This window comes from Neoarius graeffei, chromosome 13, assembly GCF_027579695.1.
Source record: "Neoarius graeffei isolate fNeoGra1 chromosome 13, fNeoGra1.pri, whole genome shotgun sequence".
NCBI classification, from domain to species: Eukaryota; Metazoa; Chordata; class Actinopteri; order Siluriformes; family Ariidae; genus Neoarius; species Neoarius graeffei.
In genome coordinates this window covers 26,317,677-26,389,765 of record NC_083581.1, presented here as the reverse complement: position 1 = coordinate 26,389,765, position 72,089 = coordinate 26,317,677, and the positions used below count along the sequence as shown (strand labels likewise).

At 42.6% G+C, this 72,089-nt stretch overlaps 1 protein-coding gene across 1 annotated transcript; it reads left to right on the top strand.

Moving 5' to 3' along the window:
• The first annotated feature begins 24,710 nt into the window (after nt 1-24,710).
• On the top strand, nt 24,711-61,435 carry idh3g (isocitrate dehydrogenase (NAD(+)) 3 non-catalytic subunit gamma). The gene is made up of 14 exons (XM_060937424.1): nt 24,711-24,818; nt 29,562-29,609; nt 34,283-34,294; nt 34,396-34,493; nt 36,421-36,536; nt 39,394-39,454; nt 39,668-39,800; nt 40,019-40,152; nt 49,660-49,762; nt 49,971-50,117; nt 50,333-50,427; nt 56,224-56,284; nt 60,135-60,269; nt 60,526-61,435. Exons 1-13 carry the CDS (start codon nt 24,747-24,749, stop codon nt 60,234-60,236), a joined length of 1,182 nt encoding a protein of 393 aa, XP_060793407.1. The 5' UTR covers nt 24,711-24,746; the 3' UTR covers nt 60,237-60,269; nt 60,526-61,435.
• The last annotated feature ends 10,654 nt before the right edge of the window (nt 61,436-72,089 follow it).

Below are 72,089 nucleotides of genomic sequence, written 5' to 3'. Positions count from 1 at the left end.
CCCAAATATTAGGTGTGTTGTATATAAACTTTTGACCATTTCTGTACACTTTTGTGTGTTGGTGGCAGTAACCACAGAATGACGTGATGTGTCTAGTGCGGTAGTGCTTAACATTTCTGCTTCCAGCTGCTGACGCTGGCTAGTCAATTGGCGAATCAGGGAGCCAAGCGCGTAAGCCAGTATACAGCCTCTCCATCATCAAGACTCCTGCAATGTCTCTTCGTGACAACGCACAGTAACTGGACAGCTTGTGGCTCCAGGCTAAATTTGCAGGGGATCTCGGAACAGCATGAGCCCCAGAGATGTGGTGTGCGGACACGCCCTGGCACCCATCAATCATGCCCCACCTATGGAGAAATAGCGAAGGGGGTGTCTACACTCTTTGGCAGATGAGAGACTAGAATCTCCAATGGCAAAGGGAGGATGAAGGCAAATCAGCACCTCAACGGCCATGTAGATGAGGCGCTGAGCATGTCGCTTTAAGGGCAGATGAGGGTCACCCCAATGGCCAATATGCTCAGACCACTTTAGCCAAGGTCAGCCCCCTGGTCCTACATATTCCTACCGCTGCATGAAGCTGCCACAGGGATATGCGTCTCTCTTGAGTCCACTCTGTGCACCTGCTTGCAGGTCGTGAGCACAGATGAGGGCAGCCTGCTCGCTAGCACATCTAAGGTTAGCACCCTCTGGTGTGCGAAACCCTATACCCGCTATAGACATTGTCGAGCAATCAAAAATGTTTGCGGGTGCGGACAGATGGCCTCAACAGGCACATGACGGCCCACGGTAAAGCTACAAGGACCCCATGGTTCCGATTCGTCCAGACGCACTCATCACACCTTTGGGACTCTCAGACTAGCTTGCTGGAATGTGAGGGCCATGAGTGACACCAACCAGAAGTGTCAAGCACCAGAACGCCGCTCAGCGCTGATAGCCAAGGAATTTTCAAGGTTTCGGGTCGACATAGTTGGACTCAGTGAGTGCAGGCTACCTGAGCAGGGAGAGTTCGAAAATGGAGACTACATCTTTCTATACTCTGGTCGCCCAATGGGAGAGCCAAAGCTAGAAGGTGTTGCACTAGCCATCAGAAAGCAGCTGCACACTACAGTTGTCAGTTGGAAAGGTATCAGCTCTAGAGTGATGTCAGCACGCCTCCGGCTGAAAAAGGAGTGCTATGCCACTATTATCTCCATCTATGCACCAACTTTCATGCGTCCAATGAAGAAGACCCTGTTCTATAACCAACTGTCTGATGTCCTCACTGATGTACCGAAGAAGGATAGAATCTTCTTGCTTGGAGACTTCAATGCTTGCACTGCACAAGACGCCACAACATGGGCAGAAGTGATGATCCCACATGGCTTAGGCACATGCAACTCCCAGGGGCTCATGCTACTAGACCTGTGCTCAAGATTTGGCCTGGTTATAGCCAACACAATGTTTGCTCACCCAACCATACATAAGGCATGAGGTACCATACATGGTACCACCCAAGATCCAATGCAGGGTGCCTGATTGACTACATCATAGTGAGGAAGCACCATCAAAGAGATCTGCTAGACTGTCGGGTTCGAAGGAGTGCTGACTGCTGGACTGACCACAAACTGATTGCAGGACAAATCTGAGGATTCTCCTATCATCCTCACGTTACATCAAACAGCAAAACCCACAACTCAATGTAGCCCCCTTGCAAGAGGCTTCAATACAGGAAAAGCTTACATCAGCCATTGAAGCAGCCTTGCCTGACAAGCCCACTGGTAACTGCGATGAGCAATGGCAGGCCTTCAAATCCATGGTATACAGCACAGCGGAGTCAGTCCTAGGCACATTAAAACACAGGCATAAAGATTGAGTTGATGAAAACAACAATCTTATCTCCAGTCTCCTAGAAAAGAAGACAGCTGCATTCAAGGCAGTTCTTACATCTGAGATTCCAGAAAATAGGGCCCTCTATCGGGAAGCCAAAGGCCAGTGCCAACAGGAGCTTTGAAAACTACAGAATAAATAATGGCTGGACAAAGCCAGGGAGATTCAGGAATACACTGAGCAACATGACTCTCACAGTTTTTTCAAAGCCATGAAATTCATACAACAAAGGAAATTCACAGGCCTGCATCCAATAAACTCTGCCACTGGTGTGAGACTCACACAGAGATGACATCTTGAAATGGTGGGGGGGGGGGGTCATTCCATGTCAATTCAACTGGGGCCCGCGCACTTAGGTCTCAAAAAATTCTGAAAAAAAAAAAAAAAAAAAAAAATCACCAGATGTACCCATGTTACCTAGGAGAAACACTGTAAATTTATTTGAATGTAAGATGTATACTTTCTATGTTACAGCCAGTTTTACTGGGGGAGGGGGGTGTCAATTTTGTTCAGACTTTTTTTTTTTTGGTCAAAGTTCACAAGCCCATAGCTCAAGAACTAAACCATGTAGGAGGCTCAAATTTTGCATGCTGGTACATAAATAGGAATAGTATGTAGCAAAACTGTCATTTTGGGTCTGGATGATCCTGCATGGTCATAGCACTCCTAGGGTTGCCATCTGTGTCTGACAAAAATCCTGGACATTTCGACCATCCAATCGACCTTTTTGCTTGTAAGCAACGGCACCCTTCGCACATCTAACCCAAGACAAAAATCGCCCTTCTACGCTGAAATTGTATTGCTCTAATTAGTAAAAATGATGCTTTTGCTAGTTATATTAGTTAATTGCTTTACATAATATAGCAGGTCTTCATTATTTTGGTTTATTTCCAACAGTTTTTGGTTGTGGACACCTGGGGGCAGTAGTGGGCACAGGTAAAAGGGGAATAAATAATTAAGTTCTGTTTGTTTGCTTATGTGGAATAAAAATAATCTAATTTTTCATTGTATCTAAGAATACCTGAATGTAACAATGTAAGGTGTAGTGTCCAACAGCTTACCTGATTGCTTAGAGTGTGGTGTGTGCTTTGCTTGTGCTTGCCTGTGCCTCTGCTGCTTGCTGCTCTTGGCTAAACAAACACATAGGAGGACATGTAACTGATATAACTGGGCACATACAGTACATACAGGAGTAGGCAGATAAGACTATTTGGATTTCATTTAATTCACCAAAACCTTACCTAATCTTCCATTTATATTTGGTGTTTTTCTTTGCTGCTGCTATGAGTCCTGGCTGATAGCCACATAGCATATTTCTCCTGTTTTAACCACTCATTGTTAAAGCATGTCGACCTTTTACATTTTTTCTTTACTGGCCTGTCACTGTCATCGCCTCCTGTAGCACCCTCGTCTTCGGTCTCTCCACCCATTTTCACATTAAAACTTCTCTGATTTTAGTCACTGGATCCTTTCGTTGTCCTTGTCCCAACACACTCTCCACCTCACCATTCCGAATGAGCCGCCAGCCCCACCCACACGAGTATGCTACATCATTTTTCTAGAGCCAATAAGGCTGTGCATAAGTTTATGGACGTAGGCACACTTCAATTTAGTATTGATTAAACTGAAATACACATTTTGCCCATCATGTACAAAAAACCGGGACATTCAGTGTCCTGGATTTTTTTTTTTTTTCCGGGACAGACCATGAAAATCCGGGACAATCAGGAAAAACCGGGACAGGTGGCAACACTAAGCACTCCCTCAAAGATGATCAAAATTTTATTGGAGTTTTTGGCTGTGCTCTGTTTAGGCCTTCAGAAGACATATTTTTACCCAACATAGGCTCTTGATTTTTTTCCCTTATTGAGATAAGTAGAAATACTCTCAAAAAAGCAATAAACAGAAAGGAAACTCTATCAGTGTTTGAACAGAAGACCTCACAAGTCTGATTTTTTTAAAAATTTCTTTATTCTCCATGATCCCTTCTTTTTAAAAACACCAGTTTGGCTTGTCTTACTCGAATCTTTTTTATTTTCCACCCTGAACATGGGCAAAATGCACTATTGAGAGCAATTTGTTTTCTATAACATTAATGTAAAGAGTAAATAACCAAAGGCCAATTTTGCCCTGACATGATCATCTGAGAGTGCCTGTGCAGGGCTGGAGGTATCCTTTTCAATGTCAATGATTCAGTGATTTTAGGGACACCTGTGGTTGAGAGTAACCACAATGTACTATAGTGCAATGGTATGATCTCATCTCATTATCTCTAGTCACTTTATCCTGTCCTACAGGGTTGCAGGCAAGCTGGAGCCTATCCCAGCTGACTACGGGCGAAAGGCGGGGTACACCCTGGACAAGTCGCCAGGTCATCACAGGGCTGACACATAGACACAGACAACCATTCACACTCACACCTATGGTCAATTTAGAGTCACCAGTTAACCTAACCTGCATGTCTTTCGACTGTGGGGGAAACCGGAGCACCCAGAGGAAACCCACGCGGACACGGGGAGAACATGCAAACTCCGCACAGAAAGGCCCTCGCTGGCCACGGGGCTCAAACCCAGACCTTCTTGCTGTGAGGAGACAGCGCTAACCACTACACCACTGTGCCTCCCGCAATGGTATGATATGATAGATATTTCCATCTCATCTCATTATCTCTAGCCGCTTTATCCTTCTACAGGGTCGCAGGCAAGCTGGAGCCTATCCCAGCTGACTATGGGCGAAAGGCGGGGTACACCCTGGACAAGTCGCCAGGTCATCACAGGGCTGACACATAGACACAGACAACCATTCACACCTACGGTCAATTTAGAGTCACCAGTTAACCTAACCTGCATGTCTTTGGACTGTGGGGGAAACCGGAGCACCCGGAGGAAACCCACGCGGACACGGGGAGAACATGCAAACTCCACACAGAAAGGCCCTCGCCGGCCCCGGGGCTCGAACCCAGGACCTTCTTGCTGTGAGGTGACAGCGCTAACCACTACACCACCGTGCCACCTAGATATTTCCAGTATATACAAAATGCAGTATGAATAAGCAGTAGTGCAAATGGTGATAGTGCAGTGATAGTAATAGTGCAGTAAAGTCAGTTCAAGTCCATTCAGTTTGGTTGGTGAGTGTGTGTGTGTGTGTGTGTGTGTGTGTGTGGGGGGGGGGGGGGGGGGGGGCTGGAGTTCAGCAGTGAGACAGCTGAAGGAAGAAAAAAAAAAAAAAAAAAAAAAAAAAAGTTCCTGAACCTGGTGGTTTTGGTCCAAAGGCTCCTGTAGCGCCTTTCAGAGGGCAGGAGAGTGAACAGTTTGTGTGCTGTGTGGCAGGAGTCTTTGTTGATGTTTATGGCTCTCCTGAGACATTGCTTCCTGTAGATGTCCTCAATAGCAGGAAGTGAGGCTCCCACGACATGCTGAGTGATTTTCACCACCTTCTGCAGTGCCTTCCGGTCCGAAACAGAGCAGTTCCCATACCAGACTAATACAGTTGGTTAGAATGCTCTCGATGGTACAGCAGTAGAAGTTCACCAGAATGTCTGAAGAGAGAAGGTTTTTCTTCAGAGTAGAGCTGTGCAATATATCGTATTTTTATCGCGATATTGATATTGGTGTCAAACGATATCAAAATTCATAATATCGATATGAAACGATTTTTTGTCATTTGTCGAAAGGGACGTGCACAATATTTCTACAATGGCAATAAAACAACAATAACATTGACGTGACAGTAAGGTAAAACGAACCCTTCTGTCCCCTAAGGCACACCGTAGCCTTGCATACGTCATCCATTCTACTCCCGCGATATCTCCGCAACAGTAAAAAATCAGTTCTTCTGTTTTCATACGTGTCGGGTGATTTGATATATTGATTTGTTAATATGTTGTTTGATTTGCTTGCTAATAGTTATAATAATACAATTAACATATTTACGTCATATTTTTGGATGTGGGACTGGGTAATGTAAAAATGGCATCTACGGAAGAAAACAAGCACAACAATATTAGCACATATCCAGCTTGCTAGCTGTGTTAGATGTGTTTAAACCATGTGGATTTAAGTGGAATAATTGCGAGTCGTCCTGTGGTCAAGGCAGCGTTTTAAGGTAAGGCAATTTGGTTATTAATGTTGCCCGCCGCGGCATGTTGGGTTCATTTGATTTTGACTTGTGCATCTGCAGCTAGCATCATGCTTTGAAGTAGGTTCTGCTAAGGACGGGTTTATTGCGCGATGTAGACGGACTCAGATAATTACATTGTTTTTAAAATTCCGTGCGCTTAAAACGGTGTCCCCCTGCTAATCATGTAGCCCTAATCATGTGTTGCTTTTACTTTTCGAGTGAAATATCTCTGCAAATGGTATTTCAATGCTGACATGCCAATAAGATAGCGGAGTCCACATTTGGAAGATGAAGGAAGAGAAGCCTGATGCTTGAAAATAGATCGCTTAATCCACAACGCATATCTGTATTTGAGACATAACCTGCAACTAGTGGGGATGTTTTGGAATGACTGTGCATAGGGTGGTTTTGGCCACAGAACACTAACCCACAGTAGTAGGAGGACTACTGGGTTCGTGGATTTTGTCTGTTGACTGAGTGAAGCATGGTGTTTGCCTTGTGCCATTTCACGTAGCATCTAGCCGCAGTGCCACCTACACTTTCAGGGAATGTTTACATGCCGCTGAGCTATTTTCATGTATGTTAATTCTTAAGGACTTGTCTCTATATTGTGCGTGTTCACACACGGACTGGCCATCGGGAGTAGCGGGAGTTTTCCCGGTGGTTCAGTGTGGGCCGGCGGAGAAAAAAACAAAACAGTTGCGCGCTGGCCTTTAATATGATAAGCAATGTTAACAGTTTCTTAAAGAAACTTAACATTGCTTATCATATTAAAGGCCAGCGCGCAACTTTTTTTTTTTTTTTCTCCGCCGGCCCACAAACTCCCGCTACTCCCAATGGCCAGTCCGTGTGTGTGCGTGTTTTAATGTTGGTGTCTTAACAACACACAAGCTTACGTTGTAGTGTGTGTGTGTGTGTGTGTGTGTGTGTGTGTGTGTGAGAGAGAGAGATTTTATCCTTGGCTGGCTACGAGCCAGTGTGGACGTTACGCAGTAATCACTGGTAATACCAGCGCTGGCTCCATCCTCTGTGATCGGAAATGTTGAGTGAGGAGAACGTGAGCCTTGTGCAGGCGATAGGACCTATGCAAAGTACGCGCTTGCACAGTAAATAGTTTAAGTAAAAGGCGTTTCAGGGTACAACGGGAAGGGTTGACAGGTAGCCTATGAGGCCTGTACTATAAAAATGTGGCCCGGTGCCTCAGGTGTTGATGATCAGGGCTTTAAAAAAAGGTGTATAAATATCGTTTTAAAAATCGCGATATCGATATTTACTGAAAAAATCGTGATATTGATTTTTTCCAATATCGAGCAGCCCTACTTCAGAGTCCTCAAGAAAAAGAGATGCTGGTGAGCATTCTTGACTAGGTTGGAGCAGTTGGTTGTCCTGTGAGATCCCCAGGAATTTGAAGCTGGTCACACGCTCCACTGCTGCACCATTGATATGGATGGGTGTGTGTGTGTGTGTGTGTGTGTGTGTGTGTGTGTGTGTGTGTGTGTGTGTGTGTGTGCGCGAGCATTCCTCCTGAAGTCCATGATGAGCTCCTTGGTCTTATTGGTATTGAGCAGCAGGTTGTTCTCGCTGCACCACACAACCAGGTGGTCCACCACCTCCCTGTAGGCTGACTCACTGTTGTCCTTGATGAGGCCTATCACTGTGGCATCATCCGCAAACTTGATGATGGTGTTAGTGTAATGTACAGGTCTGCAGTCATGAGTAAAGAGGGAGTAGAGGAACAGGCTCATCACACAGCCTTGTGGTATGCCGGTGTTTAGGATGAGGGTGGAGGAGCAGTGATGGTCTAAACGAACATGTTGGGGCCTGTTGGTTAGAAAATCCAACAACCAGTTGCAGATGGGAGCACTGATGCCCAGATCTGTGAGTTTGGTGATGAGCTTAGAGGGGATGACAGTGTTAAATGCTGAACTGAAGTCTATGAACAGCATTCTGGCATACGTGTTGCCATTGTCCAGGTGTGAGAGGACAGAGTGCAGTGCTATGGAAACTGCATCTTCTGTGCTCCTGTTTTTGCGGTAGGCAAATTGGTGGGGGTCCAGGGTGGGGGAAAGACAGGATTTGAGATGTGCTAGGACCAGCTGCTCTAAACACTTTGTAATGATGGGGGTGAGTGCTACTGGGTACTGGATAGATGGTTCAGTGATTGATGCAGTACCCTCCAGACCAACATCAAATGAGCTAGCAACAGAGCCAAGTCTTGAGGAGGTAGAAAAAGCAGTAAAGCAGATGTCCAATGGAAAATCCCCAGGAGAGGATGGAACTCCAGCAGAAGTTCTGATGACCTTCACCAGCTCATCCTCACTATCTGGGGAGAAGAATCCATTCCTCAAGACTTCAAAGATGGCACTATAATTGTTCTCTTCAAAAAGAAGTGCCGTTTCACCTATGGAAACTATAGGAGTATTACACTGCTGTCAGTCACAGGCAAGGTACTTGCCAGAATCATTTTGAATAGGCTTAAACCTCTGGCAGAAGAGCTCCTTCCAGAAATCCAGTGTGGATTCCACCCTGGATGCTCAACAACAGATATGATGTTTGTGTTAAGACAGCTATAGGAGAAATGCAGGGAACAGAGACAAGAACTTCACATCATCTTCATCAATTTAGTGAAAGCCTTTGACTCTGTCGACTGAGGCCTGGCAGCTGCTGGAAAAGATAGGAGTACCACCAAAATTAGTAAGCCTAATCCATGGCTTCCATGACAGCATGCAAGTCAAGGTCTCCATAAATGGAGAAACAACTAGAAAGTTTGCCATCACCACTGGCTTTCAGCAAAGCTGTATTCTTGCACCAACTCTGTTCATTTTAGTGTTCAGCTTCATAATTAGCACGGCCCTAGAAAGCTTGAAGGAGTGTGGTATTGGTCTGCATTATCGGCTGGATGGAAACCTGTACAACCTGTGCAGGCTGCAGACCAACTGTGCTTTATTGGATATCATCCTGGCTCTGCTTTATGTAGATGATGCTGGTTTTGCCAGCACAGCACGGAAAGACATACAAAGGATTGCTGATGCCCTGGATGCTTCTTGCACTAGCTGGGGGCTCCTCATCAGCAAAGAGAAGACAGCGATACTACACCAGCCCAAAACCCCAGACACCACCCCAGTTACCCTAGATGGAACTCCCCTGAAGGCAGCAGGCAAGTTCATCCACCTTGGAAGGATGGTTACTGATGATGCCAATCTGGATGGAGAAATTCAGAGGAGGATTGCTCTTGCTACAGGAACATTCAGCTCATTCCAGAACCGTGTGTAGAAACGAGCCAGCCTGTCCCTTTGCACAAAGCTGGCTGTATACCAGCACATAGTCCTAGCCATACTTCTGTATGGTGTAGAATCATGGATGATGCTCAGTAAACACATTCATCAGCTGGACACGTTCCATCAAAGATGCCGCCGACAAATCATGAACATCCGCTGGTGGCATATGGAAGTGCTACGTTGGGCAAAGTTGACCTCAGTTGGCACAATGGTGAGAATATCAAGGTTGCGCTGGCTGGGACACACCTGCTGCATGCCAAATAACAGATTACCAAAATGCATTATGTTTGGTGAACTGTCTTCCGGCGCATGTTCCAAAGGCAGACCCAGAAAGAGATAGAAAGATGCTACCAAAGAGGATTTGAAGGCTTTTGGAATCAGCTCGGATCGGTACACACTCACCCAGTCCAGACCAGGCTGGCGAGCAGCAGTCCGTAAAGGTGCTGAGTTGGCAGAAGCTGCTGCAGCAACAAAAGCAGCCCGGCAGAGACAGAAGAGACATGAACGCCGACAGTGTCCCCCATCGTCATTCGTGACGGGGACATAATAAAGGAAGGAATGTATACTTTTGATCCTGTGTTGATTTCAGAAAACCCAAAGAAAATTGTGCACCGAATTCTAGTTTTTTTTTTAAAAAAGATGTATGCCACAGAAAAAGAACAGTTCAGAGAAGTAATTGAAAACCCAAATATTGCCATGACATTCATATCCAAGATGACATTCACATCACTGTATGTAAACTTCTGACCACAACTGTAGTTTGTATATAGCTTGAATATATAGTGTATATAATTTGCAACATTTACTGCGCAAGATGGCCCACTTTAGAGCATTCCTTCTGGACTAGTTGGGGCTGGAGTGAGCTACGCCATCATTGACGGTGTTGTTGTTGCTGTTACCATTGCAAAGCACTGACATTCCTTCAGTAAGTGTTAAATCAATGTTGTCTAAAAGAAAACTTCACCATATCATCAATTATGTGCTTTTCTTTATTATATCACAATACATATGGATCCATGTATTTTTAGACTGAGCTTATATGTAATGTCCAAAATAGAAGTCCAAACGAATGAGTTGTTCTAGGAATGAGAACACATTAGAATATGTAGATTAATACTATATAAACCTATGATTTATGTCAAGTTGTAAATATTGAGATCTGTGCTTCTACAGAAAATTAATCAGCAATTCCTAATTGGAGAATTCAGCTGTCAGAGAAGAAACTGATATATGACAGAACTATCAGTTAATTATGTTATGTATTTATTTATGAATGAAAGGGTTACCACTTTTTGTTGCATATATTTGGTATTTGGAGGAGATGCTGTAGAAATTACGACTGCAGCTGCCTATTTATCTTTCGCTGTCTGTGTGTTATAGTTTTCCCCACATTGATGAGACCTTGTCATATAATACACTGCACAGTCTGAATAGTGGGTGGCATGCTGGTGCTGTGGTTAGCACCATTGCCTCACAGCAAGCATGTTCTGAGTTTGAACCTTGTGTCTGACCAGGGCCTTTCTGTGTGGAGTTTGCGTGTTCTCCCTGTGCCTACGTGGGTTTCCTCCCACAGTTCAAAGACACATGGATTAGGTGGCTGCCTGAGTATATATGTGTGTGTGCTCATTGCTCACTTGTGTGTGCATGTATGTGTTCACTGCTTCAGATGGGTTAAATGCGGAGGAGAAATTTCACTGTGTGCTTAAGTCTGTGCTTGAGTGTACGTGTGACAAATAAAGACTTCTTCTTCTTCAATTGTCCATAGATGTGAGTGTGGATGGCTGTTTGTCTTTCTGTCACAGCCCTGTTATAGATTGGCCTGCCCAGATTTTTACCTCCAAGTAAATGCAATAAATGTAACGACCAGCTGTCACTAGGTATTTTTGACTGGTGGACTGTTCCTCAGCTCAGCAGTGACACTACCTGGTATACTCATACCAGCACCATGCATCCTAACAGATCACTAGCATGTCTGTATCACTTCTGTGATGAGAAGTGGACCTGATAAAATGGCCAACGGAATGTTAGATATGCATTGTTACTAGGGAATACTTGAAAACAAAACCGTGACATAACATTTATGGCTTTTGATACATATGTAAATAGGCTACTGTCGGTATAAACCTAATACTTTAAAAAAAAAAAAAAAAAAAAAAAGAGTAATACTATAAAATTGAATCCAATGATTAGTATTTATTATTTACTTTATATTTAGTTTCCCAAATATTTTACCAATCACACTATGTATGTATGTAATTATTAATTAAAAATATAATTTTTTTTTGGAACCTTTATTTAAACAACAGGGTAGTCCAATCAGTGGCAAAATGCCTCTGCTATCAAAAGGAGCCCTGTTATACACACATACATCTTACAACAAACAAAAACCAAAAAAAACCCCAATATAATAAAACTTGACTACATTATTTACAATATATATTCAATATAACAATAAGTACAAAAAAAGCTAAAATATAAAAGGGATTATTAAATGTATAAAAAAAATTATATTGGAATAGACCCCTCCCGAATTCGCCCGGATGCCCACGAAACAAAGGCCAAAAGCCGAGACCGAACCAACCACCCATCAAAGCCGACCTCGACCCGTGACCACCGTTCCGCAAGCATCCAAGTGAATCCGGGAAAGGTCAAATAATCATCAACTATAATTGTAACCTATTAAAAATTATACATCCATGATAATAAAATGATTTCTTAGCCAGCTCGGTTCTTACCCTTGGTAAATGTAACATATTGCTTTGTCTAGTGAACCTGTTGTGTATGGCATTATTAAAAGTAAAATAATTTCTGAAAAATTGCAGGTAACTCCCATTAATACATTTCTTAAGTTTGAACACGTGGTCGTCACGCCTACTTTGTAGGGTGGACCAATGAACTGCATCTAAGGCCCCATCACTCTCACCTATTCTAGTAACTATCCTTGCAGCACGCCGCTGAAATCTTTCTAGAGATGTAGAATTTCCGATACCACAGCACCCCCATACATTATCACAGTATTCAAGAACAGGGCGAATGAAAGATGTATACATAATATTTGCACAGTGTAACGTTAAATTATTCCTTATGCGCCCTAGCACAACCAGCCTTTTGCCAGCCTTAGATAATATATACTGGATATGGGAATTCCATGAAAGGCATTCATCAAAAATAATTCCCAAATATTTAAATTCAAATGCACGTTTAATAGGGCGACCACTGAATAATATATTAAAATCAGAAACCTGTGAAAGCTTAACATGAGTTCCAAATAGCATGGACTCGGTTTTTGTGGCATTTAAAAACAAACTATTTTCACCAAGCCAAGATCCAACCAACTCAAGGTCAGCATTAAGCTTTCCTTCAATTATAGATGCAGCTGAACCAGAACAAAACAAAACAGTATCGTCTGCATATATAAATGCTGCATTGCCTAACGACAACTGGTAAATCATTGATATGGATAACAAAAAGGAGAGGACCGAGTATTGAGCCCTGAGGCACACCAGAAATAATGGGCTCAGATTCTGATAATACTTCTTGAAATTGAACAATCTGAGTTCTACCACAAAGGTAGTTTTCAAACCATTTATATTCTCGATCCATAATTCCCAAGGCAGACAACTTATGTAGCAGTATGGCATTATCAACACTATCGAAGGCCTTGCGAAAATCGATAAAAACTAAGTATATTGCTTGTTACCTAGACAATGCGAACTTGTTATTGTGTTTATATTATATATATATATATATATATATATATATATATAAATAAACGTGACCAGACATCCCGGTTTGACCAGGACAGTCCCGATTTTGAGTTGCGTGTCTCCAGACCCGACAAAGGTCCGTCGGGACGCTGAAATGTCCCGGTTTACACCAAACACTAACAAACTGTCCCGGTTACAGCGATCATACATAGCTGACGAGATGTCAATAAAGCTTCTAGCAATTCAGCATCAATGTGCGTGTGTACACAGTCAATGTATCTATTTGTATAATGTTGCAATATAGAGGACGCATTATAACGGTTTTTTTTCACTAGCAGCTGTCAACTACTGTGCAACAATGTCGCACGGATGAGCACTGGGCAGAGACGTTCGCGCACTTCAAGAGTAGGGAGAGTCCTTACAGCAATGTCAGCCAGCTTTGCCAGTTTGCCATGTGCCTACCTGGCACCAATGCTCCAGTTGAGCGAATATTTTCACTCATGAGCAACACCTGGACTGACGAGAGGAATCGCATGACCGTGCCTACTCTCGAAGCCTTGCTCATTACCTGGGCCAATTTCAACAATACTTACTCGCAGTTTCACAGCAGGCTCTCAGGTAATAAAGTGCTACTGGAGCAAATTCACTCATCATGTAACTGCAATAAAATGGCATCTTTTTTAGGGTGGGTGGCTGTGTTTCTGGAACATTTTCTGTTGTCTTTCATCGGTTTCATCTGTCTTTAATCTGTATCACAGATTGTCTTGACTTGTTTGATGCTGCTGTCAACTCAGGGTTCACGTTTTCAAAATAGTTAATAGCCGACACTGGTTAAGATTAAATAGAGGCATTTTGGGTAAAGGTTCGGAGGTGACAACGATTAGGCTCATGCGCTCATTCCTGTTACAATGCATAGCCTATTGTTTAAAAAAAAGTTAATCGCATAAAATATTGATGTTAATATAGAAGTAATGCATTTTCTTGGCGTTTTCACAAAGGTGAAATAAATCAGTTGAAATTTAGGCTATTGGCCTATTCCCTATCATCACATCTGTTGTCTGATTTTCTTACTTTAACTGAATTGTGATAGAAGTACATGTGGATAACAAGAAAATACTTGATTATTCTCTGAAATGTTGATAAAAGTGAGCTTCTACAAAATGATAAAAGCACCTGTCTGAGCCATGGTTTGAGCCGGCGCATGTTTACATCAAAACGGGTGTGCGTGCACGAGTATCACGGTCACGCGCAAAGTGTCCCGGTTTAAGACTCAGGAAATCTGGTCACCCTGTGTGTATATATATATATACACACACACACACACACACACACACACACACACAGGCTATTGCTATAATTTTTTTTAAAATATACAGCTAAGTAGTTATATAATGTTGTTGCATTAAGTGTTACATTTTAATTTTATTTTACATTTTTAGTTCTTTACGGAGCCGTAGAGGGGACATGGCGAATAAAAAAAATAAAGCGTGGGAACGACTTATAAGGCGTGTGCACAAGATATTAATGCGCGCGCACGAGTTATAACCCAAGCGCACGCTTTGCGTTAAGGCGTGCGCTCGGGTAGTTAAAAGTGAGGGGACGAGTTACAAATCGTTCCCTCGCTTTCATTAAGGCGTGTGCTCGAGTTATAAAGGCGTGCGCACGGGTTATTAAAAAGTGAGGGAACATCTTAAAACACGTTCTCTCGGTTTATATCCAAGGCGTAGGAATGATATCCTATGTTGTTCCCTCGACTTATTAAAATATTCCCACAATATCCTTGTTTTCGTTGATCTCGTTGCCTACACACACACACACACACACACGTACACACAGGCTGTAGGTCACCATGTGTGACGACCCTCAAGCACGACGATACACACCAGGGATTCACAGTCACTCGATTTATTATTGTCTGCATTCATAAAACAAACATCAGTGCTTCCGTGCACGACTGCATGCAACTCCAGCATGGCGAGATCTAGCTGGAGGTACGGAGAGCGCAGACGCTCAGAAAGTACCAAACGCAAAAGGCAGTCGCACACGCCCACAGCCCACCAAGTGAATGCGGTACAACAATCAAAATAAATGCAATAAAAATACAGATTTTGTGAGAATTCAACAAATACAGAATGATCACGTTTTAACTCTGTTACACCCACCCCCCACTGAATTCTGGACAAAATCTCACAATTGGTTACAAAAATATACTTATTACTTAACAGTTGTCATTGGGTTACATACATTAGGACCGACTCGAGAAGTATCCCTTAAGGATGCAGTGGACAGAGAATAACATCAAAACTCTCTGAACCAACCACCGGCTACAGAATGCCTTACACATTCCACATTTGCCCAGGACTGTCCAAAACACATATAGGGGAGCGTAAAAACGCCCTCCCCCCCAAAAACATCAGCAAGACATTGCAGAAAAATGAGAAAGAAAAAAAATCATGCCCTAAGAGCTTGAACTACAGTGTTGCGCATAGTCTGAACATGACGCTGCAGGTGTCCAGTAACATCCTGTCTAGCTATAGTGTGAAGAAGCCTGTTGACTGGTCGTACAACACGACCCAAACGTGTAGTGCGGTGTGGTGCAGACTCGGGTTGATCAGTGCGTCCAACGTCACCTACAGAGACAGAAGTCACCACAGACTGAACAGTGTCATGATCACTAACAGATGAAATGTCATCCCTAACAACAGTGTTGTCAGTGTGAGAGGTGACAGAGCATTCAGATTGATCATAATTCTGAGAGTTCAGGTGACGTACCCACTCCCTGGTCCTCTGCCCTGACGCAGGTGAGACGTCCGAGTAATTGTTGGGGCCTGAGATACCTACAAGGCTATGCACATCGTCCTCTGCACAATGAGACAGAGTCGGCTGAGCAGGCACTCGATCTTGAGAACCTTCGGACACAGTGTGACTAAGCATTGTGGAACAAGCAGAGACAGAGGATTGTGCAGAGGACATCGAGAGATCGGACTGAGGAGAGGACTGTTGCATGTCTTGAACTGGAAGAAAATTAACCAACATCAGTAGGTTACGATGGACAACCCTCTCATTCCCTGTGATGGTGTCTTGTATTTTATGTGTGTGTGTTTGAGGGTTCAGCTCAGTCACCGTGTAAATAGTAGACTCCCACCTGTCAGCCACTTTTCGCTTTCCTCTCTCTTTTTTGTTAGCCACAAGGACTCTGTCTCCAACTCCAATTGTCGGCCCTTTAGCTGCCCTGTTATACAATCGAGTTTGTCTGCCCCGTTCCTTTTTTGCATGTTCCTGAGCAATTAACATGGCCTCCCTAAGGTCTTCCGACAGTTTTGTGACATATCTGCCAAAGCTGGTCATGTCAGGGTCAGACAAAATATTACCGAACAGAGTATCCACTGGGAGACGGGGAACTCTCCCAAACATCAAGTAGAATGGTGCATATCCGGTAGTTTCATGGGCAGTGCAATTGTACATGAATGTGAGTGTTTGTAAGTGTCTCGGTCAGTCTTGCTTTGACTCAGGGGGTAGAGCTCTAATCATATTGCCTAAAGTCCGATTAAAACGCTCAACACTGCCATTTCCCATCGGGTGGTATGGGGTAGTATGGGACTTGCGCACACCAGATAACTGTAGAAGTTCAGCGAACAACTCGCTCTCAAAGCTTGGGCCTTGGTCGCTGTGGATCCTCTCAGGGAATCTATAGACACAAATACTTCTCCCATAGAACTTTAGCTACTTGCCTGGCTGACTGGTCTCTGCAGGCAAAAGCTTGGGCTAATCTGGTAAAATGGTCAGTTATTACTAAAACATCAACAGATTTGTTGTGTGAATCTTCAGCTGACCAAAAATCAATGCAAACAAGTTGCAATGGTCGGGAGGTGGCAATACTTTCAAGAGGGGCCCTCCCTGCAGGCTCTGTGACCTTGCTGACTATGCAACGCTGACAATGACGAACATGCGTCCTCGCATCTCTGTCCATATGCAGCCAAAAAAATCTTTGTCTGGCAATGCTCAGTGTTCTTGACTGGCCCTGATGGCCTGCGCTGTCGTGTACCCCTTTCAAAACTTCGGCCTTCAGGCAATCAGGAACCACAAACTGATGGCGTTTTGCTTTTGAAATCTGATCACGGGATACCCTGTACAAGACATCATCACTCAAAACAAACTTTTCCCAGTGTTTCAGCAGTCTCAGAACTTGACTTGTCTCCTTTGCTCTTTCATGTCTGGATGGTCTCCGAGACCGCTCCACATAAAAACGAATACGAGATAAAAACTTATCTTTGGACTGAGCCTCTCTCAGGTCATCAACAGAGAAGGCAGGAAGGCTGGGCAGTGTATCAGGAACAAGCTGGGGCAGGTGACTTACTAGTTGTGCTGCACGAGTTCTTGCACCAGAGGTCCATTCAGTGTGTAACTGAATAACAGCAGCAACTTCTTGATTGGACAAAGACTGAGCTGACACGTGTAAGGACTGTGCATTTGTGGCTACAAAATGGGACAGCTTCTCTGCCATGACAGGCTGATCGGTTGAGTCTCTGAGAGTCTGTTGAACGGCTGTATCAGACAAAACAGCAGCTTCTGCAGTGAGTTCACGAAGAGGTTCACTGACTAGTCTGTGGCCAACATTTTTGCAAAAAGGGACACGGCTGAGAGCGTCGGCAACAGTGTTTCTAGGACCTGGCACGTATTTGATTTCAAAATTGTAACTGGCCAGCTTCGACACCCATCGCTGCTCGCAACAGTCCAATTTGGGTTTAGTCATAATGTGTGTCAACGGATTATTGTCAGTCCACACGGTGAACTCATGGCCCTTCAACCAGTGGCTAAACTTGTCACATACAGCCCATTTCAGCGCTAGAAATTCCAATCGGTGAGCTGGGTAGTTCTTCTGTGACCGAGTCAAGGACTTGCTAGCAAACGCAATTGGCCTAGCCACTGTGTCACCTTCACGCACTTGGGACAAAACGGCTCCAAGGCCATCCATTGAGGCATCAGTAGACAGCAAAAATGGTCGATCAAAGTTTGGGTGGGCCAAAACAACAGAATGGATGAGGGCCCTTTTTAGTTCCGCAAATGCCTGATTGTGGTCAGCAGTCCAGTCATCTGACCTCAGTTTGCGGCTCACCACAGTACATTTGGGCTTTCTGCCTTTCTTCTGTTTCTGGCCAGCCAGCAGAGAGAACAATGGCTTCGCGAGAGTTGAGTATCCCGGAATGAAGTGTTGATAAAAATTTAGCATGCCCAAGAAAGAGCGTACACGTCTCTCTGAAGGTGTCACCCCATCCGCCTCCATCAAGTCAGCCACAGTCATTCTGCTTATGCTCTCAACTTTGTCTGGATCAGTTGACACTCCATGTTCATCAACAATGTGGCCCAGGAATTTTACAGATTTTCTTAAGAAGTGGCATTTCTTAGGGGCCAGTTTCAGATTGTGGGCACGGAGCCTGCTGAACACCATCTCAAGACGTCCTAGTGCAGAGCTTTCATCAGGGGCAAAAATCAAAATATCGTCCAAGTAGCATAGCAGACTTAGATAGTTTTGATCGCCAAAAATGGAGGTCATCATCCTCATAAAACTTCCTGGGCTATTACAAAGCCCCTGTGGCAATCTGTTGTACTCGTAGAGCCCCATAGGCGTAGTGAATGCTGAGTATTTCCTATCATCCTCATGTAAAGGCATGTTGTAAAACCCAGACGTCAAGTCCATTGTGCTGAAGAGTGAATTGCCACCAAGTGCTGCCAAGCAATCAGCCTGGTGTGGGAGAGGATGAGCGTCTTTCAAGGTTCTCTTGTTCAACCACCTGAAGTCAGTGGACACACGCAAATCACCATTCTTTTTCCAGATAAGGACTAAAGGTGAGGCATATTCACTTGTTGACTTTCGAATGATCTCTTTCTCTTCCATTTCATTCAAGACTTGGCGTAATTTTTGATACTGACTCGGTGGCACGCGCCTAAAAGGGAGTCTGAATGGCTTTTGGTCAACCAAGTGGATTCTGTGAACAAAGTCCTTTGCCTTTCCGCAGTCAAGGTGATTACGCGAGAAGATATCCTGGTAGCGAACAATAAGTTCTGACAACTTGTCTTTACACTCAGACGACGCATCACACTGGCTGACATCCAGTTCACCCAAGGCAATGGACTGTAGCTTCTCCTCAGCACTTCTCACATCAGGACAGACAGGGGGTGAAGGCACAACGGAAGTGCTCTGGTGACCACTGACCAGGTCTAAATCCTCTAAGGCAACACAGGGCACCAAGTCAGCTAGCTTTGCATTGCGTCTCAAAAACAGAGGATTTTCCGTGACATTCATCACCTTCAATGGAACCCATCCATCTGCCCACAAGGGTGTGACGACTCTGGCGACCATTAGACCCTTGGGGGCAGACCGTGCCGACGTAGGTTCTGTCATTGCTGCGCTGCCAGGAGACACTCGTGCGGGTTTTGACAGCTTCCCCCACAAGAGGTACTCACGGCCGGGCTCAAGACATGTGGCGGAGTTGCAGAGTACAGTCCCTATCTTCTCAGGCATTTCACCATCACCCCATCTATGCAAGCCAGCTAGCATTGAAAGAAAGTGCTCTGTTTCAGCATCAGTGGATGACGGAGTAGAGATTGCTGTCCAGTACGTACTACACTTCTTTGACTCATGCAATATGTGTTTGATCACATTGGTCCCAATGATTAGGTCATCATGTTGTCCTTCAACAACAATTGTTGGCACAATCATTTTGCAGTCATTGATTTCCATGTTGATGTTGAATGCTGACTTTGGGCACACTCGTCAACCCCCAACACCAATGAGTGTCACGTCGGTGGAGAATTCATCTTCTTTACACACTGCCCCGACAGAAAGCAGGTTATGCAGAGCAGTCCCACTGACTGTACATGCCATGGAGCCACTATCCAACATCCCCCCCAGAGTCATACTGTCCCCCACTTTTACTGGTACATAGAACAAACTGTCGCTGCCCCCCACAGTATGTGTGTTTTGATAAACAATGTTGGTTGACTGAGATTGTGAAAAAGTGTCAGAATTAAAAACTGAATTGAAATTAAAATCGACTGGATGGGAGAACTCATTTTGACCTGTACTGCCTCCCTCTGAATACAGGCCAGCTAGTTTCCCGAAGCTGAGCCGAGTTGGGGAGGAGCCTTGTTGGAGCAATGCTGTTTGGAGTGACCAGGGGTTAGGCACTTGAAACAGAGATGATCTGATCTGCAATGAGACAGGGTGGAGTGATCGGCACCTCCACATACCTTACATGGCGGGGAGCTGAAGGGGCTGGAGCGTCTCTGAATACGCTCAGGACTGCGTGGCTCCACTCTAGCCAAGACTCTCTCAAGCATGTTCATCATGCGGCCAAGGACATCGCTGTCAGTTTTCTGAGCAGTCTGTGGAGGTGAGACATGCTGTGGGCGCTGGGCATGCTGTGGTGGGTTAGGTTGTGGGTGCTGGACATGCTGTCGAACACAAGTGAAACCTGCACATGGATCAGGAGTGACATGGGAATAAGGCGGACAAGCGGACTGGAGGTCTGCCTCCGTAGAGTCAGAATAGGAACAACTGTAAGAGTCATTGTCAAGCACTGCAGTCGGGTAAGTCTTCAGCTGAAGGACACTGCAAGACCTAGTAGACGTCCCCGATTCCCTTTGATATTCATCGATCCTGAGCTGAATGTCCTTAGAAGTCCACTCACTGACAGGCTTGCATCTAAAAATGTTCGAGAGCTGCGGGTCAGGACAGTGCTTTGCAAACATTTGTGCCACTTCTCCACTAAGGTTTTCCATTTTCCTACCCAGGCGACGCAAACCCTCATCAGCTGTGTCTGCTGCTTTGTTTAGTCTGATCCAGTAGTCAACTGGGTTTTCCTTTGGTGTGGGTAGTGTGGTGTAAAAATCTTGCAAAGGGAGAGATGATGAGGACTGACTAAAGTATCGCATTAGAATGTCATAAATGATATCTGGGTTCTGTTTCACATCAAGTGTGTCATCACTCCTAAGAGCTACTTTGACTACGTCTCTTGCCTTTCCTAAAAGCCTTCCTTGTATCTCATCTGCTTTTTCAGCTGTTGTGTAGGACTGTTTCCTAAGCTGAGCTTTAGTCATGGCGATCCATTCTTGAACTGAGTATTTGTCAGAACTATTTCCCCTAAAAGTCACAGGTTCACGTTCAGTCTTGACATGAACTACTACTGGCGTTGTGTTTTCTGGCGTTGTGTTTTGTGGTGTAGGGTCGTCTGCAGTGAGAACAGTCGCTGCTTTGTCAGTCAAAGGTGTGTTATGTGCATGAGTGTGATCAGTGAATCCAGAAGAGAAAAGCTTAGCTACAATGGAGTTGCCTATCTGCTCTCCGAGTCGGCCCACCATATCAGTTAGGTGTTGCATGGCAATGCTATCACTCAATGGAGTAGAAGCCTGTGCACCCTCCCCCAAGAACTGTTCACTTGGAGACCAGCTCGGGCTCACACTATGCCCCCTGTCCCTACCATCACCAACATGTTCTTGGAGACCACCTGCACCCTCACTCCCATACCCACTAGTAAATGTGTTAGCATTCAGACCATTAAAATGAACACCCCTGCCCATAGAGAAGCCCTTAACTTCATCATCCTGACTTCTCTGTCCTTCAGCCATTATACTTACAGCAATACCAAAAAATCAGAAATAAAGCAGAAGAAACAATACAGAAAACAACTGGTAATTGAAGTAATTTAGATGAATAATATTCAGTATATATTGTAGGCCTACTGTGATGTAAGAAAAATATTTCTAATTACGACAATAAAACTAAATGGAAGTACTGATAGACAAATGCACGGTAGTATAAATCCGCATGAAATTGAACCAGAGCACGAATGCAGTGCAACAGTACCCCCTAGTGGACATGCTACGGAATCACCAGGAGAACATGCAGCACCCTCGGCGATCTGCTTGCGAAGCTGATCCAGACGATCCAGTAGCGGTCACGGCACCAATGTGACGACCCTCAAGCACGACGATACACACCAGGGATTCACAGTCACTTGATTTATTATTGTCTGCATTCATAAAACAAAAACAAAGATCAGGGCTTCCGTGCGGCGGCACGGTGGTGTAGTGGTTAGCGCTGTCGCCTCACAGCAAGAAGGTCCTGGGTTCGAGCCCCGGGGCCGGCGAGGGCCTTTCTGTGCGGAGTTTGCATGTTCTCCCCGTGTCCGCGTGGGTTTCCTCCGGGTGCTCCGGTTTCCCCCACAGTCCAAAGACATGCAGGTTAGGTTAACTGGTGACTCTAAATTGACCGTAGGTGTGAATGTGAGTGTGAATGGTTGTCTGTGTCTATGTGTCAGCCCTGTGATGACCTGGCGACTTGTCCAGGGTGTACCCCGCCTTTCGCCCGTAGTCAGCTGGGATAGGCTCCAGCTTGCCTGCGACCCTGTAGAAGGATAAAGCGGCTAGAGATAATGTGATGTGATGTGTGTGAGGGCTTCCGTGCACGACTGCATGCAACTCCAGCATGGCGAGATCTAGCTGGAGGTGGAGAGCGCAGACGCTCAGAAAGTACCAAACGCAAAAGGCAGTCGCACACGCCCACAGCCCACCAAGTGAATGCGGTACAACAATCAAAATAAATGCAATAAAAATACAGATTGTGAGAATTCAACAAATACAGAATGATCACGTTTTAACTCTGTTACACATGGTAGCTCCAGAAATACTAGACGCTATTTTATTATATTTTAATATTGGACTCAGATACACAGAAATCCTCGATGCACTTGCATCCCAACATGGCTTTATTATAAGTCTGAGACACCTCAAGAGAGTTCTGAGAGAGAATGGGCTTCGCCGTCGTAGTTTTTCTGACCTAGGAACGACTATAGATTTCATCATCAGCCAACTAAATAGCCCAGGTCACCTCCACGGGTACCACAGGATGCACGCAAAGTGCCTGGAACATGACATTCAGGAAGAAACAGAGGATGTACGGATTATCCTTCAACTACTGGACCCAGAGAGTGTTGCGCTACGCCGTCGTTGTAGACTTCAGCGCAGACAGTACTTTTCCAAAGGACCCAATTTCATTTCGCATGTCGATTCTTATGACAAACTAAAACCGTGACGGAGAAGACGTCTTTCAGCTCTCCGAAGAACTCAATCCAGTATTCAGCCCCTTGTTTACGCAACTGGCCTCATCAAGATTCAATACGCTGATTTGCAGTGCTGGCCCCGGAGATGTAGCTTCGGTCCCCTGCCCTGTCGTCTTCTCCGTCACACCTGAAGAACTTCTGGATGTCTCGCACAGTCACATTCTCAGTTCCAAAATCAGTTCGTACGATTCTCGGGCATCCACCTAACCTCTCCACTGCATCCACATAGTAACTGCCAATCACTCGCGGGTTACTACTTGTGTGTGCGGCTTTCAGCCAGACGATCCTACGGGAAAACCCGTCTATGCATCCGTTTATGCAGATTCCGAACGGTTTTAGTTTGTCATAAGAATCGACATGCCAAATGAAATTGGGTCCTTTGGAAAAGTACTGTCTGCGCTGAAGTCTACGACGACGGCGTAGCGCAACACTCTCTGGGTCCAGTAGTTGAAGGATAATCCGTACATCCTCTGTTTTTGCCTGAATGCCATGTTCCAGGCACTTTGCGTGCATCCTGCGGTACCCGTGGAGGTGACCTGGGCTATTTAGTTGGCTGATGAAGAAATCTATAGTCGTTCCTAGGTCAGAAAAACTACGACGGCGAAGCCCATTCTCTCTCAGAACTCTCTTGAGGTGTCTCAGACTTATAATAAAGCCATGTTGGGATGCAAGTGCATCGAGGATTTCTGTGTATCTGAGTCCAATATTAAAATATAATAAAATAGCGTCTAGTATTTCCGGAGCTACCATGGTGACCTACAGCCTGTGTGTACATGTGTGTGTGTAGGCAACGAGATCAACGAAAACAAGGATATTGTGGGAATATTTTAATAAGTCGAGGGAACGACATAGGATATCATTCCCACGCCTTGGATATAAACCTACGGAGCCGTAGAGGGGACATGGTGAATAAAAAAATAAAGCGTGGGAACGACTTATAAGGCGTGTGCACGAGATATTAATGCGCGCGCACGAGTTCGAGCGCACGTATTAATATCTCGTGCTCACGCCTTAATGAAAGCGAGGGAACGATTTAATATCTCGTGCACACGCCTTAATGAAAGCGAGGGAACGATTTGTAACTCGTCCCCTCACTTTTAACTACCCGCGCGCACGCCTTAACGCAAAGCGTGCGCACGGGTTATAACTCGTGCGCGCGCATTAATATCTCGTGCACACGCCTTATAAGTCGTTCCCACGCTTTGTTATTTTTTTATTCACCATGTGCCCTCTACGGCTCCGTATAAACCGAGGGAACGCGTTTTAAGACGTTCCCCCACTTTTTAATAACCCGTGCGCACGCCTTTATAACTCGAGCGCACGTATTAATATCTCGTGCACACGCCTTAATGAAAGCGAGGGAACGATTTGTAACTCGTCCCCTCACTTTTAACTACCCGTGCGCACGGGTTATAACTCGTGCGCGCGCATTAATATCTCGTGCACACGCCTTATAAGTCGTTCCCACGCTTTGTTATTTTTTTATTCACCATGTCCCCTACAAAGTTGGATAAATCCCAAATGACTCATTATTAAAATATAGCGCACTGCAGTGGGTGTAAAAAAACAGTATTGTAAAACGTATGTAGTGCACTTAGATCGGGAGCATAGAGGCATTTGACATACAGCCGGGCTTGAGTCGCCCGAAATCTAAGATGGCGGCCTCCATAGCGATGCTGTCTCTCTCCAAAGCTCTAAACCCAACACGGCTAGGAAACACGGTTAAGGTAAGATACTGGTCACTAAATTAGTCATTATTCATTTATTCGATAAAGTAGTAATAATGACTTTTGTTACTGTATTTAAAAAAACAAATAAAAACAGCATGGCCGTTTGCTAAAAGGTGCGGCTAGCTTGTAAATGACATACACGTATTTGCAACAAAGCTAGCAGGTGTAGCATCTTAATCCTGAAGTGAAACTTATAAGACCGTGTTAAAAACAGAATAAGCTCAGATATTCTTATGGAAATAAAATGAAACACTTGTGCTAACAAACTCTCAGTAAAACTAGCGTGCATTCCTTCGGAGAAATCTCACCTTTGCGTTTGCATTGGCTCATCGCTTGTCTGTATAAGAAACTGGCCAATCAGAGCACAGCACATGAGACACTAGGAGCCAATTCGAGCGCCAGAGGTGGGACTTGTCTGAAAACTGGTCGGAAATAAGAATGTTAGCCCAAGAGCATTAGCTCAAAATTGAGTCCAACCCGGAACAAATTAGTAACAAGCTGAATTTTTCAGAATATGTTCAGAATACCCTTAGGAATAACATACTAAAAGTCCCCGGAAATCCACCTTGTGCTCTCTGAGAGATTCAAGATGGCGTCCAAAATGGCCGCCGATTGGAGATTTTTCAATATCTCAGGGATAAAACATAATATAAATGCAATTAAAATGTTAAATTATATGTTCTCTCATACAAGCAATGCAAATTCACCATTGTCACACTGTTAAAATTAACCAAGATTACAAGGTCATTAATGTGGAAATTACATGGAATTTGATGGTTGACATGATTGACAGATTAGCTTAGTAGGCTACCTACATACATGAACATAATGTAAGACAATTAGACATCAATTTCCTTAATATTTAGTGCATCTTTTAAGCTTTGATAAAATATTAAAGGGAAATTAAATTTGAGAACTCTCTTCTAAAACTACAATGGCAAGCTGTTTCAGTCCACTTCTTCAACATTCCGGCGACTTTCATGACAAAAAGGTCTGCCTCAATAAAAGCTCTTGCTTATAAACAATGAGTAGACTTAAACACTTCTCAGTGCCTCAGTTGTAATGCTTGGACCTTTGTTGTACCATCAATGAAGTAGGGAATTTATTCAAGCTTGTTTAAGGGTGGAAAAAAATTAATCTGAGTTTCTAGCGTCAGTCTTTACTACTAGCAATGCCAGTGTGTTCGGACAAAAAATGACTAAACTCAGCATGACCTTTTAACATGCCATTTTTCATTTTACACCACCAATTTACTTTAATATTAATGAAAATAAGTGCTCCAACCCCTAGTAATTGTGTTTGTTGTTTTGTGAACAGAATAGGATGATACGGAGTGAACGAGTAACCAATGGATCCACACTCTATAATCGGTAGTGTACATTAAATAGCACATGTATAGATTTACAATTATAAGTCTGTAATTATTGTTGAAGTTGAAAGTTATAGAACAATGACCAGTTGTCTTCTTGTAAATAGGTTCATTATTTGAGGAACACTCAGTCGCCATGATTTACTGTATTGGATTAGCTTCTTGTTATAATGAACAATATATGTAAATAAATTGTTATAATGGATTTAAGGTAATGTTTTGGAGTTCATGATGTTTTTGGTTTTAGTGAAACTCCCAGTGCCAAAAATATGACAATCTAACCAGACATGGCAAGTGAACACATTATACACAAATATAATAATGTGTACATTGTTATTATATAATGTGAATACACAATGTAATTAATACACACATGTTGGAATTTACTCTCCTACCCTACAAAACATATATTCTGACCTTTTAATTGCATTAATATTTTGTTTTGGGCCTGAGATATGGGCAGATCTCCATTTGGCGGCCATTTTGGACGCCATCTTGAATTTCTCAGAGAGCACAAGGGGGATTTCCAGGGACTTTTAGTATGTTATTCCTAAAGGTATTCTGAAGTTTTCAGCTTGTTACTAATTTGTTCCGGGTATAACCCTATTACTCCTGGGCTATGTGCACGCAAGTTTGATTTAAACAGGCCGCTCAGTAGAGATGGGATTTATGGCTCTTTGATGGTGTAGCAACCCTTGGATCCCAAAGAGAGTCTCGACTGATGCTCAAGGTGTATTTTATTTTACTTGCAGCAAAGTCAGTCCAACATCACCCATAGCACCGTGAAAACTATATCATGGTATACAAAACAGCAAACAAACAACAAATCACCATACCGTTCTCACAGGTACAACATTTCTTAATTGAGACATCAATATTAAAACAAAGGCATTCACATTTGGTTCCAACACTTGATACAAAGTTACAAAAACTTCAAACAAAACATACCTCACTGCGCTCACCAAGGATGCAACATATAATCATTTCTCTTCTGTTGTAAAACAGGCGTCAAAATATCCTTTTCTTTTGTGGTGAAGCATGGACATCAAGCCTGCTTAGCTCAAACAAAGCAGCTTCTTAATTAATCACACCTGGTTGCTACCTTTACAGGTCTCCCTCTTGTGGAGCTACGGTGTCACTTAAAGGACAAACAGCACCCCAAGTCCATACAAATCCACACACATACAATACTCACTCAACCTCATAGCCCAACCATTCTAAAGCACAAACAGAAATTTGATTAAATCTTATATTCGTAAATAACATAAAATACAAATGAAAACACATTTATGTAAGTTTTACTCAAGAGAATAACAAAACACTTACAAGGACTAGTGTGGTCCTTTACAGATGGGATCCGCATCTTTGTGATCCGTTCTTTGAAAAGAGCCGTTCAAAAGACTGGCTCATTTGGCTCTTTTTAAATATTTATTCAGTTTTAAGAAGACAGCGTCTAAAGAAGCCAGATCCCTCTGCTTAGACAGGGACATCAATATTTCTGGACATACCTTTTATATAAAGCAACCTAGACTTACATTATTGTAACCCCTAAACGCTCATAAATAACCATTAAAAAACAATGAGGGCTTCAATGAATGTCCATGCAGAACGGCTTTTCTGTAAAAAAAAAAAAAAAAAGAACCCACTCAAGAACATAGTTATCAAGAACGCAAGAATATTTTATAGAAAAAAAGACGCTCTCCCACTGGCGCTCTCGTTTTTTTTTTTTTTTTGGGTACATGTGAAGACAGCGTGCACAACTGGTGCCATCCCTCCCCCAACCCTCCAATTCTCCGCAAGCAGCATGACCACAACGGGCTGCGCTCTGACGACCACCTCCCACTCCCCGATGTCACATCGGTGCCTATTTGTCTGATAGCTACATTTGCATATCAGACAAATAGGCACCACTGTGCCCTCACCGTAACCTTTCCCTAACTCAGTGAAGGGAGGAGGAGTAAAGCAGGAGCTTTTTCATCTGAAACACAGTACACAAAAAGAACGACAGAAAGAACGGCTCCCCCAGCTCGAGACTCGGTTCTCATCGTTCATGCCTAGGAGCCGTTCAAAAGAATCGGTTCGTTCGCGAACGTCACAACACTACACTCAGGTGGTGTTTACATTAGACTGTATCCGTCTCGTTTTCGTCACGGATGCACTGTCCGTTCACATTAAAACACCGGGAAACGACTCCACAAGCGGAACAACTTGAATCCGCCAGGGCCCACGTATTCAGTCCATTACGTATCTGATCCAGAAGTGCTGTGTAAACATTGAGAAACGAGGATACGCTGTGCTGAGCTCTAGCTGACATCGTCATTGGACAACGTCACTGTGACCTCCACCTTCCTGATTCGCTGGCGTTGGTCATGCCACGTGCTGACGTCGTCATTGGACAACGTCACTGTGACATCCACCTTCCTGATTCGCTGGCATTGGTCATGCCACATTGGTCATGTGACGCGACTGCTGAAAAACGGCGCGGACTTTCACTTCCTGCTATTTGTCCTGAATCACTGCTCGTGCGCTTCACTCGCACGCTCTGTGAGCTGCGCAGGCCGGAGTGCGCACCCTCCAGAGGGCACTCGCTGTTCAGGGCGGAGTGATTTGGAGCGCAGGATGCCTGCGGAGCCGAGCGTATCCGTGTATTGGCGTTGCTGTGTGCACGCGAATCGTGTATTGGCGTTGCTGTGTGCACGCGAATCGTTTTAAAAACGTTAATCTGATGATCCGCTGATACGGTCTAATGTAAACACCACCTCAGTGACCAAGCCAAGTAGCCTTGGTCACACATACACTCGAGCACAGACTTAAGCCTACAGTGAAATTTAACCCGTCTGAAGCACTGAACACACAAGTGCACAATGAGCATCTCCCCCCCCAGTAGTGGGCAGTGTGAGGGGAGCAGTTGTGAGTTTGGTGCCCTTGCTCAAGTTGCACTTCAGGCCATGGCTGCCCCATGTTAACCTAATCTGCATATCTTTGGACTGTGGGGGAAACCGGAGTGCCCGGAGGAAACCCATGCAGACATGGGGAGAACATGCAAACTCCACACAGAAAGGCCCCCCGTCGGCCGCTGGGCTCGAACCCAGAACCTTCTTGCTGTGAGGCAACAGTGCTAACCACTACACCACCATGCTGCCCCCATGACATGCCATATTCTATCTTTAAGTTTACCAAACTTACTGACCTAATAGTAATCGTGCTGGATGGGATTAACTGTGTGTGTGTGTGCGCTTTTTTTTTTCCTATACTTTCTTTCTGTCTGTACTATGAAAGCTAAGTCGAACCGGAGTCAAATTCGTCGTGTGTGTAACATACCTGGCAATAAAGTGATTCTGATTCTGTGTACCTATCTGTTTCCTTCTTAGGTATTTGGAACAGCACTCCTCAACCAAAGGGAGAAATCTACATGCACAGTGGGTATTGATTTTATTGACTGATGTAAATTACAGATTGTATGTTGAAGGAAAACTCCACTCTGAACATTAGATATGTTGATATTGGAATATGTGTGATGTGTTTGTGATTTTGGTGCTAATTTGTTGGATAAAGCTGCATTTTTGTAATTCCCATGAGAAGTTAAAGGTGACCTATTACACCCCTTTTCCACAAGTCCACACAGTTCCCTGAGGTCGTAATGAAATGTCTGGGACATGCTTTGGTCAAAATACCACAAGGATAAAGCCCCACAGCTCCTTTCTCACCTAGTCTGGTTAACACCAGACCACATCACAAGTGAAATATGGTCTGGAATCCGCCTATTGAATTTCTCGTAGGGGAGGTGTGGTTTACGATTGTCAACGGCCGTTTATTGGACGTTGCGAATGTCTATCATTTGGCGTATACATAGCCCATGGCCAATCATGGCAGTTGTACCCGGTGACGTAGTTAGAGCGACGAAGAGGCGAAGAAGAGAAGGAAAGAGAAAGAGAAGGCAAAACAAAAATAGGAAAACAATGGCACCGAACGATTACTGCCGTTTGTGCAAGACTAGTTGGTAAATGAGACTTTTACCAAACCCTGTCGGGAGCAAGGCAAAGGCATTTGTTTTCATGTCAGTGAAAGACTGTAACGCCAAACGCTGTTCTTTTTTAAAAACAAACTTTCGCTCTAAACTATTCAGAACAGTGTCTAAAGCTTGATCGAAAGTTTGGTTCGTATCGCTCGCCGCCATGTTAAATGTGATCCGTAAACAGTCCCAAATAAACTACAAGCTTCCGTTTGTCGAGTAGTACGCGTCACCGTCTTTCCACCCCTCCCCACTCTCTGATTGGCTCCCTAACTCAGGCGAGCCTTTAGACCATAGTTTCCATGCTGTCTTTTCAGATCGGGACGATTGAGCAAAGCAGCATGGGATTTCCCAGGCTACTTCTCACCCTGTCTAAATAGTTCTGTTCAGAATGGACGATTTGAGTGCCTGTTTCTTTAAAGGAACAGTCCACCGTACTTCCATAATGAAATATGCTCTTATCTGAATTGAGACGAGCTGCTCCGTACCTCTCCGAGCTTTGCGCGACCTCCCAGTCAGTCAGACGCGCTGTCACTCCTGTTAGCAATGTAGCTAGGCTCAGTATGGCCAATGGTATTTTTTGGGGCTGTAGTTAGATGCGACTAAACTCTTCCGCGTTTTTCCTGTTTGCATAGGTTTATATGACCAGTGACATGAAAAAAGTTCAGTTACACAAATTGAAACGTAGCGATTTTCTATGCTATGGAAAGTCCGCACTATAATGACAGGCGTATTAACACCTTCTGCGCGCTTCGGCAGCGCATTGATACGGAGCTCAGATATCAATGCGCTGTCGAAGCGTGCAGAAGGTGTTGGTACGCCTGTCATTATAGTGCAGACTTTCCATAGCATAGAAAATCGCTACGTTTCAATTTGTGTAACTGAACTTTTTTCATGTCACTGGTCATATAAACCTATGTAAACAGGAAAAACGCGGAAGAGTTTGGTCGCATCTAACTACAGCCCCAAAAAATACCATTGGCCATGCTGAGCCGAGCTACATTGCTAACAGGAGTGACAGCGCGTCTGACTGCGTCTGACTGACTGGGAGGTCGCGCAAAGCTCGGAGAGGTACGGAGCAGCTCGTCTCAATTCAGATAAGAGCATATTTCATTATGGAAGTACGGTGGACTGTTCCTTTAAATGCTGAGTCTTGCTCACCTCACCTCCCTCTTCTGTGAGGTGCACCCACATGCATACAGTTTTGTGCTTTCATGGCAACAGGTGATCGTATTGCTGCATGTAGACAACACTGTTTGCTTTGAGCTCTCATTCTAGCAGCAACACACACAGACACTGCAAAGTCTGCCCGTTTCCCAAATTACGAATGGACGTAAAGCACATTTTCCCTTCACAAAACTTAACATCGTCAACCCCTACACCTATTCTCTCGTTTTGCTCTCATGTTATTTAAGATTTTGTTTGTAAGATAAAGTTCATCTTGCAGACATTCAGCTAACAAACTAAGAATTTGCGGTATTATGGATCCTGCAGCAAGTAAGACTAATAACTTTCTCGAAAATGAGCATAGTATTACCTCAGCTGTTAGTGTTAGCTGGTGCTAAATAACCAAAGAGAAACAAAGCATAATTACTTTTTAAATACTTGCCTTTCCCTCATCTGCAGTTTTGCCACGGACAGTTGGTATTGATCCCTCTTTGAGGTACAGTTTTGTTGCGAAAGTTGGTAAAGCAGTCCGACAAAAAGGAGTTAGAACAGGTATTTGGTGACTGTCGCTGGGAAAAGAATAAAAATAAACTCAATCCACTCCGTTCTTTTCTCCACTGAGGCTAGGGGTCGATGCAACAATGCGTTCCGCTCTGTGCATCCAACAACAGAGCGGTTCCTGTGCCGAGCTCACTTCAACATAATGCTAGCCAAGTCTGAACGGCTTGTTGAAGCACATTTTCTGAAATAGGAGCCCAAAAGAAACTAATTGTTTTATTTCAGAGGTTGTTGGTTGGTAGGCACTCTAGATACCCAAATGTATGTACACAAGCACTGAAAAAGTGAGTTTTTCATAATATATCCCCATTAACAGTTGGGTACCATGCTGACGTCTCAGAAGATGATTTTCCAGTGATTGATTTATTTGAGTGTACAGATGAGGATGTGAGAGGGCTAGAAAGGGCTCTACATTAACTTTTGAAACCACTTGTCCTGTCGGGCAAGTTGAAAGGAAATTTACTTGTCCGAATGTGAAGTTGACTTGTCCAAAGAAAAAATTGAGGAAAAAAAATGCAAATAAAGTATTTGTAATAAACTAATTTCACCAGAATTACTTTAACACAAAAATCTATTCACTGCAGAAAAAATTGGACTCCATCAATCATTAATTTATTTATGAGAAATTGAAAACCAGAAAATTAAAATTATATATATTTTCATTTTTAAATTATTAACTTTGAATATATATCCTCCAGTGATTAATTGTTGTTGTCTAATTATTCAGTGTGGCTCCTGTATGGTATTTAATGGTTGCGATGAAAGTTGCAGTGTTTTTTAGGTTTTTGTTGCGATTACATTGCGGGAGGAAGTGAACCTTGCGAGAAATTGTTGCGATTTTCTCTTTTTGTGATTAAAATTGAGTGATATGTTAAATATTAAGTTATTACTGAAAAACTATTGATTAAAAAAAAACAAAAGACACTGAGAAATGGTCCTATAAACAACTTTACCAATATAAAAGATTACCAGGACTACAAAAATGCAGAAAAATAGGCTTTACTTATCCAAATGCACCTGTTGGTTCAAAAGTTAAAGTGCATAGAACCTCACAGCACAACATGAAGTTACCTTAAAATATAATATAAATGCCTCAGCTTTCATGTAAGAAAAAAAAACTATTAATACTAGTACTGTGTGCAGGCAGTCTCTCCTGAAGACTAAATTAAACAATAATTATAAAAAAATAAATGGCTCAGGCTTCATAGAAGAAAAGAAAACAATTTGAACAGAATCTCACAGTATGATACTGAAGCTGCCTAAACAATGGAAAATAAAATACCATTTTGGCAAAAATGTTGGCATCCATTAATTTCTTGTATTAAATTAAAAAAAAAAAGTAAAGTGCACACAGTCCTTCACTGTAAACATAACACACTTTCAGTAACAGAATTTAAGCCGATATAAACACTGACTCGCACATGCTGCTTCTCTTGAACGTATACACGGAAGTAAGGCGGAAGGTAGTTTGTCGACGTCACCTCAAGACGACGCCAACGATTGGTCAAATTCGCGGGAAATTTGCGGTGATTGGATATAATTGCAACACCGCCCTGAATTCACGGGGATTGGTTGAATTTGCGTTGATGTTGCAAATCGCAACATCGCGAAATCCTGGAGGGTCTGGTAAACGACCGTTTACTTTTCAGCTCAAATATACAAAGCGGTATTGGCCGGTTTTACAAGCGGAATATTGCACATGCGCACATCGCTCTTTCCGAACAGAAACATCCGGCGATTCATCAAAACAATATGTCGAGTGAGATACTTCGGGAATCATGTGAATAAACTGATAAATTTGATATGTAACCCGAATATCGGCATATTTTGGCACTTGTCCGATTGGACAAGTAACTGAGACGATGAACTTGTCCGACATAAAGGATCACTTGTCCCGGACAAGCGGACAACCGTTAATGTCAAGCCCTGGGGCTAGACTAAAGTACTACTGCATCATTCTCCTGAGGTAGAGATGAATCTGCACTGGTGCTACTGTCAGCAGGTAGCTGAATGGCATTATGGGTAAGGTAGAAAACTTGGTTAAGTGTAAGAAAAAAGTTTAAACAAAATTCTCAAACAACTCAGCATTTCATAACGAAATTAATCTGGTGTGCTGTTGAGGATTAGATGTTAATTATAAAGATTAATATGCAGGTTGTTCAGGGTGGATTTTCCTTAAAACTATAAAGCCAGGAGTTGCCAAGAAATTTGTCTAGAAAGAAATGTTTAACCTGTTCTTTTGTAGCGTATCCTGTTTCTATTGGTCTTATCTGCTTGATTTTTTTTTGTCATGCTCTCTCTCTGTGTCTCTCTAACCTCCTTTTTTTTCTCCTCTCATCGTTTTTCACTCCTTAGGGAAAAAGCATTGTAAGTATCAAGCACTTCATTTCAAGCATATGAACACTTTTTTTTATAAATGCCATAGCATGCCAAATGGATACGTCTGAGCGGTGTGCTGGTGTTTTCAGCCTCCCCCTGCCAGATATGGCGGCAGGCACACGGTCACACTGATCCCAGGAGATGGGATCGGCCCAGAGCTGCTTAACCACGTCCGAGAACTCTTCAGGTCTGTCTCGAGAGCGCTTTCTCTGTCAGTATAATGTAATGTGATGTAAAAAAGCTTTCGTACCTACATTGAACTTTTCTGAAAGCTCTGACTTGACTGTACTGTAGAAAAGATCGTGTATAAACAGCAATGGCTTTCACTCAGTGCGTTTACATGCACATAGAGAAAATCGAATTTCTGCCGTAGCTCGACTGAAATCGAAGTTCTAAATGCCATGGAAACACCTTAGCTCGGCTGAAATCGAACCGAACTGGATTTCTCGTAATCAAGCTACGCGACCTAGATTATGCGATTGTAGCCGAGCTACTTAGTGCACGTATACCCTATCGAGCTACGTAGTCGAGCTACTTACTTCAGCACTGCCCCTTCCGGAAGTGACGAGTGACGAGACCACAAGCGGGAAACACGACAGCCTCGGTCAGCATGACAACAGTAGTAGAAACGTGCACTTCTGGAGCAATGAGGAGATAGAGTTCTTGCTCATTCAGCTTAAGGAGTTGAATATATATATCTTGATGTTGCTGTCCTCGTCGTCGTTCTTCTTGTGAACACGGAACTGATAACTTTGTTTATACTCTTGAATAGCTCTTCATGACGACAACCGGAAGTGTACCAACACGATGGGGCGTGTAGCGCCACCTGTGGCTCGGGTGCACAATGTACCTCACACAATAGCTCGATTTCCTTGTGTGCATGTAGGATTGGATTTCTCTGGCACCCCTGCTGGGACCCTTAGCTCGATTACCGACAGTAGCTCGATTTGGATGTGCATGTAAACGCACTGATTGTTAATGGTACTAAGGAGTATAATGTCAGAATTTTTCTCCATACACACTATATGAAACATTCCCAGATCATTTTCTTGCACTGATCACACAGTTCATAGTTTAGTTTAACTTTCTATTTGCAAACAGGCCGATCTAGTTTTCGTAGTGTGGGTTTTATTTTCTGAGAATAAGGCCAAATAAAAAAAATAGTGTGTTTCCGGTAACCCGACCGACCGAGAATTTCGGCGGCGAAATTGCCGACCATAAAGTTTTTATTACAAATTTCCCTCTATATTTTAGTGTAAGCGGCGTTAGTTTGTCATAATTTTTGTTTCGACGCATTCAAGTTGTGAAAGAAACGATAAAAAGTAAAATGTTTCGCCACTTCTATCAGCCCTCCTGCATAAACATGGAAGCGCAAAACTGAGCCGAGCCGCCATTTTGAATCCTCATTCAAGGCTGTAATGCAAATTGCTTCCTCTTCAATATACAAGTGCACTTCCATGGCAGGGAAAAACACTACGTTTTGCCGCCTATGTAGTCCCCTATTTATACAAATAGGAGTCATTCAGGATTCAGCCATGTTTTTGCTCGGTGTTTTTGCTCGACCCAAGTTCTACAGTAGGCTAGGCCGTCTGCTTTTAATGGAAGTAGCCTAGCCTAGGACGTTATTTTCACGTTATTTTTTGATAAGGTGTTTTCATGTTATTACATGAAAATATCATGAAATAACGTGATAATTTCGTATCATGAAATTACGTGATATGTTATTACATGATAAATATATTGTAAAAACGTGATAACTTTTGTTAACAATATCTTTTCACGTAATTACTTGATTCTAAGCCAATTTTTTTTGAGTGTGGCAGCAATACGCTTCCGTAGATCATAACTCAAACTCTTACGATTATTTTTTTTTATTTGTTTAAAGATTAAAACACTTTTATTTTATCATGATGTGTGGTATAAAGGATTCTGTGCCAAAATACTATTTTGTAAGATGTTTACTTGTGTTAATTTTTTCAAACAAAATAAAAAAAAATTAAGAAAAAAAAAACCTTTTTCCTACCTACCGACCTTATTTTAGTATTTCATGTTACCGGAAACACACTATCTTTTTTTTTTTTTTTTTTTGGCCTAAGTGTTTTATTGCATTGCAGGTTCAGCTGCGTCCCTGTGGACTTTGAGGTGGTCAATGTGAACTCTTCCCTAACGAACGAGGATGACATTAACAATGCCATCACAGCTATACGTCGGAATGGAGTTGCTCTTAAGGGTTAGTGCTCTGCCATTGTTTGTAATAGACGTTCTTGGGTGAGCTGACTATCTTAGGCCAAGTTTACATTAGACCGTATCTGTCTCGTTTTCTTCGCGGATGCACTGTCCGTTTACATTAAACCGCCTGGAAACGCCGGGAAACGGGAATCCGCCAGGGTCCACGTATTCAATCCAGATCGTGTCAGCTCCGGTGCTGTATAAACATTGAGATACGCTGTGCTGAGCTCTAGCTGGCGTCGTCATTGGACAACGTCACTGTGACATCCACCTTCCTGATTCGCTGGCGTTTGTCATGTGACATGACTGCTGAAAAACGGCGCGGACTTCCGCCTTGTATCACCTTTCATTAAAGAGTATAAAAGTATATGAAAATACTGCAAATACTGATGCAAATACTGCCCATTGTGTAGTTATGATTGTCTTTAGGCTTGCCATCCTTCCACTTGCAAGTGGTAAGTGATATGCGCTGGGATCACACACAGCGTCTCAGTCCCGAATCACAGCTTGTGCACTTCACTCGCGCGCTCTGTGAGCTGCGCAGGGCCGGAGTGCGCACCCTCCAGAGGGCACTCGCTGTTCAGGGCGGAGTGATTTGGAGCGCAGGATGCCTGCGGAGCCGAGCGTATCCGTGTATTGGTGTTGCTGTGTGCACGCAAATCGTGTATTGGTGTTGCTGTGTGCACACGAATCGTTTTAAAAACGTTAATCTGATGATCCGCTGATACGGTCTAATGTAAACATGGGCTTAATTTGGTACATGATCTGCTTTTCAGAGGAATTATTCAGATCGGGTCATTAAGTAAACAAATAACAGCGCTGTTCAAACTTTCCTACTCCACATGAACTTAGGAAAACGCGTGATTAGTTGTGACACAATTAAGAGTCAATTCACTGAATCCAGGCATTGAAAATTAAAAGTTGACCACAAAGCTTCAGAGTCGATTCCACACGCTGAAAATGATTCGCCTGACGCAAATGCAGCAAGCCAAATTAATTTAACATCTGAGTATTTGTTAGCGAGATGGTCAGTGGGATTGACTATGGCAGTGGATTTATTTTGAAATTGTCTGGTCATAATTGAACAAATCATGGCTAGAAATGCAGGAAAGATTGGTTCACTGGTCACAGTGTAGTACTGCTGCAATCAGTCTAAATATGTATGGACTACTGTGATCCTCTGATTTGGAGGGAATAAGTCACGATATTCACTTGGTAATACTCTTGTTACCATGACAGATTCTCTGAAATCACTAATATTAGTTATATTATAATAGTTAGTGACCTTATTTAATTAAGTCTATGTATGAGTTCTGTGGTAGTATTAGTTGATTTGAATGATGGAAAGAAATAATTTCAAATATTTTTGGTGTGTGTATATAGTACATTTTTTTTTAAAACAATTGATAGTTTTCATAATCAGTCATTTTTTACAGCTTTAATAAAGCACAATAATGCTCAAATTTCCATTAGATAAGACATAATATGAATGGAGTTGATGAAATGCCACTGCAGTGTTTACTTATGGCCCTTTTCCACTACCCTTTTTCAGCTCACTTCAGCTCGCTTCAGCCCGACATGGCTCGCGTTTCGACTACCTCAGAACAGCACGACTCGGCTCGCTTCAGCCCTGCTCAGCCCCCAAAACTCACACGGTTTTGGAGTAGGGCTGAAGCGAGCCGAGCCGAGTGGGGCTGGGGGCGTGAGGAGACACTCCCCTGTGCACTGATTGGTGAGGAGGAGTGTCCTCACATGCCCACACACGCCCCGCGAGCACGCTGGGATCTGTAAACCCGGAAGAAGAAGAATTATGAATTACGAGAATTTCTGAAGCCTTATGCGCCTCGCCTCATCTATACGCTCTTGCCAGTATCTGTTGGCGTTGTCGGTGACAACAAGCCACAGCACCAAGACCAGCAACACTAACGACTCCATGTTTATTGTTTACTATCTGGGTCGTGAGACTACCGCTTAAAAGGTCACTGATGTCACTGTTTGCGCCGCCTAACGACATCACGTGACATCCACCCACTTTCGCTAACTCCACCCAATGTGTCCACCCACTTCCAGCCAGCACGGTTCAGCGCGGTTGTAGTCGAAATGCAACTCCAACAGCCCCACTCAGCTCGACTCAGCACGGCACGGCTCAGCCCAACTCAGCCGCGTTGGTAGTGGAAAAGCGGCAGTAGAGTTCCCACTGGTCATGGAATTTCTAGAATATCATGGAATTTTAAAAAAAAAAAATCTTTTTCCAGAAATGGAAAGTCGGGGGATTTGATCATTTTTTTTGGGCCAAGTCATGGAATATCAGAGAATCTTGTTTAAATTTTAAATTGCATGTTTAAATTTTATTTGCTATTTATCAAAATGTCATTTTCCATGCAGTATTTTTATACATTGGGTTATTTCACGATGTTTGAACAATGAAAACTTTAAGTTTTGTACTGAAATCATCTGTAAACTAGTAAATAAAGCTCACAAACTAATGGGTTTAAACTATTCTGGTGGGTTTTTGTCTGCTTATTACAAAGGTGGCCCGTTTTTCCGTTCATGATACAGTACCAGTCAAAAGTTTACTTTTAAGTTATGAAGTGACTTTTTTTTTTTAATTAATAAAAATAACATTAAATTAGGTCTGTTCAAACTTTTTACTGGTACTGTGTCATGGAAATTCAGCTTTTTAATCAGTGAAATTCAGATAACCCTCTTTACAAATCCATCATACTGTAGCGCCGTATTATACCTGTGAATAGTTGTGTTAAGAGGGAAAGTAAGTAATCTTGTTAAAATTAGTATAAAGCTTTAATCATGCCATGAACTTGGAGGTTTTGTCTTTTTGATCAATTCCTTTTTTGTAGGCAACATTGAGACAAACCACACACTGCCACCTTCACACAAATCGAGGAACAATCTTCTCCGGTAAGGCCGTTGTTTTTCTGTAATCAACTATTGATATGACTTCCAAAGGACATGAGATTAACTGAAAAGAAAAAAAAAAAAGATTTCATTGTAAGCTGGTCTTCATTATCAACAGCATGTTTTAACTTGGTATTTGGATCTTTTCCACAGCTGTCTGTTTTAAACTCACTCTCTTATTCTGTTTTTCTATTCATCCTTTTCTATGTCTCTCAGCACCAGCCTGGACCTGTACGCCAATGTGATGCACTGCCAGTCCTTGCCGGGGGTTCAGACCCGCCACAAGAACATTGACATCATCATCATTAGAGAGAACACCGAGGGCGAGTATAGCAGCCTAGAGCATGAGGTAAACACTAGTTATCCCTCCATTCATCAGTGGTCATTCATTACTTTTTTTTTCTTTCTTCTTTCTTTTGCCTTTAATAATACTGGTCTCAGTTGTAGTTAATTTCCCTTCCTGTTCATTCTATGCAAGCCAGGCATCTTCATTGTGTCACTGGAATTAGTCCACATTATAAAAGTAGTGTGTGTCTGGTCGTCTCTCTTTGTCTTGGTGTGTGTTAGAGTGTACCTGGTGTGGTGGAGTCCCTGAAGATCATCACACGGAGTAACTCGCTGCGTGTTGCTGAGTATGCCTTCAAGTTAGCCAGAGAGAAAGGGCGACGCAGGGTCACCGCTGTGCACAAGGCCAACATCATGTGAGTTGTTTTGTGTGTTTATTCGAAATGCATCATATGGCAACACGTCCTTGCTACACTTTAATATTCGAGTGTGAAGCAGTTTAATTCACTCCTTCCTCCTACTTATCACTTTGAAGTGTATTCTACTACAAAAAGTCCAGAAGCCTGAGCCTCCTACCAAAAACTGGGTTTAATTTGTTAGTATTGGAGTCTAGAGATCTGTGTGGGGAAATAAGGCTGGACATTTACTGGTAATTTTCACATTTGTCCATCTGTATTTCAAAAGCATCGGACTGGATGGCCCATGAAAAATTGTAAAGATATGGATCTAATCTACTTCCAGTTTTCTTCCAAATGTTACACTGGGCGAATACATTGTCATAACATGGCCTGTGAAATGGGGGTCCTGCGGGCCCAAATTTAAAAATTCATAACTTGCCCATTGATGGTCCTAGCCCTGCCAAACTTTACAGGCACATCCCTTTCCCCGAGTCCTTTCAAACCAGCCAAGGCACGGCCCGCTACGACTGCGGCTTGGCCCCGGAGCCCTGAAAAACTTTAATACTTGTTTGAGCCAGCCTTTAAAAATTCATAACTCAGCCACCCAAAGGCCTGGCCCTGCCAAACTTTACAGACACATCCCTTTCCCTGAGCCTTTTCGAGGGAGCCCAGGCATGGCCTGATCCGATGTCAGGAATGAGCGCAGCTTGCAGAAAATTTTAGTACAAGCCCTTGCTCCAGCTACACTCGCATGCAGGGATTTAAAAATTCATAACATGGCCTCCAAAGGTCCGAGCCCTGTCAAAATTTACATGCACCTCCCATTCCCCGAGCCTTTTCGAACCAGCCCAGGCATGGCCTGGTACGACCCCACGTTAGCCCATTATTCGCCCCCAAAACCCCCATGCGAACACTGCTCGCCGAAAACTTTAATATGAGCCCTGGCTCGAGGCAGCCTTTAAAAATTCATAACTCGGCCACCAGTGGGCCTACCCCTGCCAAAATTCACAGGCACATCCCTCTCTCCAAGACCTTTCAAACCAACCTAGGCAAAGCCTGATCCGATGTCAGGAGGGAGCATGGCTCGTGGAAAACTTTAGCACGAGCCCTGGCTCCAGCCGCTCGCGTGCACGGGGATTTAAAAATTCATAAGTCGGCCACCGAAGGTCCTAGCCTCGCCAAAATTTACAGGCATCTCCCGTTCCCCGAGTGGCACACTAAATAAGATGATTGTGATGATGATGATGATTATTATTATTAAGACACTCAGTATTCACTATTGTTTTTAATACATGATGCATTTGAATTAGTGTCTTAGGGTTGACAGTGTCTGATTTATCCACTCAGTTGATTAAGAGTTCAGTTTACAAGAAACTTTGCAGTACAGTATTATGTTAAGTGCCAAACTGCCAACCATTGGTTATGTGCTTTTTTTTTTTTCATTCATAATAAGAATGATAAGCATAGTTATATGGTTTGTAGGATGTAGATTTATATTTTAAGTTTTTATTTTACTTTCTTGAATCTTCTGTTCAAGATTCAAGTTTACTAAGTTCTAGTCCAGCATATTTTAGGCTGAATACCAAATGATATTACCATGTCTCGTTTTGAGTCCTTTTAAAAGTGATTTTGTTACAAAGTTACTTGGAATCTCATACTCAAATGCTTAACTATTATGTAAGAATAGTTGTATTGTTAATTACTAAATTTCTTATAGATTTATTATAAACATGGTATAAAAAATTATTGTTGACATAATGTTTTCATGAGTGTTGTTATAGTACCTGTATATGAGTACCATTAAGTTGTAACCAACTGGAACATCCTTCCCCATACTTTTTTTTCTAGACATGGAACTGACCTGTATGTGCGCTACTGTTTTCCTGGGTATAAACTTTAAGCATGTTTTTCTTGAATCTTCTGACATTTTCTTGTAAATTATATTCCCATTTGTAGTGTAATTAGCAACTAATGTCTAGTGTAATTTGGTCTTTGAAGATCACAAAAATGTGCCTGGAAATAGTGGAGAAGCCATCTCCAGGCATCTAAAGCCCTTCAGGTTTGTTCCAGGCCTTTGGTCCATCATTCGGACATGCTGAAATTTGCACGGACAGACAGCATTTCAGACTTGTCTGTTCTGTGACCGTCTGCTTAAAATTCCTTATTTCCCACACTGAGAGAATGTATAGTCAGTGTTGGTTAAAGGACATGCAAAATGGCAGTGTTCATTTTTAATGTGTTACTATTTGAACAAAATATACAATATGCTGTCATAACCAGTGGATGTGAATAGACAACATAGCTCTGTTTCCTCCAACTGGGTCTTTTTCATCAACTTTTGTGTAAATGTTTGGGAAAGATAAACTGAATGAAAAATTAATGCCGGACTTAACAAAAGTTTCATAAATGCTGATTTTCTTTGTTCTTGTGTGTATGTTGATAAATGACAATTAGCTGTAAATTACTGTGCATGCACACCATAGCTGGTTTGTCTTTTGTAATGCCTGCAAAACTCCATTTAAAAAAAGGCCAAGTTCACACAGTGGAAAGTGCATAATGGCCAAAAAGAATAATTTCTCTGAGGCAGACATTGTAGTACTTTTTGTTTGTGAATATGAGGAGAAAAATTGATTTAGCACTATATCCACTGGTGTCATAGCACCTGAAGAATTACAGAGGTGAGTTCAGTGTCCTCCATCTGGTGGAATATAAGGTTGACGTTCATCTGAATTTTTTTTTTTTTGTCTTAATGTGACATCTGACATGTGGACACAGAAATCCAATTGTTTCAAATCAGATGTGAATCACTTTATGTTGTCCTAGATCAGGTATGCATCCGAGTCATGGCCATGCAACATTAATGGGAATGGTCAGATTGGAATTCATGTGGCTTTTTGTCTATAAGCATGAGCTGCATAGTGTCTTCGTTAGCAGCACCGGCTGCAACAATGGAGGAGCTACAGTAGCTGTGAAAACAGCAAAACCTACCATTTGGCTTTTTTTTTTTCACCTTCTCGACCTGATCGTGTACAGCTGATGAACTGTTTGCCATCCTCCAGAGCAAAATGTGATGCATACTTTAGCTACTCCATCCATTTTGGCACATCACTACAGTGACGTGGCTGCTTTGACTGCTTCAGCCACCAAAGTTTCTAGGGAACATTACAGTAGCGGTTTCCCGTTTCCTTCTACTGCAGGGGTGGCCAACCAGTTGGAGACCAAGAGCCACATTTTTTACTGCATTACCGCAAAGAGCCACATCATACACATGGGCACACGAACATCACCCATCCCTTCCTCTCTCTCTCTCTCTCTCTCTCTCTCACACCCCCCCCCTCTGCTCAGCCAGATTAATAGTAAATGTCACACACCAACATATTTACTCCTACAGTACTAAGACCACAGGCTGAGGCCAGTCATTTTTAACAATGAACATTGTGTGCACTTACTATGCATGCTGCTTAGTGGGACTCATGGCATTACCAAAAAAAAGCCACACCATACACATGACCGCACATGAACATCGCCCCCCCCTCTCTCTCTCTCTCTCACACACGCACCTCTGCTCAGCCAGATTAATAGTAAATGTCACACACCAACATGAGAGAAATTTACTCCTTCAGTCAGTACTAATACCACAGGCCAGTCATTTACAGCAATCAATATTGTGTGCACTTACTATGCATGTTGCTTAGTGGGACTTCTGACATTCCTTGCCTTGAACAATCCTCTTCAAATCTGGCTTGTATTCCGTCGTTGCCACTCGAAGCAGTTCTTTCACATGGGTTTCAGTCAGAACAGAACGATGCTTTGACTTCACGTGTTTCATGGTAGAGAACACAGACTCGCAGACGTATGCTGACCCAAACATTTGACAGTATCTTAAGCGCAGCCTGTTTCACATTCGGGTATTTTTCCAATGGCACACTTTTCCAAAACTCAATGGTGCCTTCCCTCAAAACAGGTTTCAGTTGGTCTTCCTCACGAAGATCGATCATCTCCAACTCAGCCGCAGCCTCATCTGTGACAAGCGGGGCTTTCAAACAGTCCATCTCCGCATTGAATGGGTCGACGAGGAACGTAATCTGTGGCCTTTTCAGTTGTATATCACGGAACCGGGTTACAAAGCTCTCGTGCAGGTTTTCAATTAGTGTTGCATATCTGGCTCCTTGCTTATTCAGGGAGGCGGGAAGCTTTGAAATGAGCTAATGACGACTGACATATAAGGCAGAATGGCTTGCCATTACGTTCAACAAAAAAGTATAAACTCTCCCACTCTGTTAAAAATGTCCTATGTTCGTCTTCATATTTTTGTTTTGCTGTGCATTTTTTCATTGCCATTTTGAGAGGCTACTTGACACAAGATACACCTTGCCCAAAAACTTAGCGATTATCTCACGCACATGCGCATTTGACATGACCTGAAAATACCGTAATATACCCAAGCAAAGCGAAGATGCATTTGATTAAAATACCATACTGAACTCAAGCAAAGCGCACATGCACATAAAAAACCCCCACAAACTTTGATATGAACGTAAGAGCCGCATAACACCGGGCAAAGAGCCGCATGCGGCTCGCGAGCCGCGGGTTGGCCACCCCCGTTCTACTGGATTATTATAGAGGTTTTCTCCTCTCAACGATTCACACTCGCACGTATGAACAATTTAGAGCCACCAGTTAACCTAACCTGCATGTCTTTGGATTGTGGGGGAAACCGGAGCACCCGGACGAGACCCACACAGACACTGGGAGAACATGCAAACTCCACACAGAAAGGCCCCCGTCAACTGTGGGACTCGAACCCAGAACCTTCTTGCTGTGAGGTGACGGTGGTAACCACTACACCATCGTGCCGCCACTTTAGCTGCTAGTGTGTCCAATTTTAGTCGGTTTTAATACCATGAGTTGTCTCACAAATATAACATTTTTTGTTGATGGTGACGCAAGTGACTCATGCAAAAACACATCAGTGTGTGCAAGTGTGCTGTTTTGGAGGACAGATGTGTTCGAATAAGTTAGATACCATACAGGTCACATGTAATTATGAATAATAATTCTGCAGCCTGTTTGTTTCACATAAAAACATAATTTGAAACTGCTGTCCCCCAAGTCTGCCATGATGACTGTTTTCTGTATTACGTTTGAGCATCTAGTCAACATGTGTATCCCAGAGGATTACTGGTACCCATGAATGTGGATTGTGATAAGGAGTCGTCACATTTCTACACTGGCTGTGTTTTGTCACTGTTGAACTTTACTGCCATTTACTGGATTTTAAGATGTATGGTATTGTTGAGCGCAAACTTCCGCCAAGGCCAAATGGCATATCTCGCAGTGCTAGTGAAAATGAAATTAATTTTCATTTTCAAACTCTCTGACTTTGGATCTGCTCCAAAATTTAATGGATTCTTCTTTGGCCCATGCTACACTCTTCCAAGATTTATGGAAATCGGACCGGTAGGTTTTGCGCAATCCTGCTTACAAACAAACTACACTGAAAACATAACCTTTTTGGCGGAGGTGAAAATACAGTAACTCGTATTACAAATTATAATATTCGAGCTCCGTCAAGGTTTACATTAGTCATCTTGTGCGTATATTTATACACATTCAGTAGCAGGAAGATACACTATATTGCCAAAAGTATTTGCTCACCTGCCTTGACTCACATATGAGCTTAAGTGACGTCCCATTCCTAATCCATAGGGTTCAATATGACGTCGGTCCACCCTTTGCAGCTAGAACAGCTTCAACTCTTCTGGGAAGGCTGTCCACAAGGTTTAGGAGTGCGTTTATGGGAATTTTTGACCATTCTTCCAGAAGCGCATTTGTGAGGTGTCACACTGATGTTGGACGAGAAGGCCTGGCTCTCAGTCTCCGCTCTAATTCATCCCAAAGGTGTTCTATCGGGTTGAGGTCAGGACTCTGTGCAGGCCAGTCAAGTTCATCCACACCAGACTCTGTCATCCATGTCTTTATGGACCTTGCTTTGTGCACTGGTGCACAGTCATGTTGGAAGAGGAAGGGGCCAGCTCCAAACTGTAAAAATAGTCTGCATGCCTAGGTGCTTGATTTTATACACCTGTGGCCATGGAAGTGATTGGAACACCTGATTCCGATAATTTGGATGGGTGAGCAAATACTTTTGGCAATATAGTGTAGGAAGGGTTTTGTTTTTTAATTTATGGGCTGTTCGTGAATATGAAATGTTTGGGGTCAATGCTAATATGAACAATTGCGCATAAATATTCAGCTTGACAAATGAGGCCCATTGGGTGAGAGAGTTTGGCTTCACTTTTCCATTTGTTGCATGTTGGAGTGGAGTAAGCACCTCATGAGCATACTGTACTTGATGAAATAAGATGACTTCTTGCTGTTCAGTGTCCTTTTTTTTTTTTCCTTAAAGTTGTAAGTGCACAAATCGTTCATCTGTCAGTCATTATGTAGTTAGTCTTATAGACTATGTATCTACATTGCCACGTGAGCCGCAAGCAGGTTTCTGAATCAATGTTCGTTTAACCCAGGGGTGTCCAAACTTTTTGCAAAGAGGGCCAGATTTGGTGAGGTGAAAATGTGTATGGGCCAACCATTCAGCCTGACATTCTTTGAACCATTAGCATTAAATGCAAACGAACTATTTAATGAAATTTTTATTGCAAATGGCATACTTTTCATTTCTTTACATAGAACACAAATCTAAAGTTTTTACCAAAATCACTCTGCCTTTCATATTTGAAGACTACATAAAATGAAGAAAAAGTCTAACTGGAAAAAAAAAACTTTCAGGAAGATTAAACATATCTAGGCTTATTTGAAACATTACATATTATTCACTATTAAATGCTCACTGTAAACTTCTAAATTCAAAACATGTGAACAGGAAAATAACACTAACAGTTATCTTATTCAGAAGTACAAAACATTGAGGGCCATATGAATCCGTGTATCATTCGTTCTTTCGTTTTTCAATTGAGGTTTTTCACCTGACGTCACAGGGTCATGTGACGCCCCGGTGTGCGCCATTTTGAAGGTCAAGCTACATACTAACGCTGCAGACAGAGAGGGAGAACCAGCTTGAAAAAAAAACGTGTTACAGACACCGGATCCAGTGTAAATAGCTGCCGGAGCGCGCTCTGGCTTGCTCCCCCTCAAATTAAGCAGCGCGCTCTGGCTTGCTCCCGGAGTGCTCCGGCCGAGGTTCCGGAGCGCGCTCCGGCTTGCTCCCCCTCAAATTAAGCAGCGCGCTCTGGCTTGCTCCCGGAGTGCTCCGGCCGAGGTTCCGGAGCGCGCTCCGGCTTGCTCCCCCTCAAATTAAGCAGCACGCTCTGGCTTGCTCCCGGAGTGCTCCGGCCGAGGTTCTGGAGCGCGCTCCGGCTTGCTCCCCCTCAAATTAAGCAGCGCACTCCGGCTTGCTCCCGGGAGCAAGCCGGAGCGCGCTGCTTAATTTGAGGGGGAGCAAGCCGGAGCGCGCTCCGGCAGCTATTTACACTGGATCCGGTGTAAATAGCTGCCGTATCATAATTACAGTAAACTAGTAAATACAGTAAAGGAAAAACTTGAGACTGAAAGGTTTTAACAGTCATCCAAATGACTGAACGTAAATACTAGCTACTATGTTGTTGACATTAGCTAGTGCTAACAGCTAGCTGCTAGTACACTGCTACAACAGACACCGACCCTAATAATACAGTTCTTGGTCATTGCCTGGTAACAGCAAATTTATAACGGGCCATGTCTCAACAGACTAAGAAGTTATTTCAATGACATTTAATAATATTTTGTTTATCCTGAGGACCGAAAGTAAATGAAAATGTGAACAAACCTTAGCTGTAATAAGATGGCGACCACCGGCTCCAGGGACGACCCGCTGATGTAAGCATGTTACCCAGCCTGACACAAAATATTTGTAGGCATCCAAACTCTTATACGCTTTCAGATCAATACCTGTGTATGGCGATGGGTTTTTAACGACATAGGTATACAGATCATGTGGGCCGAAGTCAGGTAAAGACGAGGGCTTCGTGTACTTCCGTACGTCAGTGAACAATCCTGGTGGAAGCAGGTAAACGTCGTTCTCTAAGCCTGCTAACCTCAATTTTTGCAAATACCTCTCCCTCTGCTCGCCCTGTAAATGCCCTACGTCGCTGGATAGTGAAGGTGTTTTCTGCATCTCGCTCCTTTTTCTTTTATGTTTTTCATTTGTCGCCTTCCTCGCATTCAAACTGATTCGAGCCGTGACGTCCAAAATGGCAGCCTAACGATGCATCACATGACTTGGTCACGTGGGTGAAAAACCTCAATCGACAATCAAAAACTGAAAATATGTTATTTGATTTTGAATCGGATATCAAAAACTAAAAAGGCTGTGTTTTTCATTATTTCAATTTTAGACTCGGATCAAAAACACATAATGGAAAATCGTGCTGCCGGACCGAATTTGGATTTAATATTTAATTTGTCGGGTTTACGAGACCCGGTTTAATTGTCAATTGAAAAACGAAAGAACAAATAATATACGGATTGAAAAGATTCCTGTGCATATTCAAAACTGGTTTTGATCATCACAAAAAAAAAAAAAATCAATTCACTGAGATTTTAGAATTTATTCACCTCAGAAGACTAAACAAATAACTTGTCTGCACTAATGTGAAGGATGATACTGAGATCTCGACTGCAGTAAATAGGCCAGGTCTGTCTCAAAGACAGTGGTTTTGATGCACAGGATGTCACGCAGGTGAGAGTCACTTAGTCCTGTCCTTACGCGGTTCTTGTTAAGGTTCATAACCGAAAATGTCTTCTCGCACAAGTATGTCGAGCCAAACAAGCTCAGCATTTTCTTAGCAAATGTTCGAATCTCTTGGAACCTGCCTTTATCCAGCTGGCAGTAAAAGTTGACAAGAGGGAGCTGTTGGTGCCAACTGCGACACTCGGCGTCACACTGCAGCTCCGTGAGCTCCAGCTGCAGGTGGTCTGGAGCATTATCAGGAGCCATGGAGAAAGGAGAGGCGAAAAAAGCGTGATCTCCTTTTCAATAGCTTCAAAATCCTGAAAGCGCTGTTGAAACTCCTCAGCCAGAGATGAGATGTCTGCTGCATACCTCCTCATTTGCGCACTGATATTGTTCTCTGGAAAACTGGTCATTATTTCCTGCAGCGATGGGAAATGTGTGGTATTGGGCTGCGTTTGTGACAGGTACCTTTGGAAAAGTTGTCCACTTGTCCTGGAAGCAGCGGCCCTCGCTGTCAACTTTTTTTTTAGTTACAGTCGCCATTTTAGAAATGGGCTGGAAAGGTTCACACAAGGGTCATGCGGTGAGAGTGCGGCCACAGGTCTGCTGCGATCTTCTGGTGAGATATAAAATAGCTTTTTTTGTACGCGTGTATTTTATATCATTATTGATTTTATCACCGAGGCTGCGGGCCGGTGGAAATTTGAACACAGGCCGCAATTGGCCCCCAGGCTGGACTTTGGACATGCCTGGTTTAACCCATCTCCCTCCTGCCTGTCTTTTCCTCTCACCAGGAAACTGGCTGATGGCCTCTTTCTTCAGTGCTGTAAGGAGGTGGCCTCTGGATACCCAGACATTGCTTTCGACAGTATGATTGTAGACAACACCACTATGCAGGTCAGTAGAGATCATCATTCTAAAAATTCACAGTTCTATACATGCCCGGTCTGTGTTTTCCAGTCACGTGGCATACAGTAGATAAATAATATATATTTTTATACTGATGCAAAAACAGTGTTAAAAGCAAAACTTGCTATTTAAAATGGTCTCAATGGTTTTGCCTTGTCATTTTTGTGTTGTGGTTTTGTATTGTATTTTGTCTCAGCTTGTATCCCAGCCCCATCAGTTTGATGTCATGGTGATGCCTAATCTGTATGGTAATGTGGTCAGCAACGTCTGTGCCGGGCTAGTGGGTGGACCCGGTCTGGTACCTGGAGCCAACTACGGGAATGATTATGCTGTTTTTGAAACCGTGAGTATGTTAGCAGAGAGAACTGTATTTGACCACCATGAGTACGAAGATTAAATCAGTTTTAATCAAAAGCTTAAATCAGTTGTTTACTTCTGGGTGTGGGGGTTGTTTTAGGATTTATTTTTTTAAATTGTGGAAAAAGAAACATTTGCAGCATACATGCATTTGATTTATTTTATGCCGATATATTGGATTGACACACATTGTTCTGACAGGCCACAAGGAACACTGGGAAGAGCATCGCTGGCCGAAATCTTGCTAACCCCACTGCAATGCTACTGGCCAGCTGTCTCATGCTGGATCACCTGAAGTAAGTTGAGCATGTCAGTCACACCAAAATCCTTACAGGCAAGACTTGCCACTTGGCAACCATCTTGGTAACACCCCTGGGTAGTTGTTTTGGTCTAAAAAGACCAAGTGCCTGTCTAAATGAACGAAGAGAGGGACATAATTACACTCGGGTGATAGCGTTCCGGCGCCGCGCCGGATTTCCGGCGTACCGTGGCTGGGGAAAAAAAAAAAAATCTAGTTCGCCCATTGTCCTGTGTCATTCTGAGATGCGCAGATAGACAGTAAAGGTTTACTGTCTATCTGCGCATCTCAGAATGACACAGGACAATGGGCGAACTAGATTTTTTTTTTTTCCCCCAGCCACGGTACGCTGGAAATCCGGCGCGGCGCCGGAACGCTATCACCCCTGCTACACTTTCAGTGACCACCAGGACATAAATCTGCATGTGTTTAATCACCAGTCAAATTTGATAAAAACGTTTTCCTGACTTTGCCCTAGATTAAAGGACATGGGACATGAAACATAAATGCACGCTATATCAGTTTCTTTCCATTAAAAATATGAAATAATTGCATCAACAAATACAAAATTATCTATTAAATTCAGCAAAATCGTTATATTCGTGATGATTATATGGCATTTCTGCTCGAGCTCCGATATGCATATTTTACAACCGGAAGAGCCGCTGTCACGTGATCATACGTCACAAAAACTTTCGGGTACAGCACAAGCGGGTAGATGAATATGGAGAAGTGTGAGTCGTGAGGATGACGAATGCGACAAAATAGTTTTTGTGTCTTGGATGACAAGAAAATTGTTTCGTTTTTAGAGTGCTTAACGTACATTGAACATCATGGTGTATTGCGACCTCCCAGTCAGTCAGACGCGCTGTCACTCCTGTTAGCAATGTAGCTAGGCTCAGCATGGCCAGTGGTATTTTTTGGGGCTGTAGTTAGATGCGACCAAACTCTTCCGCGTTTTTCCTGTTTACGTAGGTTTATATGACCAGTGATATGAAACAAAGTTCAGTTATACAAATTGAAACGTGGCGATTTTCTATGCTATGGAAAGTCCGCACTATAATGACAGGCGTACTAACACCTTCTGCGCGCTTCGACAGCGCATTGATACCTTCACTCGGAGTTGTACCATTATTTTTTAGACAGGGCGGGCGGACCAGGGCATTCGCCCGCCTGGCCGTGCCCGACGAGGCGCGCTCTCGGCCGGCTTGGGAGGCAGACGGCAGCCCCTCCTGGAAGTGTGGTTTTACCATGGGCCTCATGCGGTAAGGATTAGTATTATAATTTTGGGTGTATCAATTATTGATTATCATAATTCTGACTCGTTTCGCCATTTTGAATGTTTTCATCTCGGACTCTGGAAGCATCGTATCTCAATCAATCTCGAAAAATATCAGCAAGAAAAAAACTAGCTTGCAACGGACTTTAGCTAGATCTATGATGAACTTTCAATGTATGATACAAAAATAATACTTCTTTCAACAGATCAACAGCCTTTGAGCAGAATTGTTTTTAACTTACCAGGAAGTGTTATCGAGCCGACCGCTTTCAGTTTCACGGGGATTGAATGAACTCTCACTCTCAGAATCATCTGACCCGTCAGAGTAAAGACAAGATCCATGTTCATGTGAATTTCCAGCTATCGGTTCGAATTGATAGGGTCTAACTTCACATCTCTGTGAAACATCGGGAATGTCACTGTCGATGGTGTCCATTTCGGTAACCTGTTTACATTAGATTCCCAAGCACTGGCTCCTTGGAAAGTTTTTGTGATGTCACGGGTCACATGACCACCTAGCTAATTAACGAATCATTGTTTTACGCTGATGTATAAAAAAGTTGAATAATGTGATGATTTTCACTTTTTTGACGCCCTGCAGTGATTTAGATGGCATTTCTTATGTCCTTTATACATACAGTGCTCAGTGTAAATGAGTACACCCCCTTTGAAAAGAACATTTTAAACAATATCTCAATGAACACAAACAATTTCCAAAATGTTGAAAAGACAAAGTTTAATATAACATCTGTTTAACTTATAACGTGAAAGTAAGGTTAATAATATAACTTAGATTACACATTTTTTCAGTTTTACTCAAATTAGGGTGGTGCAAAAATGAGTACACCCCACAACAAAAACTACTACATCTAGTACTTTGTATGGCCTCCATGATTTTTAATGACAGCACCAAGTCTTCTAGGCATGGAATGAACAAGTTGGCGACATTTTGCAACATCAATCTTTTTCCATTCTTCAACAATGACCTCTTTTAGTGACTGGATGCTGGATGGAGAGTGATGCTCAACTTGTCTCTTCAGAATTCCCCATATGTGTTCGATTGGGTTCAGATCAGGAGACATACTTGGCCACTGAATCACTTTCACCCTGTTCTTCTTCAGAAATCCAACAGTGGCCTTAGATGTGTGTTTAGGATCATTATCACGTTGGAAAAATGCACAATGACCAAGGGCACAGAGTGATGGTAGCATCTTCTCTTTCAGTATAGAGCAATACATCTGTGAATTCATGATGCCATCAATGAAATGCAGCTCCCCGACACCAGCAGCACTCATGCAGCCCCACGTAAGGACGCTGTCACCACCATGTTTCACTGTAGGCACCATGCATTTTTCTTTGTATTTCTCACCTTGGCGACAGCATACAGTTTTGAAGCCATCAGTTCCAAAAACATTTATCTTGGTCTCATCACTCCCGAGTATAGAGTTCCGGTAGTCTTCATGTTTGTCAGCATGGGCCCTGGCAAACTCTAGGCGGGCTTTTTTGTGCCTGGGCTTTAGGAGAGGCTTCTTTCGTGGACGGCATCCATGCATGCCATTCCTCTGCAGTGTACACCGTATTGTGTCACGGTAAATAGTCACTCCAGCAGGGATGTGATTTTTCCGCGAATTCGCGGAATTCCGCTTTTTTCACCTCAAAACTTGAAAAAAAAATGTTTCCGATTTTTCCCTCAAATCCACATTCGTATCCTATTCGTTCCGACTTTGTTTGAAAGATGGCAGCCTCGGATTTGCATCTTTACGCCTCGATCACGGAGGCTGCCATCTTTCAACTCTTTGTTTGAAGCGAGCGCATTCATTGGTTGTTACAGAGCGATGGGCCAATCATGTACCTCGTTTCATCTCATTGACGCAATTACGTCATTGAGATGAAACGAGGTACGTGATTGGCCCATCGCTCTGTAACAACCAATGAACGCGCTTGTTAGATAGCTGTACGTAAGCTTGCTTCAAACAGAGTTGAAAGATGGCAGCCTCCGTGATCGAGCGTAAAGATGCAAATCGAGTTAAAGAAATCGACAGAATAGTGAAAAACAAGTTCCGCTGGTTGGAGAAAGAGGTTGCTACAGACGTTGGACATGAGACTGTGAGACATTTGTCCAGCGATTTCGTTATTTGGGGAGAGGGCAGAGGTCTCTGGCTGTCAAGTTTGGGGATACTGGGACCTCCCCTGCCCGAGCTACGAGCATCCAAAGTCGGGTTGGAGCCCAGGATAGAAACGAAACCTAAGCGGAGCGCCGCGGCTCGCCTCGGGGCGAATTACGTCCCAAGGCGCGGGGCTAGCGGGCCCTGCCGCGCTGGTTCTTTGGGGGGGGGGGGGTGAGTGAGAGAGAGTGCGCGCGAGTGAGAGAGAGTGCGCGCGAGTGAGAGAGAGTGCGCGCGAGTGAGAGAGAGTGCGCGCGAGTGAGAGAGAGTGCGCGCGAGAGTGAGAGTGAGCGAGAGTGTGTGTCTCAGAGTTGCATGTTGACCATTAAATTGGCTTGAATTTGTTAATCATGACAAGTTTTTTCTTGTGTGTTTGCTTGCCATTTTAGTACAATTTTTAAGTCAGAAAAACCCAGGAGCTTCGGGGGGCTTCCCCCCTTGTCCCCCCACCAGGGTGCTGCCCTGGACCAGCTGGGGGCCTGTGGCCCCCAGACCCCCGGCTAAAATTTTCAAATAATTTCACCAGCCCCAAATCACATCCCTGCTCCAGTTTGGCTTTCTAATTCTTTAGATAACTGCAGTGAACATGCATGCTGATTTTCTTCAACCCTTCTCATCAGAAGACGCTCCTGTCGAGGTGTTAACTTCCGTGGACGACCTGGACGTCTCTGTGAGATGGTTGCAGTTCCATCTTTCTTTCTTAAATTTTTGTACCACTTTTGCTACAGTATTCTGACTGATAAGTAAAGCTTTGCTGATCTTCTTGTAGCCTTCACCTTTATGGTGTAAAGAAATTATTTTCTTTGGGGAATTCTGAAGAGACAAGTTGAGCATCACTCTCCATCCAGCATCCAGTCACTAAAAGAGGTCATTGTTGAAGAATGGAAAAAGATTGATGTTGCAAAATGTCGCCAACTTGTTCATTCCATGCCTAGAAGACTTGGTGCGGTCATTAAAAATCATGGAGGCCGTACAAAGTACTAGATGTAGTAGTTTTTGTTGTGGGGTGTACTCATTTTTGCACTACCCTAATTTGAGTAAAACTGAAAAATGTGTAATCTAGGGCGGCACGGTGGTGTAGTGGTTAGCGCTGTCGCCTCACAGCAAGAAGGTCCTGGGTTCGAGCCCCGGGGCCGGCGAGGGCCTTTCTGTGTGGAGTTTGCATGTTCTCCCCGTGTCCGCGTGGGTTTCCTCCGGGTGCTCCGGTTTCCCCCACAGTCCAAAGACATGCAGGTTAGGTTAACTGGTGACTCTAAATTGACCGTAGGTGTGAATGTGAGTGTGAATGGTTGTCTGTGTCTATGTGTCAGCCCTGTGATGACCTGGCGACTTGTCCAGGGTGTACCCCGCCTTTCGCCCGTAGTCAGCTGGGATAGGCTCCAGCTTGCCTGCGACCCTGTAGAAGGATAAAGCGGCTAGAGATAATGAGATGAGATGAGAAGTTAAACAGATGTTATATTAAACTTAGTCTTTTCAACATTTTGGAAATTGTTTGTGTTCATTGAGATATTGTTTAAAATGTTACTTTTCAAAGGGGGTGTACTCATTTACGCTCAGCACTGTAATTATACCCAGAAAAAAAATCTATGTCCCATGTCCTTTAAGGCTTGAAAAAAATTTTTCCCCTACAGGTTATACTAAGCATGTGCAAGGTTGTGACAAGGTCACTGTGATTCTACTACACATACCCAATTGTGTGCTTGCGTCAGTGCAGCAACATGATTAGCTAAATGTCTCCTTGTTCAACAGACAGTTGGTGTTTTTGGGGGAGCGGGGCAGGATATGTGCATACAACCACCATCGCTGGCATTACAGACTTTCCCTATAGATTTCTATTCAGGATCGTCTCCTCCGTTACAACGTCTCTGATCACATTGACCCTGTCTGTTATTTTCAGCTGTCACCACACACAAGGCTTTGACATAATGTCCTATTTCAGACATTAGTCATTTCTCTCAGCACCTGTAATCAGTGGCCAAGCTGGATCCAGACATTCTGGGGCCTGAATCATGCTACTGTGTGGTTACTACTTCTTGATTTTGTTTATTTGAATTATTAAATGATTTTATAACTTTAAGGGGTGGTTGTGCAAACATAGCTACACATTAAGGCTAACTTTGGATTTAACCATGCTGTCTGTGGCCATATTTCACATAAAAAATTGACTTGTTTAGACTAAACTTGGAGTTGTTGCAAGTTCAAACCCTTGAACTACCAGAAAATTATTTTTGGGCTCTTATTCCTCAACTGTTCCACTTTAAATTGTAGTCTAGCTCATGTGTAAATTTGCATAAAAGCACTTACTAAAAAATATAAATTATGTTAACTCGCGCAACCTTTTCTTCTTTAGACTTCACGAGTATGCCAGCATGATCCGTAATGCTATTTTCACCACTATGAACGAGACTCAGGTAAGGACAACTCATTGTACAGCTATCGCATAAGGTTTGTATTCTTATGAAGCAGCCTAGTCCATTGCAAGTAACCTTGCTGAACTTGTGTAACAAGTTTCAGGCAGATATTTTTAGAGATTACTGTAGTTCTAAGTTTAGCAGGCTTGTATACATAATAGTGACAAGTTGTTATGGGCAAATACCAGTGATTTTTTTTTTTTTCTTTGTGTGGCACTCCCTTCATCCATATCTTTCAATCTGGAGTTGTTTGTTGTTATTCTGCAGTAGCTCATCTCCCTCACTGTCTCATTAGCCAGAGATTAAAATGAAGAATGTTCTGATTTTAAATTAAATTGTGTATACAGTTTTACCAACTCAAATGCGCTTATTTGCATATTCAACAAAATAACAACTAACTCTTCCTTCTTTTATATGGTGACATTTCTTTTGTCTTAATGTAATGACTAGTCTTACAAGTGTTTAAATTTTTATTACTTTTTTTCAAGCTGTTTATACAAAATGCCTGAGTTTGACGTTTTCCCAAAAAGTGGGTATGATTTTGAAATAAGTTACTGTTTTGAACAAATTATTAATTTACTTTCATGAATACCACATTATTTTTTGTGTGTGTAAATGCTGCTGTAAATGAGTTTCATTCATATTCAGCTTGATAAGCGAGCCCCAATGAGATTCTACTAGAATCGAAACAGTTGCCTGCGTTAGGAATGAAATTTTAACGGCCCATAAGGAAATTATTTTACGTTGTGTACTCGTGTTCTAAAAGGATAAAAGAATGCTGATCATTTCTGTGTAAAAAGAACATGAACATTTTTGTTTGGAAATTGGCTACTCTTTTTGGTCACATTCAAATCTCACTGATTTTGCATGTACTACATATTTATTTACTTACCCCCCCGAGTGACTTACAAATGAGGCAGAAGTGTAAAGCTGAGCAGTTGAAGGTGAAGAACCTTAGTCAGGGGCAGAATATACAAATGTATGCATATTTGAATACATTTGCTCCCTGGTCATTCATGCAATTATCCAGGCTAGTCATGTGTCAACAGTGCAGTAAAAAAAACAATCATACACTACGTTCACACTGCAGGCTGAAGTGACTCAAATCCGATTTTTTTCGCCCATAATGTGACCTGTATCCGATCTTTTATTGACAATATGAACGACACAGATCCAATTTTTTTCAAATCCGACCCAGGCCGTTTGGATATGTGGTCCTAATTCCGATTCCTATCCGATCTTTTCATATGCGACTTCAGTCTGAACCGCCAGGTCGCATTCATCCGACTTACACGTCATCAACCAGGGTTCCCGCGGGGTTTTAAAAGGTAGTTAATTAAAATAAGCTAAATTATGGCCAGTAAAAAGTAGTAAAAGGTAGTAAACGTAATCTGACGTGGTAGTAAATTTTTTTGACCCCCATCCAACTGGGCCTATGTGTTTTCTAATTCGTTTAATTAACCTGCATGCCATAAGATCCATAAATTACTACATTTGGGCGAATTTATTTTTATGTATCGAGGAGGACCGCAGTGAGGAGTTGGTGGCGCATGCGCATTGAATTCCAATAACGGTCGAATCCAGTATAAATTTATACCAGAGATTGTTTAGTACGAGACTGACTTTGTTTATACGGCTCTAGTCGAATGTATCTGTTGACCCAACTGGCGACATCTGCACGAGAATTAAACAATGGGGAAATGCAAATTTTCAGACCTCTGGCTGGAGGAACCTGATTTTAAAGACTGGCTAAAGGCGTTCTGCATAGTGTGCAAGAAAACTATTAGCATTACCTGGATGGGAGTGAAGGCTATTAGGTCCCACATGGAATCGAATATCCACCAGGGAAGGATGCGTGGACGAAATAGACAGCTACCGTTGTCTTTGTTTTGCCGAGGCACTTCTGCGACTACTACGGTCACAACGCCCTCAATCTCGCCTGCTCCGATAAACCCTGAATCCACCGTTGGTAATACTACCGCCATGGCTACCACCAGCCTTTCAGGACATCAGACGGTCATAACTGGCACTAACTCGCTTGAGGCTGAGGTACTGTGGTGTTTGGATTTGGCGGTGAAACACCACTCCTTCAGTTCTAACGAAGGCATCGGAGATCTGTTTCGGAGGATGTTCCCGGACTCCCAGATCGCCAAATCATTTGCTTTGGCCAGTGACAAAACCAGGTACATGATTAAATTTGGCATTGCCCCTTATTTTAAGAGGCACCTGGTCGAGGCAATAACTAACGCCGGACCTTTTGTAATTATGTTTGATGAGAGCATGAACCAAACGTCCAAGAAAAAACAAATGGACATCCACGTTCGGTTTTTGGAGGATGGTTGTGTACAGTCGAGGTACTTCAGCTCACAATTCCTGGGACATGGACGAGCTGACGACCAAGAGGTTATGGGCCACAGTTTCACAGTTCAATAAAATTATAAATTATATGTGGAAGTTTGTTTTCTTTTATGCAAATATGCATTACTCCATGTGTAGCCCTAGCAATGGGAGGTTCTATTATGCGTCCAAAGGGAAAGAGTTACACTACCGGTATGTTCAGATTTTCTTTCTATCTTATCTCATCAATCCAACTCTTTGGGTAGAGTTGTCACTAACTTATATGAAGCACATTCACTTGGACTAACACATACACTCAAAGATTTGTTAAATTGTGAGAAAATGTCCAAAATCCAAATTGTCGCTGTGGTAGTAAAAAAAATTCTGAAGGTAGTAAAAAGGTAGTAAATTCAACATAAAATATCTGTAGGAACCCTGTCAACAAGCCACAAACGTCACTATTCTGCGCTGAAGTAGGCGGCGGGTCTCTCAAAAAAAGTTACAACAACATGGCGCATGACATCAATGCGACTCCGCACCCACATGTTCCTTTGAACGGAGGTTGCAGTCACTACCCCGCAGAACGCCTGAGCCAAAACCCTTGCCCTCTTCCTTCTCAACCTCCTCCTTAACATCAGGCTATTGTGCATGTTCTGGCTCCGTCGCAACAACAACTGCATCATCGCCAGGTACTCCATGCTGGCTACTGTCATACACAGGAAACTTTAGGTTACTTCCGTAAACACTGGCCATGCTCACTGCGTGTGACGTCGTCGTATCCTGCAATCCGCATGCGGAACACTTTTAGGTCGCTTTTCGTTCATACTGAGGATCACATACAAGTCGCATATATTTGTTAATGTGAACGACCTCACAAAAAAATCGGATTTCACAAAAAAATCGGAATTGAGCATTAAGCCTTGCAGTGTGAACGGAGTGATACAGGTCAAGAGCTTCAATGGGAGAAAAATGTGATCTCGTTGATCGATGGTGGCATGTTTGGGTTTGAGTATTTCAGGAATTTCTGATCACAGAATGGTATGAAAAACAGGCTGGTTTGAGTTGACGAACTTGACTAACCAGTCTTTACAACTGGTGAGCAGGAAAGCATCTCCGTACATGCCAAACTTTGATGTGGATGAGCTACAAGAGCGGAAGACCACATTGGGTTCCACTCCTGTCAGCCAAGAACAGGTATCTGAAGCTACAGTGGGCACAATGTGATTGAAACTGGACAAAGATGGGATTTATGCTGCCTGGTCTTTTTCCAAATGTGTAGTTTGCTGTCCAGTTTCGGTTCAGTTTGATGTGAAAATGAACTGAAGCGCTTGACTTGTATCTGCATGATTTTATGCAATGCTGATCAGATAAGTCCATAGGCAATTATAGGAACAATTCAGGTGTTCCTATAATTGGTGCCTGGAGATTGTACAGTATTGCTGATATGTATTTGAGAAATAGAGTGGCACTTTAAACAAAATTTATTTTTATTTTGTTACCTGTTGCGTTGCAGTTGCATACAGCAGACATCGGGGGTCAGGGCACTACCTCAGAGGTGGTACAATCCATCATGAGGAACATCAAGAGCAGCGGACCCCTCACTGCAGAACTCTAATGCTATAACTAAACTCCACAACAGCCATAAATGGTAATGAAACACTGTGTACACGCACTGTGTTGAAAATAAATCATTTTGTAAAGAGGAAGAGCTAGTTTGAAGTTTAATCATCCATGATTAACCCATTTGCTGCATACATCACTGATTAAAGAATCCGCAATATACATACACAGCAAAGGAATTTTAAAAAGTACTCCTGCAGGTGTGTCACTTTTGGTGTTACTCTGAGTATCTGTGGAATTTGATTAGATAATGCATGGCTTTCTGCTCCCTTTGTTCTCCACAGATTCTTGAACATCAACACGTGGACAGAGGATCAGGATATACTGTATTTATGTTGCTTACATTACACTGTTTGTATTAGAAGACTTGGAAGTTTGTTTGGATTCATTCTGTTCCATTTGGTATCCATCTAGGGTCACTTGGGCGTCATGCAACATAACGGTTAATATGATATTTCTGTGGAGGTACTGTATTATGCAAAATTATGATTTATAATGCCAAAAAGCGTTCCATGGTTAAACAAGTTTGAGTTGCAAGAATATGTTTCATGCACCCATGTAGTCATTTTACAGTGGTTTGTTTAATCATTTATGCAAACCATTGTTCTGTCCCAACTACAAAAGTAAGCCAAAATAATTGCTAAAGGTGTTTATTCCACTTAATTGATATTCAATATTTTCTAAAGTAATTTAATATTCAGTGAAGTAATAAGTTAACTGAGCGATATTACAATATTAAGTTCCCAGGATGTAAATATGGAACTTTGATATATGGAATTGATTGTACTAAAATTCTCAATTTCTAAGTGACCTTTTCCTTTGTCTCAATACAATACCATTCATAAGTTTAATCTTATGCTTACTGTTTTTTAACCTGGTTCAGTTTCTTTTGCATGCTGCATACCTTATGCAGAAATTGTTCAGTTATTTATCCGTATACTGGTATGTTGGCTGATTTTCTTTAAATATTATAGCATTTCCACTGTTACATAAATGCATCCTCAAAACAAAAATAATTGTATTGTTTAACATGTATTGGAGTGATGCATTTTACATCAGTAAAGTGGTTAAACTTCCTTATTTGTAATTCTGTCTGTGTTTTTATAAGCTGTGAAAATCACAAGTAGCTGTCAAATTGTTAACACGTGGATAGACCTCATGGGGTAAAGTTTAATTAAAGGACAAATGCAAGTAGACGTTTTCTGTGCTTGCTTAGATTGCGCTTGTGAAATACTGCTCTGTGAGGTGAGGGGAAACCCACCAAACATACTTCCATTTACAACGTTTTACTTGCGTCAGTGCCAACTTTCCTGCTATTCAGTGCTTATTTCAAGGTTAATGTGGTCCGTTACCTCATGGCCACGTGTTATCTAATTAGAGCTAGGGTGCCAGTAGGGCTTAAAATTCAGCTTTAGCTCAAAATACAAGGATTAAAAAATTGAGGATGTGCTGCAAAAGAGGAACTAAATCACTTGCAATTTTCAGCTTATGACAAACAGTAACAAGAAGACTGATGTGTTTGTTTCCCAGTAGCTCACCAGGGGGCAACCATTTGAGAGTCTGATGAATGTAGTGTTGTTCTCCAGAGTTATGGATGGCATGATTCCACACAAGCTAGCCAAGTTTAACAAAGTGAAACTCCATAACATAATCACTGCAATTAGCTGCTAACATGAACTAACACTAAAACAAATTAATGGTTGTGAACCTCTCTGAGTAAAACAAGAAAGTTACTATAGGACATCCCCACCCCAAATAAATTTATTTATTTATTTATTTATTTACAGCACTTCTGAATGTTCTCTCATTACTGGGAACTTCAAGTTCTACGTTTTCATTTTTAGAATAATTATTTTGGTAGTAAAAGTATTTTTATCACACACTTTGAAGGATTCTAGTAATTAGCAAATTTAGGCTTAGCAATCCAAACACCACTACTGAGGAAAACACGGGATGTTCTTAGTACAACTGACATTCAAAGTTGGTTCTAAATGCTTTGTAACAGTTTGGATTTATAATTCAGGGGGACGGCAAGGTGGGAAAGTGAGAATGGAGAAAACTGTATTGGAGTACTGGAAAGGCCAGGTTTGTAAAGAATATTCACACTGCTAGGAGGTATCTATGAGTGGTTTGGCTTTGATTTCCTGGAACTTGCATGTCACTGAGAGTTGAATCATTGGCTCACATACATTGATCTTTTGTTCTATGATTAGGTCCCGTTTCCAAGTTTGATTGCTCTTGTTTATAATCCATTTCCATGTTACAACACACTTGAAGGCCAAACGTCCACCAAGATTAGTCATTTCACCTTCTGTGTCCACCATTACCCTCAGTCTAGTACTTAAATTTTCAACTAGAGGACTAGGACATCACTGGGAGATATAGTGGCTTGTGTAAGAATTTACCACCTTTGGTAGTATTTGTATGGTTACAACCTGGAACTGAATTTTAGGTTTCAAGATACATCTCTATGATGTGCTGGGATGCATCCTCAGTGATGTGCCTGGGCTCATTGGGGGTTTCAGGTCTTTCATCATCAGACCCCCTCACCCAGGTGACCCAGCCAGGGTTGATCAGGTCCCGGCTTGCATCCCAGCAGCAACAAGCCATGGGCCTCCCCTCTTCATCCAGAGCCACCTTGTGGCCCTTTCTGTGGCTTCAGTGATGGAGCATATGGCTCCCCTTTTTTGTGCTCCAGTCACTCCCAGCACTGTAGGCAACAATACTGATGAATACTTTTATGCAATCAAACCATATTTTGTTTTATTTATAAATAATTTTGCAAAGAAAATTTAACCTTTCCCCCACTTCAACAGTGGGATGATCTATATTAAATAACAGTCAAGTCTATTTCAATTCCAGGTTGTAACATAACCACTACCAATTTGGTGTGTGTGTGTGTATGTATGTATGTATATGAGAAAAAGAAAGAAAGAAAATATTCATCTCCCAATGGCATTTGAGTTGGAACGCCATTGATGCAGGATAAAATGAAACTGGCAGCAGCTCAATACTCAGGTATTTACTTTTTTTTAAGCAACCATTATTTGTAGCAAAAGCTACAATCAACTCCACATTCTCCAAAAGAACATTGACTGATCATTTTGATGAGCACCATAACACCAGAATCAAGAACTTGGCATGACACTGCAGGCATTGTTATACTTGCAACAGTAGCAATAAACTTAGGAAGCAGAAAGAACTCATTTACACAGCAACATCTCTGGAACCTTACTGAGTTTATCTATAAAATAATGCACGTGTGTGAGACAAGTCTGTAAACCTATATACTAAAATTCATATATCAAGGGTCACAACTGCACACAGCTGGGTATATTTTAATCTCAAGTGTTATCACAGACTGGTCCCCCTGCTGTTTTAGGGCTATATAACAGTAAGACATGGAAGCAGTTCCCATGACACATCACTAGAGCAGTATAACTCGATCCTTCCTCAGTTCATTTTAGTTGGTGTTTATGGACTGAAAGGTCATTAATTTCCCCAGTGATTACTGGCCATCATTTTTGGGCTACATCCTCACTAACTCTCACACTTTTTTTAGGATTCTGTTACTATGATTCATGAGTGATTAGCCTGGTCTTTTCAGCACTGAACTCCAAACAAGGATGACTCATACAGAGTTTGTCCAAATACCATTCAGAGGAAAGTTTTAATTCACAGCGTAGGCTTGCTGCAAGAGACTGACTAGATATGCTAGAATAATAATCTTGTTTTTTAGAATTGACAGTTTACAAACTACTGTTTTATTTCACAGTGGTGTGAAAACACGATCATTCATTCATTCATTCATTCATTCAACAGTGACCACTTTATCCTGGTCAAGGTGGTGCTGGATGTGGAGGCCATCTCTGGAGCACCTGGGGCAAGGTGGGAACACATCCCAAATGTGACACATTCTGGGGCAATTTAGCATAGCCAGATCCACCCAGCAACATAGCTTTGGGGATGTGGGATGAAACCAGAGAACCTGGAGGAAACCCACATGGACACTGGGAAAGCATTGACAGAAACCTTGCACAGACAATAACCTTAGTTCAGGATTGTACCAGGAAGGAGACAACACTATGCACTTCCCCACAAGGTTATCCCAGAACATGACCAGCATAATGTAATGATGATTTTGCATGAATCAGGTTAGTAGCTGCTTTCCATGCACAGTAGCCCAGCTAACTCCAGAAGTGAGTCTAGACACATGGGTGAGTTTCATCTTTCTTAGGGAATCATAGCAAATGGAGGTAAATGCTTTGCCCTGTTTTGAAAGGCCATAATGAGCCTACGAGTTCCCATAGAGATGCCATCCATGGTGCTGTGGTGTGCTGGGTTTGTACAATGTATACACCAACATCGCATGACACCATTTATACACACATTCATGCATACCTAGGGGCAGTTTATCTTAGCCAAGCCACCTACTCACATATTTTTGAAGGAAACTCATGCAGATATGGGGAGAACATGTGCAGAACCTCCACACAGGGAGTAACCTGAGCTTAGGATCCAGTCCAAGACCCTGGAGCTATGAGGAGGCAATGCTATTTACTGCACCATCATACCCCCAAGATACAGTGGGGCAAAAAAGTATTTAGTCAGCCACCAATTGTGCAAGTTCTCCCACTTAAAAAAGATGAGAGAGGCCTGTAATTTTCATCATAGGTATACCTCAACTATGAGAGACAAAATGAGAAAAAAAAAATCCAGAAAATCACATTGTCTGATTTTTAAAGAATTTACTTGCAAATTATGGTGGAAAATAAGTATTTGGTCAATAACAAAAGTTCATCTCAATACTTTGTTATATACCCTTTGTTGGCAATGACAGAGGTCAAACGTTTTCTGTAAGTCTTCACAAGGTTTTCACACACTGTTGCTGGTATTTTGGCCCATTCCTCCATGCAGATCTCCTCTAGAGCAGTGATGTTTTGGGGCTGTCGCTGGGCAACACGGACTTTCAACTCCCTCCAAAGATTTTCTGTGGGGTTGAGATCTGGAGACTGGCTAGGCCACTCCAGGACCTTGAAATGCTTCTTACGAAGCCACTCCATCGTTGCCCGGGCAGTGTGTTTGGGATCATTATCATGCTGAAAGACCCAGCCACGTTTAATCTTCAATGCCCTTGCTGATGGAAGGAGGTTTTCACTCAAAATCTCACGATACATGGCCCCATTCATTCTTTCCTTTACATGGATCAGTTGTCCTGGTCCCTTTGCAGAAAAACAGCCCCAAAGCATGATGTTTCCACCCCCATGCTTCACAGTAGGTATGGTGTTCTTTGGATGCAACTCAGCATTCTTTCTCCTCCAAACACGACAAGTTGAGTTTTTACCAAAAAGTTCTATTTTGGTTTCATCTGACCATATGACATTCTCCTAATCCTCTTCTGGATCATCCAAATGCTCTCTAGCAAACTTCAGATGGGCCTGGACATGTACTGGCTTAAGCAGGGGGACACGTCTGGCGGCGTAGTGTGTTACTCATGGTAGCCTTTGTTACTTTGGTCCCAGCTCTCTGCAGGTCATTCACTAGGTCCCCCTGTGTGATTCTGGGATTTTTGCTCACTGTTCTTGTGATCATTTTGACCCCATGGGGTGAGATCTTGTGTGGAGCCCTAGATCGAGGGAGATTATCAGTGGTCTTGTATGTCTTCCATGTTTTCCATTTAACTATTGCAGATTCAGTCTTCCCAGCCTGGTGCAGGTCTACAATTTTGTTTCTGGTGTCCTTTGACAGCTCTTTGGTCTTGGCCATAGTGGAGTTTGGAGTGTGACTGTTTGAGGTTGTGGACAGGTATCTTTTATACTGATAACGAGTTCAAACAGGTGCCATTAATACAGGTAACGAGTGGAGGACAGAGGAGCCTCTTAAAGAAGCTGTTACAGGTCTGTGAGAGCCAGAAATCTTGCTTGTTTGTAGGTGACCAAATACTTATTTTACCGAGGAATTTACCAATTAATTCATTAAAAATCCTACAATGTGATTTCCTGGATTCTTTCCCCCCATTCTGTCTCTCATAGTTGAAGTGTACCTATGATGAAAATTACAGGCCTCTCTCATCTTTTTAAGTGGGAGAACTTGCACAATTGGTGGCTGATTAAATACTTTTTTGCCCCACTGTATGCACTCAAGTAATGTACAAAATGGTCCCATTCTGTGGACAAAGAAAGGTATAATTTGATACCTTTATTTCTGAGAAACAAAGAGCCTTCAGCTGAGGAAGTAATGTACAGTAGATCAGGGCACAAGCATATAAATCAAACAGGACAGTGCTACTATATTTGTGGATTCTAACTGTACTTACCAGTTAACAAAGGTGGTCTACCAGCTTGACCAGCTCAGCCTGTGTTTTGCCAGCTAGTATTTGGTCAGATCATGCTAGGGAGGCAGGAGGCGTGAAACAAAATAACACTGCAAAATAATCTGTGCAATAAGCATCTGCCATGAATACTAGAGAGCAGATCAACTTGTTCCAATAAAGTGTAGTAATTCGACCCATCTGAATTTACAATGGTGCTTTGTTTTGGAATCTTGGCATAGCTGGGCTTTTTCCAAACTTCCTAAAAGTATCTTCAACCCTTATTTTTTCCAATACATTTTCCCATTGAAAAGAATCTCTCACACATGATTATAGACCAGTCACAGCATAGTTAATAATATTCTGAACTATCACAGACATTTGTGTCTGTGTCTAAAAAAAATAAGATCAGTAGAATGTTGGGTCACTATTGACACACTGAGGAAAGGGTTCTTCAAGGGTTCTTTGTATATTTATGAAGCTTCCATAAAGCATTCTCGTTTGAGATCTGCAACTGTCCAGTAGTATTGTAGTACTTGAGACTGGTCTCAAGACCACTTTTTGAAGGTCTTGGTCTCATTGCGGAATCGACAGCATTTTTACTCAGTCTTGTCTTGGTCTTAGACATAGAGGACTCTGGATTTTATTTCAAGAATGCTCAAAACCACAACTGCAGGGATTTCACTAAATTGCCTATGTATTGTCTTATAGTGGTGCGTGAAAGTTTGTGAACCCTTTAGAATTTTCTATATTTCTGCATAAATATGACCTATCTTCTGCTAGGCATGTCACCTCCACGGGGGTGCATCTACCCCCTTTCCCAGAAAGAACATGCCACCATGGAGGAGTACATCCAAGCAGCCCTTAAGCAAGGATATATCCACCCATCCAAGTCTCCCACATCTGCAGGTTTCTTTTTTGTTTTCTTCTTTTTCTTTTTTTTTTCAACTGCCAGAGGACATCAAAAATGCTCCTGCTGTTGGCAGCTTCAAATCTAGACTAAAGACCAAGCTGTTTTCAGATGCTTTCTGCTAAATTATTAATATTGCCATCTCTACATGTTTTAAACTCTTTACTTTTACAGTCTCTCCATGTTTTAAATTTTACTTAACTTTTATTCTATTTTATTCTACTGTTTTTTTAATTGAACTTTTCTCATTTTATTATTTTATTTCTACTATTGTTTAATTCTTATTAATTTTCTTCCCCATTTATTTTATGTAATTTTATTTTCTATTGTTTACTCTTTTGCTTTTACTTCTGTAAAGCACATTGAACTGCCACTGTGTATGAAATGTGCTATATAAATAAACTTGCCTTGCCTTGCCTTTTGTGGAGAAATGAGGCAGCGGACTCTGACCCTGCATTGATTACAGAGGGTTGAACCAGGTATCAGTAAAATACTCTTCTCCCCTTCCTCTAGTTCCTGCAGCCCTAGAACAACTTCGATCGGCTAAGATATTTTCTAAGTTGGATCTAAGTACATACAACTTGATCAGGATCAAAAGGGGCGATGAATGGAAGACTGCCTTTAGCACAACCGCCAGCTATTTTAAGTACCTGGTGATGCCATATGGTCTTTCTTCAGCGCCTAGTGTGTTCCTAGATGAGCCTAATCAATGACGTGCTATGGGACATGCTAGGCAGATTCGCTATTGCATACATTGACGACATCCTGATCTACTCCACAGAGGAAGAGAATCATAAGAAGCATGTCAAAGCTATCCTGAAGCGCCTAGTCAAAAATCACCTCTATGTCAAGGCTGAGAAATGCAAGTTTCATCAGGTTCGAATCTCTTTCCTAGGATACATTATCAGCGCAGAAGGATTTAGAATGGACTCCTTCAAGGTCTCCGCAGTTACTTCCTGGCCCACGTCCACTTCTGTAAAGGAACTTCAGCGTTTTTTGGGGTTCGTGAACTTCTATCGCCGATTCATCAGGGGTTTCAGCACTACTGCTAACCCCTTAACAACGTTACTGAAGAAAGGCCCAAAATGCTTCCAGCGGAACCCTGAGGCTGAGGAACCTTTTCAGCATCTCAAGCAAGCCTTCACATCTGCTTCAATCCTCCAACATCCAGACACCACCAAACCGTTTATGGTAGAAGTGGATGCATTAGACACAGGTGTGGGGCAATCCTATCCCAGCGGTTTGGTGAGAAACTACATCCTATAGCCTTCTTCTCGAAAAAAATTTTCTTCAGCAGAGAGGAACTATGATGTCGGCAACAGGGAACTACTGGCCATTAAGCTAACTCTCAAAGAGTGGTGACATTGGCTTGAGGGGTCCACTCACCCTTTTGTTATTGGAATACCTCAAGAAAGCCCAGAGACTAAACCCTCGTCATGCCAGGTGGGCATTATTCTTCACAAGGTTCAATTTCACCATTTCATTCCACCCCGGTTCCAAGAACACCAAGGCTGATGCTCTATCTCACAGTTTTGGGTAGAGGGTGCCCTAGGAAAAATTCAGCTCCCAGAGGGAGCTCCTCGGGGGGGCTCTGTCAGTAAAACTGCTGTCGACACTTGAACTACGAACATGGACATTCAAGACCACAATCCCCAAGACTCACAGCACCTTCTGTCTCCCGAATATTAACTACAGCTGACACTCATTTCCTCAATTAACCCCTCTCCTACTTAAACCACACTCACACTCCAATGCAAAGTATCATTTTGTATTCACCCAGTTCATACCAAGCCTTGCATTTTTCTATCTGCCTCTCGATTTTCTGACCTTTGCTAGCCTTCCTTTGTTTATGCCCATTGTCTCGTCTTCTCTATGTTGTTTGCTGATCGATCGACCCTCGCTTATTTCCTGACCTCACTTCTTGTCTATCATTTTGGCTTCGACAGTCTGCTTCCCTGCTCTCCTCTGCATTTACATCAGTAAGTGCCTGCACTCTGACAAAACTACAGTCATGTATGAAACTCTCACTAAATTTTTTTTTTCCACATTTCCAAAAAGTGTCATGTCACTTGTTAAGGTCATATATATTACACTTGTTAATTTGGAGGGGTGAAGTGGGAAAAATAGTTCAGTTGGTATTGTCATTGATTTTTGGTATCACAGGTCTTAACTTTTTAGGAGTGGCTTACTTCACCTCTTTTGAAGAGTGTGTGTGTGTGTGGGGGGGGGTTTCCCCCTGTTTAAAATGTACACCATTGTCCTGACTCCTTACATGTAGTATCTTGATCCAAAGAAGTAGCCTAGAGAGAGACAAGTTTTTCATTAAATCATCTTCTTTCTTTTTTTTTTGCTTTTATTCATCAATGGAGTAATTTGTGCAGTTATCAGCAGATGGTGTTTTGTTACCTTGTCTGGTCTTTTAGATCTTTATGTCTCTATATCTTCTTTGTGTGTGCGTGTGTGAGAGAGAGAGAGAGAGAGAGAGAGAGAGAGAGAGAGAGATTTAAATGCTGAAGAATTTTCCACCATTCAGTAGAACTGAAGTCTCTTGGGTGAGTGGTGAAATGTTTTGAAAATCATACTGCAAGTCCAGTTGCCTTGGCTTACTTCTACTGCACATTCAGAATAAATCAAAAACCTTCATTTCCCAGTCCAGCCTTCAAAGGGTGCCATTTTGACATGTTTACATGTGGTCATAAATAATGTATGTTTTTATGGGGGTTTTGTGGCACCATGATGATGATCATAAAAATCATGAAACCTGCCATGCTATAAGGACATTTTCCTGTATGACTATAAAGGTTACACAAATTACAGCTTTAATATTACATATCAAAACAACCTTTTGTAGATGGTGATATTTTGACTTTTGAAAAGTATGCATTCAAAAGTGCAAACACATTTTTTAAAAATTGATAGGGAAAGGAGTATCCAGACATTACAAATGAATAATGTTAGTACTTTGTTGCAAAGCTGTTACAGCTTTTCACAGTTACAGCTTCGAGACATCTATGGTAAGAAGTAATCAGGTTTTTGAAGCATTGCCACTCAATTTTGGCTCACTACTTGTGACAAATCACCTTTAATTCGTCAAGGTTATGAAGGCCCCTTCTGATGGACTCACAATTTGAAAATGCTCCATAAATGTTCAGTGGGATTCAAGTCAGGAGATTGGCGAAGTCATGCAAGTCCTTCTTGAGTTATTTTGGCTGTATACTTAGGGTTGTTGACTTGTAGATGTGTCAATCTTTCCTCCAGATTCAATTGTATTTGGGTGTGCATAGTTATTATTAGCCATTCAGCATACGGGGCATTCTACAACCCCAAATAAGAAAATGTTTGGACAGTATGGAAAATGCAAAAAAAAAAAAAAGAGAAAGCAGTGATTTCTAAATTTCTGTTGACTTGTATTTCATTGCAGGCAGTATAAATCCAAGATATTTCATGTTTTGTCTGGTCATTTGTTAATATACATCCATTCCTGCGTTTCAGGCCTGCAACACATTCCAAAATAGTTGGGATGGGGCAATTTAGGGCTAATAATGAGGTAAAACGATTAAATAATGATGTGATTTGAAACAAGTGATGTCAGCAGGTGATTGTAATCATGATTTGGTATAAAATCAGTATCCAAGAAAGACCTAGTCTTTGAGGAGTACAGATGGGCCAAGGATCTCCATTTTGTCAACAAACGTGAGAAAATTATTGATGTTTAAAAACAATGTTCCTCAAAGAAAGATTGGAAGGATTTGGATGTATCACACTCTATGCTGCATAATATCATTAAATGATTCAAGGAATGTGGAGGAATTTCAGTGAATAAAGGGCAAGGGCGTAAGCCTAAACTGAACACCCGTGATCTCCAATCCCTCAGATGACACTGCATCATTCATCTACCACTGATCTAACCACATGGGCTCAGGATTACTTTGGCAAACCTTTAACAATCACTACAATACGGAATTATATCCATAAATGGCAGTTAAAACTTTGTGTAAAAAGGAAACTTTATAGTGTCCAGAAGCACCATTAACTTCTCTAGGCTCTGAGGCATCTGGCATGGACCATCACACAGTGGAAACATGTATTGTGGTCCCATGAATCAGTATTCCAGGTCTTTTTTGGAAGAAATGGACACAGTGTTCTTCGAACCAAAGACAAAAAGGACCATCCAGACTGTTACCAGCAATAAGTCCAAAAGCCAGGGGCTGTCATGGTATGGGGTTGTGTCAGTGCCCTTGGCAAAGGTAACTTACACTTCTGTGATCGAGCATTAATGTAGAAATGTTGTAGCAACATATGCTGCCTTCAATGTGACACCTTTTCCAGGGATATTTCAACAAGACAATGCAAAACCACATTCAGCACACATTACAAAGGCATGGCTATGGAAGAAGAGGGTGCCTGTCCCCTCTGTCCCCGATAGAGAATGTGTGGAGAATTTTGAAATGAAAAATATGACAACCCTGTACTGTTCTTCTTCTTTGTCCCATTGCTAGCAAGGACCGTAGGGGCACCACTGATGACATTTTAACAGTCCATCATTGGTGTGCCTAAGGCATTTAAACTTGGTGGAGCCATCTCTCTCCAAGCTTGATCAATGTATATTTAGAGTAGATAGTTAACCT

Bases quoted from the DNA above. Each gene is read 5' to 3' on its own strand.
- idh3g (XM_060937424.1), top strand. From the start codon at position 24,747: ATGGCGGCCTCCATAGCGATGCTGTCTCTCTCCAAAGCTCTAAACCCA. The intron at 24,819-29,561 runs GTAAGATACTGG...TTTCCTTCTTAG, and splicing joins GGCTAGGAAACACGGTTAAG to GTATTTGGAACAGCACTCCT. The intron at 56,285-60,134 runs GTAAGGACAACT...GTTGCGTTGCAG, and splicing joins CCACTATGAACGAGACTCAG to TTGCATACAGCAGACATCGG.